At 24.8% G+C, this 60,948-nt stretch overlaps 8 protein-coding genes across 13 annotated transcripts; 4 read left to right on the top strand and 4 right to left on the bottom strand.

Annotated features, from left to right (window-relative positions):
- Window positions 1-2,815: 2,815 nt before the first annotated feature.
- LOC129612725 (G protein pathway suppressor 2) lies at window positions 2,816-4,658 on the top strand. The gene is made up of 8 exons (XM_055526484.1): window positions 2,816-3,069; window positions 3,130-3,190; window positions 3,250-3,311; window positions 3,398-3,552; window positions 3,618-3,775; window positions 3,841-3,891; window positions 3,960-4,315; window positions 4,469-4,658. The coding sequence occupies exons 1-8, from the start codon at window positions 3,016-3,018 to the stop codon at window positions 4,562-4,564; spliced, it is 993 nt and encodes a 330-aa protein (XP_055382459.1). The 5' UTR covers window positions 2,816-3,015; the 3' UTR covers window positions 4,565-4,658.
- Window positions 4,659-4,744: 86 nt separating this feature from the next.
- LOC129612694 (centrosomal protein of 120 kDa) lies at window positions 4,745-11,988 on the bottom strand. Of its 2 annotated transcripts, XM_055526448.1 has the most exons (11): window positions 11,906-11,988; window positions 11,752-11,847; window positions 11,549-11,696; window positions 11,345-11,486; window positions 11,148-11,273; window positions 10,907-11,095; window positions 10,619-10,838; window positions 9,548-10,549; window positions 5,368-6,044; window positions 5,164-5,312; window positions 4,745-5,100 (listed from the first exon to the last, which is right to left on the bottom strand). In XM_055526448.1, the coding sequence occupies exons 2-11, from the start codon at window positions 11,795-11,797 to the stop codon at window positions 4,971-4,973; spliced, it is 2,829 nt and encodes a 942-aa protein (XP_055382423.1). In that variant the 5' UTR covers window positions 11,798-11,847; window positions 11,906-11,988; the 3' UTR covers window positions 4,745-4,970. The 2 variants fall into 2 exon arrangements, with proteins under 2 accessions (XP_055382423.1, XP_055382421.1); XM_055526446.1 differs by having other exon boundaries at window positions 11,752-11,938.
- On the top strand, window positions 6,888-9,353 carry LOC129612681 (uncharacterized). Its single transcript, XM_055526432.1, has 2 exons — window positions 6,888-7,653; window positions 7,705-9,353. The coding sequence occupies exons 1-2, from the start codon at window positions 6,888-6,890 to the stop codon at window positions 9,351-9,353; spliced, it is 2,415 nt and encodes an 804-aa protein (XP_055382407.1).
- A 965-nt stretch (window positions 11,989-12,953) lies between the features above and the next one.
- LOC129612696 (protein DEK) lies at window positions 12,954-16,376 on the top strand. 2 transcript variants are annotated; one of them, XM_055526450.1, is made up of 12 exons: window positions 12,954-13,057; window positions 13,339-13,420; window positions 13,824-14,215; window positions 14,281-14,455; window positions 14,528-14,728; window positions 14,808-14,908; window positions 14,964-15,137; window positions 15,206-15,352; window positions 15,410-15,491; window positions 15,555-15,679; window positions 15,791-15,943; window positions 16,037-16,376. In XM_055526450.1, exons 1-12 carry the CDS (start codon window positions 13,019-13,021, stop codon window positions 16,049-16,051), a joined length of 1,686 nt encoding a protein of 561 aa, XP_055382425.1. In that variant the 5' UTR covers window positions 12,954-13,018; the 3' UTR covers window positions 16,052-16,376. The 2 variants fall into 2 exon arrangements, with proteins under 2 accessions (XP_055382425.1, XP_055382424.1); XM_055526449.1 differs by having other exon boundaries at window positions 16,060-16,375.
- A 12,710-nt stretch (window positions 16,377-29,086) lies between these two features.
- LOC129612683 (far upstream element-binding protein 3) lies at window positions 29,087-33,767 on the bottom strand. 3 transcript variants are annotated; one of them, XM_055526434.1, is made up of 10 exons: window positions 33,569-33,767; window positions 33,025-33,214; window positions 32,807-32,959; window positions 32,314-32,597; window positions 31,835-32,170; window positions 31,620-31,769; window positions 31,154-31,560; window positions 30,776-31,043; window positions 30,346-30,689; window positions 29,087-30,029 (listed from the first exon to the last, which is right to left on the bottom strand). In XM_055526434.1, the coding sequence occupies exons 1-9, from the start codon at window positions 33,653-33,655 to the stop codon at window positions 30,348-30,350; spliced, it is 2,217 nt and encodes a 738-aa protein (XP_055382409.1). In that variant the 5' UTR covers window positions 33,656-33,767; the 3' UTR covers window positions 29,087-30,029; window positions 30,346-30,347. The 3 variants fall into 3 exon arrangements, with proteins under 3 accessions (XP_055382409.1, XP_055382410.1, XP_055382408.1); XM_055526435.1 differs by having other exon boundaries at window positions 32,807-32,950; XM_055526433.1 differs by having other exon boundaries at window positions 29,088-30,029; window positions 32,807-32,965.
- A 749-nt stretch (window positions 33,768-34,516) lies between these two features.
- On the top strand, window positions 34,517-36,189 carry LOC129612703 (flap endonuclease 1). Its single transcript, XM_055526459.1, has 6 exons — window positions 34,517-34,750; window positions 34,830-34,895; window positions 34,956-35,473; window positions 35,528-35,746; window positions 35,807-35,956; window positions 36,007-36,189. The coding sequence occupies exons 1-6, from the start codon at window positions 34,669-34,671 to the stop codon at window positions 36,115-36,117; spliced, it is 1,146 nt and encodes a 381-aa protein (XP_055382434.1). The 5' UTR covers window positions 34,517-34,668; the 3' UTR covers window positions 36,118-36,189.
- Window positions 36,118-39,973, bottom strand: LOC129612702 (integrator complex subunit 8). 2 transcript variants are annotated; one of them, XM_055526457.1, is made up of 12 exons: window positions 39,758-39,973; window positions 39,461-39,685; window positions 39,273-39,392; window positions 39,094-39,214; window positions 38,093-39,039; window positions 37,796-38,037; window positions 37,502-37,744; window positions 36,961-37,421; window positions 36,787-36,905; window positions 36,564-36,736; window positions 36,343-36,510; window positions 36,118-36,279 (listed from the first exon to the last, which is right to left on the bottom strand). In XM_055526457.1, the coding sequence occupies exons 1-12, from the start codon at window positions 39,870-39,872 to the stop codon at window positions 36,160-36,162; spliced, it is 3,054 nt and encodes a 1,017-aa protein (XP_055382432.1). In that variant the 5' UTR covers window positions 39,873-39,973; the 3' UTR covers window positions 36,118-36,159. The 2 variants fall into 2 exon arrangements, with proteins under 2 accessions (XP_055382432.1, XP_055382433.1); XM_055526458.1 differs by having other exon boundaries at window positions 37,078-37,421.
- A 6,561-nt stretch (window positions 39,974-46,534) lies between these two features.
- LOC129612723 (probable transcription-associated protein 1) lies at window positions 46,535-50,722 on the bottom strand. Its single transcript, XM_055526482.1, has 6 exons — window positions 50,149-50,722; window positions 47,978-48,238; window positions 47,859-47,876; window positions 47,274-47,750; window positions 47,093-47,199; window positions 46,535-46,957 (listed from the first exon to the last, which is right to left on the bottom strand). The coding sequence occupies exons 1-6, from the start codon at window positions 50,393-50,395 to the stop codon at window positions 46,811-46,813; spliced, it is 1,257 nt and encodes a 418-aa protein (XP_055382457.1). The 5' UTR covers window positions 50,396-50,722; the 3' UTR covers window positions 46,535-46,810.
- Window positions 50,723-60,948: the final 10,226 nt, after the last annotated feature.

The raw sequence follows: 60,948 nt of genomic DNA, 5'->3' as shown, positions 1-60,948 counted from the left end.
TACCTATCCAGTAGATAAGGTTATGCTGGTGATATACATAACTAAAATTTAAGAAATATATTTAATTTTCGTTTAAAATATTTTAGGAAATAAAAAACCAAGGATGGAGGCTTAAATATGTACAATAATCTATACCTTTAGAGTTAAAAATAGAAAACAATCTTAATTTGCTAGATAAAGAATTAAAACAAACAAAAAGGGTAAAATATAACTGAGCTATATAATGGCAATTCAAATACAAATCAAGCACGATGTTAAAACTTTTAAACAAATTTGAACAAATTATACATAGATATAAATTATAAAAGCAAATTGTGTTGGAATCTGAAAATTTATATTTTTTTTTAGATAATTCACTTTTGTCGCAGGGGTGTATTGTACATTAATTTTGTTATACATACGTATACCTATATAATTAACCGAAATTGTAATTAAAAACCTTCAATTGTATACGAAATTAACTACGTGTACATATTTACACGAGTATGGAATTGAACATTAAATTTTTACAACATAAAAATTGACACTATGAAATAATGTTTCTAGTCATAAATAATTATTATTAAATAAAAATGAAATATTTTTTTTTTTCAATAATTTTTTAACAAAATTTTATTAAATTTTTATTATTTTTTTTTTTATTTTGTTAGTTTATAGAATAAATAATTTAATTACTTATTCTAAATCGCATGAATATTAAAAATGGGTGGAGATTTTGTTACATTTTGTCATTTAACATGAAAAAATACATTTAAATTTTTTAAACATTTAATATTAAAAAAATGAATTAAAATAAAAAATTTACTCATATGTAGATGTAAACAAAGCCTTATTTTTCTTTTTATAATAAAATAAAATTGATAGTAGCAACATCAACCATGTTTGAACTTCATAAAACGAATTGAAAAAATTATTTCTAATTAATAAATGAAATTTTCGGAAACCCAATTGATATGAATATTATACAAATATGTTTTATTGTAAATGTTATTTAAAAAATTTATTGTAATAAATTCAATTTTACATTTCCATTGAAATTTTGCAATAAAACTTAATTAATTGCTATAAAATTGCAACAAAGAATAAATTGTAGTTTAAATCAACACCTCAAAATTCATATTTATTAATAATTCTTGCGATATACATGCATACATACATAATTATGATATTATAAAATGAAATTGTAACTTCAAAATAATCTGAAATTTTGGAAGAAACCCAGAAAGTTGAAAATTGCTTTTTTTTAGAATTTTTTCTTCATTTACATATATTTTTAAATTATTATTGATTTTAATAAAATAAAAAAACAGTGATAAATTAATAAAAGGCAAGCTGAAACGCATTAGCTATATTTTAATTATAATTAAATTAAAAAATTATTTTAATAATGAAAACAACCAGAACGATGACATTTTAATAACACAATAAATTTTGAAAAAAAAAACAATTCTCTTTTATGAATAAATTTTAAATGGATCGTTTATTTTCAAAGTGACCTAAGTCCATTTCAATTAAAAATAAAATATTGCTCAGCTTGGATTTAAAGTAGCCAAAAATTCAGTTAAGTGATATTGATTCGGTTAAGTGATATTTGTTTTCCTAACCGGTAACATTATAGCTCCAATTCCAATTATTTTACTTTATTTTAAAAATAAGATAATTTTGAAATCGCATGTGGCACGATATTCTAATGCGAATAAATTGTATAATACTAATCTACTGCCAAACTTGGCTTTTTCAGCAATGCAATTTTAATTGCTGATTAAATGCATTGCAGATTTCATCTACTTTAGGAAAATTTTACAATTTTAAAAAAGTATTATTAAAATTGATATTTTGATTTTACAAGAATTGGAATTAAAACTCTGAAGAAGCTTTTATAATCGTGATTTGGATAAAAAAAAAGTTGGTGTACTTCTCTAAAATGTTTTCATGGATTTTAATCAGACTATTTACTTGCATTATATATACGTAAATATACAAAACATCATATTAATTATTCAATTTGACATTTTTATAAAAAAAACTCGTAAATAATCCTTTTCTTTTTTTTGTACTTTTTGATTTTATTATGGTTAATAACTTTTATTTTATTCTTTTTAAATTAAAAACATTTTTGCAACTAATATAATATGAGCTATCGGAACAATATCATGCATTTATGATTCTTTCACCCTTTCAATAGATTACCGAAAAAACTTGGCTATTAAAAAAAATATTAAATAAGATTTCTTTTAACAAACACCTATCATATAAAAATATTCTTATCTTAAATAACAACCATGAGGAATTGGTAAGAAATAATAAACGGAAATAAAGAACTGACATAAATCAGTTAATTAGGAAAAACGAAACTAAAACGGTGAACGGAAATGGCGTGCGATTTCCGTTATGAACCCAGAAACAACGAAACGACAAAATCTACTGGAAACGGATAATGTCAAAAACCGCTAGCGGTGAAATAGAATTTTGGTATACTTTACCGCCGTTAAATTCGTGCGGTTATTTCAATTTATGCTGATCAGTCCCATTTAAAAATTTATATTCTATGTGAATTTTGACATTTCGCCACGGAAAATTCTTTTTGTTCGGTTTTCAAATTAAAAAATACTTAAAAACTTATAATAATACCACTGCCGTAATCTCTACAAAAATATGAAAAGAATTTTGAGTTTAACTATCCCCATAATCTTAATAGCAAGTTCCTACATCATATCTATTTCATTAATGTCAAATAAAATTTTACAAGACCCTGAAACGTTTTTGACATTTCATAAAAGAGACAGTTTAGAAGACTTTATTTGTTTATTGTGATTTTTATAATGTGAAAAGAATAATATTAAATTAAGAACTTTAATGAAAATAAAATAAATTTTTGCTAATTTAAAAGACTTTTCAATTTGTTTTTATAAAACTACAAAACTTGAGTAGACTCAGAAACGTTGCATAAACGAAGTTTTTATAAAAGATTTAATATAAATATTGAAAATTGGTGAAAAAAATAAATCTAGTAAAATGCCTGCAGCAACAACGCAGGCAGAAAAGCTAGAACGTGAGGCGAGAGCCAAAGTAATATAAGGTCTTATTTTCATCTCCAGTCAATTTAATTATTTTTTGAATAAATTTTAGCTCAATTTAAATGCAGCTCTTAAAGCTCATGTATTAAAAGAAAGACAGCGTAAAAAGGAAGGTAATTGATTTTATTTTCTAATTTACTTTTTTTAAATAAAACCAAATGAATAACCGTAGAACATGAGGCAGAAATAGAAGAAGAGCGATTGAGAAAAGAACGTGAAGCTCGTGAAAGACAAGTAATAATCCTTAAACTTTGCACAAAACGAATATTGCATTTTTTTAAAAATTCCAATTTCGAATTCATTTCTTAACCTTTTTTTAGGATGTTATGACTCTGGGTGAAACAAGAGAACAAATTAGCAAATTAGAAATTAAATTGAATGATCTCAAAAATGAAAAGCAGTCGTTATTTTTGCAATTGAAAAAAGTACTTAATGAGGATGAAAATCGCAAAAAACAACAACAACAAAAAGATAGGTAAAAGCACAAACTTGTAGATATATGATCATTTCATTAATGATTCTTCAAATTGAATTTTGTAGTGAAATGTTTGCGCAAATGCATAACGCACCGCATGCTCAGGTATTCTTGCCTCCAAGACAACAAAATATTGTGAAAACTGGTATAAAACGTGCTAGAAGTCCTTCACCGCCACAAGGACCACAAAATGCATACTATAAGGGAACACAATATTCGCCAAGTAATGCAAAATTTTTTTTTTCTTCTATCTATTGATAAGTTTTGATATATGTTTTAATTTTACAGAAATTGATGATGGCCGTAGGGCTCCTGATGTATCTAGGGTGCTATGGAAACGTAAAGAATTTTTTTTATATTTTTTTAGCTTTGCATTAATGTTGACCAAAAATTTTTGCTATTGGCAGAACCTCCCGGACAGTATCAAAACCCTCCTGGAACATTGTTTTATCAAACAACAGCAAATCCACCACCAAATGATGGAAGAACACAACAAATTATATATCCTGCATACACACCAATACCTTTACGTCAAACTTATTTAGATATTCCAGCACAAGCACTCCAACAACATGCACAACAAAAAGCTGACGTTAATCAAATGGGACATGTACCGCAACCTCAACAACATAAGCCACCGATAATAACTATGGAAAAGATTCCAGATCGCTACCACGTCGAAGTTAAAATTGAGCGGCCTCCTTCTCAGCCAACTGAAAGTGTTGTATATGCTCCACTGCTCCATCAAAATATGATGCAACAAGTAATTTATTATTATGCGTAGAAATTTTTGTTCTATTTATAGAGTTTATTTAATGTGACTTTTTAAGACATTGTCGTTACAATTTCTTAAAAATTAGACGTAATGTTTTCTAATATTATATGAAATTAAAAATATTCCTGTATTCACTTTTAGACTGCAAAACCTGGAGTTTTTCAAACGAGTCGTCCACCAAACAACCAAGCACAACTACAACAACAGCAACTTCATTTTCCAAGAAGATTATTTTAGATTGTATAATAAATATTACTACGTATTATAAATTTCATAAAATTTTAATAAAAAATTGTTTTTTTTTTTTTAAGAAAAAATTGATTTAATAATTTAGTCCGTAAAGAAACTTCATAACAAAAAATATTAATGAGATCTAAAATTAATTATCTAAACATTTTTTATTTTTATACTACGAAACAAAATTTAGGATATTGTATATAAGCACTTAAATGAATGCAAAATAATAAAATATATATATATTTTTCTTAAAATCACGAAATTTAGGATATGATCGTTTAATTTTTGATAAAATTATAATTCAAAATACAAGCTATAGATAATATTTTGCAAGGCAGTGAAAAGATTTCATATACATATTTTTTTTATTACAACTAAAAAATTTTTGTTTGATTTATCAGCTTATTTACCGGTCAGATTCGTAACATGATTCACAATCATCGTCAGATGAATTTTCTAAAGCTGCTTTAATTTCATTTAATTGGTCTCTTTCATTGTAAAACTCATTCTTCTCATTTTGAAGCAAATTATGTAATCTATTTTACATAAAGCAATTAAAATTTTATTACGTGTTCCACTTAGAAATGTGTTATACTTACTGAACGGCTCCGCAGAAAGTTGTTTGTTCTTCAATAGTTTGCAAATTTTCAATTTTCATTTTATGAAGCTCTCTGATAAGCTTAGCCCATTGACATTTATAAAATTGTTGTGATTTTTGGACTTCCTCTAAGCGTTCATGAAGTACACTCTAAAAAAAAATTTTTATATTTATATTTTGTTAGTATTGGTGATATTTTTTATACCATATCTTGTAATAATGCAATTAATTGCTCTTTGGGCACATAATTTTCCTTCATTTCATTGCAAATTTTGTGTAATTCATCCAAATCTTTTTTCAAAGAAAATTTTTCTTTTTCCATATTTATATTTTCTAATTCTAGTTCCTTATATTTCAATTGCTCTAATTTAATTTTATGTTCCATATCGTATTCAATTCTTTTAATTTTTTCATTCAGTCCGGTAATTATTTTAGAAAATTTTTCTTCAGTATCTTTCCGGATCTTTTCAACTAATTTTTCATGCTCAGAATAACTTAATCCTTTTTCTTTTAAAGTCAAATGCGCTTTCTCTAAAGTATCATATAACTGGGAACATTCTTCCAATTTTTTACTCAATGAATTTTCTAATTCACTTTTACGCTTTTGCCATTCTAATGAAAGCATTGCTAAATGATTAACTTCTTTACGTTTTAATTCAACAAGAAAATTTTCTAATTGCTTTTTTTTCCAATCTTCTAATTCTTCAACTACTTTGTACGCCAAGTTTTCATCAAAATAGGCAGCTATTGTTGGTGGATTATTGTCATTATTTACATGTTTTTTTATTTGACTGTTGAATGATATTCCTAAATCTTCCATATAAACAGAAATATAAGCAAGTGCACACTTTTCACCATTTTGATTTTCCATAAGAACAACTCCTGAAAAATAAAAAAAATTAAGTAAAACTAATAACGTAAATTTATTTATATTGATTTATAAGTATGTTCATGTTTTATATGCACTTATTTTCCCCACATTCATACATTCCGAATTTTTAAAATTAAATATAGAAAACTCATAATATCTTTGCACATTTCTATATCTAATAGTCAATAAATATTTTATAACTATATTTTATTGCCCAAGTGCTTCAGTATAACATAACTTTATCTTGACATGCTATATGCTTGATTCATACAAAGATGAAACGTTTATACATGCTTAAATAGTTTTGGTGTTTTACTCACAAAAACTAGAATCACAACACTGTGATTCGATCTATTAACTTGATTGTACATCATAATTCAATATCTCTTAAGGTATGCTTTTAATAATTCTTTAAAAGGAATCAAGCGATTATGAGACTAAGAAGTGGAAAGAAAAATTGTTAAGGTCAATAAAACAGGCAGATATTTTTCAAGGTTGTTGATATTTAACATTTAATAAAATATACATACTTTTCCTTTTATCAAGAAATAAACAAACTAGACCAAGGTTGAAAGGGGTTTTGTAACCATGATTACGATACGGAAGTTATTTACTGACATTGTAAATAATTCTATTCGATTTTCAATAAAAAGTTTCAGTTAAAAAAACCACCAAAGGAAGGAGTTTCTTTTTTGTTCTGCGATCCTTTAAATTAATAAGATTTAATTAAAGTTCTAAATAAAAAAAATTATGAATTTTAAAAAAAGAAATTAAAACGAAAATCAATAGTGGGAAAATTCATTTTTTTACTTAATTTTCGAAGGATTCATATTGATTTTTTTTATTTCATCAATATGAATAACACAACACCAAAATGGGCACCAAAACATAGCAATGACATAATCAAATTATTTGGAAAAACAAAGGAAATTGAATTTGAATTGAAATTTTTAGCTAAAAAGTTTTCCACAGATATAAATTTAGATCTTCTGGACTTCTATGAATTTTCTCAAATAATTGAAGAATGCCGTAGAGCTTTAATACTTAGTGAAACAATACAGGAAAGTTTAAGAAATCAAATAGTACCAGCTACGAGTAAAAAACTGCAACGAAGTGCTTATAAAAGTTTATTACAAAAAAAAGCAATTTTAATGGTAGAAGGTTTACAAAGAAGACACTATCAATTAATGTTTGTTATAAATAAAACTATTAAATATTTACTCGATATATCAACACAGTCTGATATTACAATGGAAGCTGCCTTAAATTTAAGTACCTTACTTAATGAAACAATTGAAACGTGTCTTCAAACATCTAATGGAACAAGTTCCTCTGGTTCGAAAATATGCAGTAATACGTTCCCAGTTTTATTACTCTTGCCGAAAAAAATTGAAATTGGTTTGATATTACAAATTTTATGTAAAAGTCGAGCTGAACACTGTAGTATGGCTTTGATATCCTGTTTGTTAGAAACTTCAAAAATTGAATTATTTATGACAACAGAAGATACTGAATCTTGCAATTCAAGTGTTGAAGTTTTAAAAACTTTAACATCACATTTAAGTATTGCTGTTGAAAAATATAAGGATCCATTTCATTATCACTTATCGCCGAATCAAAGTAAAGATGTAGAAAATAACACTACAAATAATACAAAGAACGATAAACAAGAAAATTTCACAAATGCAGTTTCGAATGAGATAGATCAAAACCAGGAAGCAACTACCTCTGAAAACTATACTGAGAAACAGAATGAAAGTAATGATTCGAATAAGTGTGAACAAACTGCCATTGAGAATGATCCAGCCATTAAATTCTTTGATGAAATGGCAAAAGAACTTCTTGAAAAAACTAAACGTGGAACAGACGAAGAACGATGTGTTATTAAATGTGATATACTACAACATTTAATTACAGATGAAGAGGCTTTCATTGCTTATGTTATATCAAAATGTTGTAAAACATGCCCGTTAGCTATTGATGAGTTATCTAGAACTAATCTTGACTACCGGAAATGGATAAGTCGCGGAGTCAGAAGTCTCTGGACTCAAATTGGTTCAACTTTAGACCATATTGTATTATGGTGGAGCAATGCAGCGTTAGCCTGCAGACCAGCAGAATGTACAAAACAACTTCGTGACTGGCTTTTACTGTTACAACCACAAGATGCACCTGAGCCCGTGCTTTCTACTCTAAAGGGTCTTGGAGAAACTTTAACAACACATGTTACAAATACCATATGGGACCAACAGTTTCGACTAGCATTGGTAGCATCGTCACTAACAAACGACGTGGAATTTGAGAAATTTGCTAATTTCAAAGTGTACACACCTGGAACAATTTCAGGAAACTTATGGTGTGAAGTATTAAATTCATTAACATCTTTATGTAATAGTTGTGATAGTAACGGTACAATCCCAAATCAACTTCCAATCGTTGAACAAATACCAATTTTACATAGATTGGATCATACCGTTCACAGTGTTAGGATATGGGTGTTGGGCAGAGCGAAATTTTTATGTTCTGAATGGAATATGACAATGTTTTTTCTTTTACATGGTGATGTAAAAAATTGCTTAGATAATTTGCAAGAACTTCGAGTACCACAATTAGCTGCCGCTGATTTACTAGAAGTTTTGATACAAGTTTGTGTAGCATTAAGATGGAAATTAGTATCTGAAATAAAAGTAAATATACAAAAATTAAAAGAAGCAGCAGGTGCATGTGTTGAAATATTATCTCATGTATGCAAGACATATTCTTTAGCTACACTAACATTATGTTTCCCATCAACACGTCATTGGCAAACTGAAGTATTACAAAGCGAATGCGATGAATATGTTACTTATTTTTTAAATAAAGTTTTTTTACCCATTTGCAAAGCTTGTAAGGATCTTGAAATACTCCAGTTAACTTTAAAATTAATATGCGAAGCCTGGCTAGACCATATTTATAGGAAAAGAATACGCTTTTCTACGTGTGGCGCTGTAAATTTACTAAAGGATTTTGATGGTGTATCCGAATGGATTATAACATGTCCATCTATTTTAAATGAACATGTTGACCGATTAAGCCGACATGAAGTGCTCAAAATGTGTGAAGGTGTTGGTAAAATATTATTGAGAAAACCAGAAGAAATAATGTCAATCTTGCCTTCACCTAAATTTAGAAAACAAGATGATGATAATGCAGATGAAAATACGCAATTACCTCCCGAAATGTTTGTACCAAATCAAAAAAGGTGGTTAGAATTAAGAGTACGTAATAATAGAAAATTCAAATGCTTTTGCCTATGCAGTGGTATTTCTGTAGAAAACTAGAAAACGTTTTTTTTTTGACAAATTTTAAGCAATTCTATACAAAAATTAAATTCAATTATTTAAAGTATATTTTTGGAAATGAAATTATGCATTACTTAAAAAATTAAATGAATAAAATATTCTTTTTCTCATGCTTAAGTTTTGATTAATTTAATTTTTATTTAAGCAAAAAAAAATTTATAGTAAGAATTTACCTGAATGTTTTTCTTTGTTACTGGTAAGCAATATTTCATTGTTTAATTCTGCAACAGCAAAAATTCCTCTAGGCCCACAAATTTTTAAAACACAGGATTCAGATGAAACAACTTCCAAAACGGTATCCGCACGTGAAGAAAAAAATAATTGCAACATGAAATTTTTAAATTCTATCAAATTTGAAGATATTTCTGTTAATTCTATATTTGCTACGGTATATGTAGTATCGGCATTTTGATGTTGCAAACTAATCTGCCAAATTCCAGTATCAACAAATCGATTAAATTTAACTGTTTGTAAAATCAAATTAAAACTAAAAGTCCTTGGAATATTTTTCGGACTTTCTTTCTTGAGTTTTTCTTTTATTAAGATTTCATTTTTACCAAATAAAGTATTCTTATTAAGAGGAGAATTTTCTTGAATAGTGGTTTCTAATCTCGTGTCTATTGTTTTACTATCAACAACAACATGTGAATTATTATTGGTGTCATTAAAATTTTCTTGCACATCTAAAAAGCTTTTTGAAGTACCAAATAAAATGCTCTCCTTATTAAGAGAAAGATTTTCTAGTAAAGCGATCTCTGATTTTGTCTCTGTTATTTTTTCATCATTTACTACTTGAGAGTTATTGTTCGCGTCATAAAAGTTGTCTTGGTCGTTCAAAAGACTTTTTGAAATAACTTCAACAACATTATTTGTCGCTTCTTCATTTGTGTTTTCTTCAGACACTTTTTTATCATCGAAAACATTATCTACAAATTCGCTTTTTTGCATATTATGTATTTCAATTTCACGGTCGCTTACTTCATTTGTGGATAAAAGTTTCAAATTAAAAATAAATTCCATATACGGTACTAACGCCGACTTGGGTGTATTTGATACAGTTTGGATGGGGAATGTCCCCTTAAAGCTGAATGTTCTGTCAGTAAAACCATATTTAGCTAAAAATTCATTTAAACTATCGACTTGCAAAATATTTTTCAAATTAAAAAGTGCAGTTCCTACAAGAAACAGAAATAGTGTGATATTATTATTTAGGTGATTCTTTAAGATTGTTAAAAAATAATTACCAACTAGAGAATCGCCATAAAAGAACTCTACTGGAATATAAAATACCTTGGAAAGGTATTCTTGTAAACTTTGTAAAGATGTTCTAAAGTTAATACCGATTTCCTCCTGTATACTTAAAATATTTTTTTCAGTTGATACTAAAGAGCAATATGCTGAAGTTCCAAGTAAATTATATTTAAGTTTAAAATGTTGATTCTTATTTTCTCCAAGGTTCATTGCCTTATCAAAAAAAAAACAAAATTTATGAAATTTCAGTAAGATTTAAATAAAATATTTGATGTACTCACGTAATCTAAATTATTGGCATTTAAAAACTTCAAATTAAGAGTAAATATATCACAGTTTGTTTTCTTATCACCCACTTGCAAAAGTTCCTCTTCGTTTAGTAATTCTATATATAATCCTTTTTGACTACAGAGCATTGCACTCGTTTCAATAGAATCTAATGCAAAATTGTTGTTGCTGGTTTGATTTTTCTACATAAAAAACTCAGATTGATATAGAAGCAAAATTAATGCTTTATTTCACCTGTCCATATAAGCCGAGAGAACGCTGAGGAACGTCATCGCTGATTAAAACTTGTAAGCACACCTCAGGTTTCTTAATTTTCCATTCTGAATTTAGTCCAAATAATTTGTGCCAGTGTGGTTTACTCTTAAAAATGTGTAGTGGTAGTATTTTAAAGTGTTTACCAAATAATTTAAATTAATTATATCTAATCTTACCATCGTTCTGTTTTTAGACAATGTTACAGGAATACTTTTAAGTGGTATTAACACATATCCAATTAAACTGAAAGTTTCTTGTCCATTAGCAAAACTTGATAGGAAACATTCTATCTTAATTGGTAAATTTTCTGTTTTCATTCTAAAAAAAAAAATTTAAAATTATAAAATGCTTTGTGTTATGCACAAAATAAGTTGCAATACCTTTTCACAGACTTTTTATTTGTTTCCCATATTAAATTATTATCAAATTCAATTTTTGAAGATGACTGAACTGGTTTTGTTTCAAGAGATTTTCCTCCTAAGGTAGCTACTATTACGATATTTCCTATCTTCAAATCGAATCCCGTTCCTAAAAAAATAGTTTTAAGATTAAATAAAAACTAGTATAAATTTATTTTGTTTACCTTCGGCAACATACAACAGAATTGACAAATTATCATCCATATCCATATAAAAGTAATCGTACAGAATAAAAATAAAGTATGTAGGCAGCAAGACTTCTAAAAATTTAAATTAAAATATTTTTCCTTTTGTATTTAACGAAAATTAGGTTTTTACAAGCCTTCTTCGACTTATGCAGAAATTAATTTAAATTAGTAGAATTGATCATAGTAAAATAGTAAACATTATGTCAACGTCAAGTAAGCGTTTTTAAAAGTCACAAGTAGTGTTCGATTTGTGCCTCACAAATTAAAAGTAATTTTGTTTTGCTATAATTAAAATAAAAAGGTTGATTTAGTTCAACATATTATATTGAATTAACTTAAATTTTTGCTTCAAAAACTTGCAAATGACAATATTTGCGTTTCATTTACTTGCTCATACTACTCATGATAGCCTACATTAAGAACAACTACTAATCTCAAACAAATGCGTAGCGTAGAAATAGTATTTCTGTTTCGCAACATATGGATCTTGTGCTTTTGATGTTATTTTGGGTTTTGATTTAATTGTAATACTTGAAATATCCTTTTTTATGAAATTGAGATTTGAACAAACGTATTATGCTCTTAAAATTTTAATCAAATATTTGACATCAAAATAACGATGTGATTATCTTATTTCACTTTATATAATTAGGTTTTAATTCTATTTGGATTAAACATTAATGACAGAAAAATACTATTAAGTATTAAGAAGTATTAAGATGGTTGTCTTAAATTCGTCTCCCTATTGAAGCATGCATGATGATCTAATGAAATAAATTAACCAAGTTTATTACTATCTGTCATATTTCATGATTTGGAAGAAAAATGTAAAATTTGGAAAATTTGAAAAATGTAAAATTTGGAAACTTGAGAATTCAGAAAACCTACCTTTGAAGTTTATTCAATATTTTTTCCAATACTTAGATATTTCTTCAACTAATATGTTTCAGTTAGTATTATTAAGTACATAGATTTGAATTGATATTAGTTTGAAACTTCCTGAAAATGAACTTAACGTTCCGTTTCGTAATTAAACGCTACAAATAAATCTCCGGAATTTTTCCAGTTTGTACTCATAAAATAAAAAAACATATGTTTGTTGGGTAAATAAATTAATGTAACTTGTAAGTTGACAAATTGCAACGCACTGGCAGCATTTTTTTTCTCAAAAAACGAAAGACATTTCAAAAACTTCAAATGCTAAATTTAGAGGCAACACTTATTAGTAAAGAACAGAAAAATAATGTCGGGAGAAGAAAAGGAGAAATCTACTGAAGATATGGTAAGAAATTCGTAAAAAACAGTTGAAACATTAAAAACTAAAGTGGTACTACAAATAAAATTAAAATATAATTCGATTAAAAATATAAATTATTCGAAAAAACATGATTAAATTTCCGCTAAAATTTGTGCGCGTCACATAAAATATGGCGTCGGTTTGTTAGTGTATTCAAAATTTTAAGGATGAAATAATAGTATCCCAAAAACCTTGTTAAATTTTATTTTGTTATGAATCGATTAGAAATGAAAAGTTTAAAAAATATATTTTTTTAAATATTTAAGGTAAAAGACGAAAAAGAAGAATCCGAAGAGAAACTCAAAAATGACGTTTCAAAGGATAAAAATTCTGTTGAAGGGGACGGAGGTAAGATTTATTGAAATTTAAACATGCTTTCAAAAGACAGTTTATTAGTGTAGTGTATAATGCAAATGCCTATACAAAATATTGTTGAATGTAAACAGTTTGAGTTCGAAACCACCCTTCGACAAATTCGAAAAAAATTATGTGAAATTCAGTATATAAACAAAGGATACGTTTAATTTAAATATTAGGTTTAATTTTATATCCTTGGTTTGTTCATATTAAACCAGTTAACATTAGGTTTTATTTAGTAATGGCCAAGGTATAATAAAATTCTCAGTTATCCATTATCTCTCTATCTTCTAATTAGATATATGAGATATTCCAAACTGAAAAACAAAATATAATACAAAATAAAATTTTTGTGAAAATTTACTAAAAGTACCTATTATTTAAAATTTTTTAGATACAAAATCAAAGAAAACATCAAAAGATGAAAACTCTAAAAAGAAAAACTCAAAATTAGAAGAAAGTGAAAATGAGCTAGCTGACGAAGATGGCGAAGAAGGCGAAGAAGAAGAGGATCATGATGAAAAAGATGATGAAAAGAATAAACCTAAGAAGAAAAATGAAGAGAACGGTAGCAAAAAGAAGACTGACACTAAACCCATTAAATCCGCTAATAATGGCACAACGGAAAGTGGAGACGAAGAAAAGGAAGAAGAAGAAGAAGAAGAAGAGGAAGATAAAAAATCTGATGATTTAAAAGAAGAGGATTTGGTTTCACTAGGAGAAATTAGCAAAATAAATGAAAATATTAACAAAAACAGAGTTGAAAATTTGCAACTTCTCTATGAGGTATACTAAGTTTACCTACCTTGCATTTTATCAAAATTTTGAAGTAAAATTTATTTTTTCTTTAGATTTGTTTTGATGCTCCAGGTAAATTCAATGTTGTAAAGAAGAATTTAAGGACATTTGCCGGATTTGAGTTTGAACCGGATTCAACAGAGCATAAAAAAAAATTAGAATTTATTCAAAAACATGATTTGAAAAGTCTCAAATCAATATGCAATATATTAGCGTTGGCTAAGAAAGGTAAGGGTTTCTTATTGTAGAACAAATTACATACTGATATTTGAGAACCTACCTATGTTTAAAAATTTTCAGGTTCGAGGGAAGAAGTTTCACAGAGAATATGCAAATTTTTATTTTCCCCTGAAGAACAAGACATCCCTGAAGATGAAGATGAAGAAGGAGAGGAAGAAGAGGAGGAAGCACCAAGCGAAGAGGAGAAAAAACAAAAACGGCCTGAAAAAACTGGCAGAGGTGGTAGACCAAGGCGAGTTACTGCTGGTAAAAGTAATCGTGGTAAGCTTAAAACAGCTTAAATATTGTGACTTGTAATTATTCAAGATAATTTATTTTTTTTTTCTTATTTTGATTGCAGATGTATCGAGCTACGTGGAATATTCCAGCTCAGATGAAGAAGCAAAAGTTGTTAGATCTAAACGTCAAAGACGTAAAGATGACTCGGATAGTGGATCAGATGTAAATATAAGTTTTAAATGTGAAAACTTCTATATTAAAATTATATTTTATTTAGTACAACCCATCAGGTGGATCTGATTCAGAAGGACGTAAGAAAAATAGAGGTGGTGGTGGTGGACGTGGTTCTAGAGTGAGCGGACGTAAGGTAGCTAGAAGAAAATCAGATTCAGATGAAGAAGATGAAGAAGAAGAAGATGAAGAATCAGAAATAAGCGAAGACGAAAGTGAAGTAAGTTATTTTCTAGTTTTGTTTTTTTTTTTGTTTTTAACAGTCGTAAATAAATTTGAATGTTAAAGGAGGAACCGAAGAAAAAAGGACGTTCCAAACCTAGATCAGGTGGTAGAGCGCGAGCTCCTGCACGGCCAAGAGCACGAAAGCGCAATGAAACCGAAAGTGAAGAGGAAGTTGATGAAGAATCAGAAGCTGAAAATGAAAGTGAAGAGGTTAGTTCTCATAAAAAAAAATGCAAGAAATTATTACCCTAATTTTATTGTTTTTAGGAGCAACCTAAAAAGCGAAGAGCAGGAGGCGGAAAAGCAGCTAAAAATAATAAAGCTACAGCAAGTAGAGGAAGAGCTAAACGTATGTCGATAATTTTAAATACATATAACAAATTTCACAAAATATACATTTATTTCTTAATAGCACCACCACGGAAAAAATCTAGAAAAGCATCTTCAGAAGAAGAAGAAGAAGAGGAAGATGAAGAAGAAAAAAGTGATTCAGAAGATGAACCATTAAATAAAAAAGGAAAAAATTCATTCCCTTCAGTATGCATTTTTATTATAATATTTTGTAACTTTTTTTTGGCAAAATAATTTGAAATTTAATTTTTTTTTACTAATACCTATGTTATTTATATATATTTTTTTATTATTTAGGACGACGAAATTAAGTCTTATGTGAAAGAAATTTTAGATGAAGCTAATCTTGAAGAAATTACAATGAAAACGGTTTGTAAGCAAGTATATGCAAAATATCCAGAATTTGATTTAACTGATAAAAAAGATTTTATTAAAGCAACTGTAAAATCTGTAAGTAAAGTTTTATTCTATAAATATATTATATTTTTATTAAATATATATTTATTTAAATTTAATAATCTTTGTATAATATTCTAATTGCAGTTTTTGTTTTTGTAAATTTTTAGCTAATCGCAGCATAAAAAATTGTATTTTTTTTTTTTTGTCATACTATTATTTGTAAAATTTAATTTAAATTAAAAAAAACATTCAATTAAAAATCAAAGTAATTGTTGTAATAAAATTGAAATGAGTAAAGGAAAATAAAAAAATTAAAAAATTTCGTGAATTATAATTAAGAACTAAAAACAAAAATTAATAGGTATTCTCTTTGAATAATGATTATTTTTTTACAAAAGAAAAACAAAAAAAATTTTAATAAATCAAAAACCCAAAAAAATGAAAATAAAGGAACAATTTGCATAAAATTTTTTCGGACACAAAAATTTTATTATAATCAAAAATAAATAAAAAACTCTTTATTATTATTCTAATTAAATATGTAACATTTATGTTTTCTTTTTTATTTTAATTTAAAATATGAATTTGTCAAAATAAAAATATATATACTATAAATATATAAAAGAACTTTTCTGGTCAGTACAAAATTTCTTAACTCAGTGCAACAAAGTTTGACGGAAATTATTTTTATTTACATAAAAAAAAAACTAAATTGTATAAAAATAATAATTTTATCCATATGATAAAATTTTGATACGAAATTAAAATATTTCATTTAATATAAAAATTTTTCCTATGTACCCACTTATTTTTTATTTTATTTAAAATTTATTTTAATAAATATACTGTAAACTATAAGATTTGTTAGACCCATATGTCATGGTATTAGATTTAAAAATTATATTACAGCATGAATAACTATTCCAAACCGGTTATTGTACTCATTTACCAAAAATTAATCAAATTTTAAATTTCTTTTGCGAAATTTAAGCAGAACTTTTTGTCAAATGCTGTTATAATATTAAATATTAATTATAATATTTAATTAATATTTAATTTAATATTTATACATAGAATTTTGTAGTAATCTACAATGTTCTATATTCCAATTTTTCGCGAAATAACAGTAAAATTTAATTAATTTATAATACTGACATTTTATTTTTATATCGTAACAAAAACAGAATATTGTAGAATTTTACTAAATTCAAAAATTGAAAAATGAAAATTTAAAAATTATATTTAATTTTTTTTTAAACTGATAAATTTCGTGTAAATGCATTTCTACAAATTGTATTAAATATAAATATAAAATTATTTAGAAAAGATCTTGGAATTATAAAATTAACTGTATTAGTTTGAAAAAAATTTTATAATTTATAATTGAATTAATTGATTCAAATTAACACCTTAATATTATTGAACATTTTAAATATTAAAAAAATTATTAATTTTTGTATTTTATATATTACAAGATTTATATTTACGAGTATTAGAGAACAAAATGTATTTAATGGAATATTAAATATTGTCAATCAAATAATAATAACATGCTAATATGGGTCTAAGAAATCATTTATAGCTTTTTTTTTATACAATAAAAATAAATCAAAACAACAAATCATATAAAATTGCTCCAATATTTTACTTGCAAAAAATTTTAAATTTACTCAAAACTAAATAGTGTTTTTATTGTAAAAGTGTTTATTTTCTTCAAAAACATAAAACAACAATCTTTAAATATAATATCATTATAATTATTATAATACAATATTTAAAATTGAAAAGAAATTAAAAAATTTGTATAATTGAAACTTTGGATTTGAAAAAGAAAAAAAAAGATTACACATTTTTAATTTATACATGCATATATAATATATTAAATATATATATATACATATTTTTTTTCTAATATTATTTATGTAATTGATAAAAAAATAAATAAACATTTAAATATAATGAATAAAATTTAAAAAAAATTAAATAGAATAAAACTTTAAAAACTTACTAATTAAAAGTAAAATGTTTCTAGTTCTATATTTTTTTTTTTGTTTAATTTTTCTGTTTATTTAATTTAAAATTAATCATTTCTAATTAAAATACAAAAAAATGCAAAAATTTTAAATTATAATTAAGATATTATAATTTTTAACAATTTCAAATTGCATGTCAAAAAATCAAAAGAAACAAAAGTAAATATAATAAGTAAATAAGTAAAAAAATAAATAAAAAAGGACTTACTTACAATTTATCTGCAAATTAATTTAAAAAACGAAAATATTAAAAAAAAAACCCTCTATTATAGTATGCAAAAATAAAAGGAACCTTAATTTTTTGCAATTTTGTAATTTTCTAAATGTATTTAGAATTTTATTTTTGTTCAAATTTTTAATTGTATTCATATGACGGACTTGATAAATTTTCATTACAATTTTGTTTAATAGATAATATAAATTTAAAATACATACTCAAATTTGTCGTAGAAAATTTTACTCATCGAACGCCGCGATAAAAGCAAAATATCCAACATTTTGTATAGGTATGCCATAAGTTTTTGAATGACTTGGAATCTTAACGCACTTGTACGTATATATAAATAAAGTAGAATAGACGACGCTGTTTTACCTTACAATAGAAATCACATTTTGTATTAATCTTTAGCTATGTAATCATTATTCTAATATTTTAGAAAATCCTTTTTTTCACAGTTTTTTTATTGTTTAAAAAATTTTGAATTTGTTTAAATAAAATGATATAACATGGTTCGGCAGTTTAAAACTTAAAAGCTTCGTCTAAAAATCTTCTAAAATTAATCTGAGTAATTAATTGCCTCTGTAATCATTTAACATATTTCATGCGCTCTTAATTCAAACCCCGCCCCACCCCTAGCAGTATTTATTCGCAAAAAGTTGTTTAGGAAAAATTTAGGATCGTTTTTGTATAAATTACGTTTATATTTAGAAAGCATTTCTATAATAGAGAAGATAAAGTGGAGTAACCATTTAATTTTTTGAAAATTATATGTATGTAAATACATACATAAATATAAATAACATACAAATATTATTTCCGAAATTTCATTTCAATTACTCTTATGTATTTTATCTGTAATTTCATGTGTTATCAATTTTGAAAAAAGGGATGAAATTTGAAAAACTTAGTAACAACAAAAACAAAAAAAAAATAGTATTGTAAGAATTTTTAAAATTATAAAAAAATTAAAGAATTTTTCAAAAAAAAAAAAACAAATGTTTAATTGAAGAATAAAAATAATTGAGAATATGTTCAGCTCATTTGAATATAAAAAAAATTTTTATTTTAATTGTTTTATAAAATTAATTTAGATAAATAGGCGATAGTAATGGATAAGTTTTTTTTTCTGTTTCTATATTAAAATTAAAAATAAAAAAAAGAAAAATTATATATTAAGAAAACAATTTTGCATTTTTATTTCAAGATCTTGCACGCTATATAATCACATACATAGATAGTAAAGAGTTTCATTGGTAAACTCAAGGCGAATTCGTCAGTCATAGAATCAGAAATTTATATTCACTATTAAGAAGTCATTCGCTTTGCCGATTAAGTGATAAGATTTTTAAAACTAATTTAAAAATGAAGTTTACTTACCGATTGGCAAATGGAATTTAATAATTATTCATTAGATTTTGCTTACGGTGTATGTATATATATATCATTGTTGATTAAGCTATCGGGTCTTAAATGTTTTGGATGTAAGATTTAATGTAAGGCTTTTGATTAAAAAATTTAGAAAATATTTATTATATTGCGGATAAGTGATATTTAAAAATTCCCCGACTTTCATAAGAATATGTACTTATAAAATTGCCTTTTTCCATTGAAATCAACTTTTCTAAATACGCGGGGCTATATTTATATCAGTTGTGACCCAAAACCATAACATAAAATAAGTAATACAAGGTACAGCTCTATCTTCAAATTTTAATTTTTAAAATTCAAAAACTTACTCATAAATTAGTGTAGAAAAACAAGGTTTAGTGCCATTTTAAAGGATTGTCAAGCCTAGGTTCATTGCACATCAATGTATTTTCGATACTTACCATTTGTGTAAAGTTTTGTTCATTTCAAAAGAAGATTTTTCAAATTTTATTTAAAAATTATTTATAAAAAAACATTAAATTTTTCGAATTTCATATACAATCTAAAATATTTTCATTTTTTCATTTTAGAATTCTTATACTTCTAGCGGATTTGTAAAGGACTGGATTAACAAACAAGTTGGAAGAAAATGGAGATTATAAGGGGGCGAGTATAAAGGCACAAACAATAAGAAATAATTAGAAATAACAATTAGAACCCGTCGTTATATCGCGTTTTAATTTAAAGGAATCAATGCTTTTGGCAAAAATTTTATTAAGTTCGAAAAATCATAAATCTTTTTTAATTTATTAAAATTACCTTAAGTAAATAACTTTGATTAGTAAAAATAAAGTAAAAATTTTTCATTTTTAGTTTAATAAAATTTTTTATTTATAACACCAAAAATTTACTATATTTATATAATAATAATAATATATATACGATATATGTATAAATTTATATATGTCTATGTGTAAGAAATTTTATAATTAAGACGATATTTTATCAATTTAATTTTGAATTTTAATAAAAAATATTTAAATATATTTAAGGTCATATAATAAAAATTTTTTGATATAATAATTTTATTTTAAATAAAAACTAAAAAGTATGTATTATGTAATATAATATACATGTATATGTAAATATAAAACATATTATACAGATTAATGTATTAAGAAATTTAAAGGAAAAAAAAAGTTAAAAAAAAAATAATATGTTTATTGTATTACGTATATATATATATATATATATATACTGTATAATTGTATATACATGTATGTAAATTATATAGGAATAGAATCTCAGTTATGTGAACGGTATAAAAATAGATGAGGCTTTTTTAGAGCAACTCCGCTAATTAAAAATTAATTCCAATTTTAAGGGGATTTTTTTAAGAATAATATGCTTTTTCGCAAAAATAATATGCGACCTGACGTACACTTTATAAATTCCAATAGACGTCAGCAACGCAAATGATTATTATTTTAGTTTTTAATTTCTTCAAAGTATCATGCATAATTAAAAAATAATTTTTAAAAATATCAATTGCAAAAACTGCTTAATTGCACATAATTGTCATTTGCAAAATCAATCGAATGACGTAATTAACATGATTGTCAAAAATATGGCATACCAGAAAACGGCCATTTGTTCATTACCTCAAAAATTGTTAATTTGCTGACTTTTTTAAATATAGAAATAAATTTTCTTTAACTAAATTTAGTAATAAATTTACTTAAGTGAGATTTTGCTCACTTGACCTGGTCGTTAGACACAAATAAAGATTCATATAACTGCGATTCTACTACTTATATATATTTATAACGTTTTTTTTTGCAAATATTTTTAAATATATATATATGTATATAAATATAATATATATATATATATATGTATGTATGTATATATACATAAATATAATTATAAGTACAATAAAAATTACCTTTGTTATTAGACATTTAATTTTTTTTTTTTAAAATCTATTTTTATTGCATTTTTTTGTTAGTTAGAGGCACGAATAATGTTTATAAGGCAGGAAAGCCCTAGTTTTTTATGTGTTTCATTTTTTTTTTCTTTCATTTTCGACTAGACATTGCATTTAGCTCTATTTATTTTACTCTTGTTCTGAAATTTAACTAAAAAATGTTTATTTAACTCAAAAAACAAAAAAAAACAAATAAGTAGAAATTCTTTTTTCATTTTATGTATTAGATATATAATTATGTAAATTATTATAAGTTTTTGTTTAAATATTATTTATTTCAATTAATATGTAATTATACGAATATATAATATGTTTTCCAAAAAAAGCAAATAATAAATAATAAAATCAAAAACATTAAAATAAAATTTTGTAAAAATAAATTAAAAATAAATTAATAATATCAAAATTTGCTAATATATTTTAAAAAATTTAATATATGTAAGTAGATAATATATATTTTTGCCTGAAAATATATAAATTAAATTTATTGAAATATATTAATTCAAAAAAGAAAAGTAATATTGATGAATGAAATGATCCAATAAAATATGGTACTTATATATACATAAAAAAATAATAAAATCGAATAAAATAAAAACAAAACTGTATGTATGTATATATAACAGAACGATAATTTTCATTAAAACAATTTTATAAGAGACAAAAATTATAAAATACTTTGAAAAATAATTTAAAATTACGTTATACATTAAAAATTGTTTGCTGATACAATTTTTCAAATATTCTTTATAAAATTCTAAATATACAAAACTAAAAAATTACTTACCTTTTGTAAAAAATAAAATGAAAAAAAATATTTAAAATTTAATTACATACAATTTTAATTGCTGAATAAGTCAAACTAACGTTAGATTTTTAAAGTGGCATTAAGCTAAATACAGAAATAATTTTGATTAATCTACGAATACTTCAAAAATATTTTCAAAGCATAATAACTTTAAATACCAGTACCTACTCAATTGAATATATTGTATTAAGTATAAAGAACGAACACAAAATTACATATAAAATTGGAGATAATGACATATCTGATCATAAAACTGTTATTTCGAGTTTTGAATTAATAAACCCTGTGACAAAACCTTACTCAAGGCTCTCACATTCTCGAAAATATTATGTTTAAATGTGTGAAATAGTCAAGAATGAGCTGACATAAATAAATATTGCTGAAATAGATAAATTAATTCATATTATACAAAGGCAAGAGAAACTAGTACAATAAACACTACAAGGTCAAGAAGTAATGCGTGGATTACTCCTACAATTATTAATTATTAAGATAAGCCGCTCCTTATATCAAGCACGTAAAAAGGATCTTGGTAGTACAATAAAAAAAAAAAATTAGTGCCGGGAAGTGAAAAAGAAAGTAGACAAATTTATTCTTGAAGAAAAAAGTAACGTTGCCAATAATAACATAGAAAAGACTGAAAATGACAGCCGAAAAGTTTGGAACGCAAAGACAATTAAAAATATACAATAAAATATGATAATGATGAAAGCAACAAAAGCATTTGTAATTTACTTAATGCCAAACATTTTAATGTAATTGGATAAAATTTTTTAAATAATAACAACACTAGTAGTGCTTTGAACACAGTACGTAATTTAATGAAATAAAAGTCTGCATTTCTAGTACCAGTAACAGGAAAATAAATTATTGCTACAAATATGAACAGTCAGCATGCATCACATATATTATATATATTATTATTATAATATAATACATATTATTAAAATACCGTTATGTGACATGGTAAATTTATGTCTCAATTATGGAACTTACCCTGAATACTTGAAAAAGGCTGCAATTGTACCCATTCATAAAGATGCATAAAAAACTGACTGCGGTAATTATAAATCAATATCAATGCCAATTTTAAGTAAAATCATGAGAAAGCTATTAACAAACGAATTCGCAGCTTTCTTCAAACAGCAATCTTCTGACAAAAAATTAATGCGACTTCACAGAAGGAACACTACATCATATTTATGATGCTTTAAATGCAGGTTATTGCGTTGTGGTTGTTTTTATTGATTTAAAGTAAAGCATTTTATGTGATTATGCATAGTGCGAATTAAAAACGAGACAAACGCTACAATACTTATACACATGGTGTATTTATTACATATGTATTATAAATCTTTTAAATTGTAACATGAAATTGTAACCTCATAGCAAAAGGAAAAACAACTTTGAGTGAATTAAACAAAACTTAAATAAAGACATCACAGTGTGTATAGATGATTATTTAAAATGAGATAAACGATCAAAAAAGAAATGGGGAAGTGGTTGAAAAAGTGCATTATTCCAATTGCCATAAAACAAATAATATTAAAAGAAAAGATGATGTTCCGACCAACGCAACGAAATGAATACACAACGGCCACATTTTGTCTAGCAAGTAGAGTCATTCTTCAAATTTCCATAATATTCAAAAAGGGTATTGGTCATGAACAAAAGCTTAAAAACATTATATGTACAAGTTCAACGGAAGAATGGGCACTTAAGAATCATATACATAGACGAATGAACTAGGTATAAACCAACTCATACCAAGTAAAAAGATGAAATCATCGTTATCAATTCAAACAAGAGATACGGTACATAATTAAAATACAAGACAGAGAGGGCATCTAATGGAACTATGGAATCCATCTTTATCTATGGAATTGAAAGGACTGAAGTGCAGTGAAACAAGGATATTTAACACAATAATGGATAATCAAAAGTAGTTTAAAAAAGTACGTTAAAAAATTTTAGAAATTAAAAAAGCAATGTAGTTTTTAGAAAAATAAATTTTAGTCCAATCCAGTCTTAATGAAAAATTTGTATATTTTTTTCCCAAAAAAAAAAACAATTCATATCTTCATATTGTGACTAAAAGAGATAACTTAGAAAGGAAAGACAAGTTCGATTTTCAACTTAAGACGCTTGATATAATTGAAATATTTTTCAACAAGTCACAATAAATAATTGATTTCCATTAAAGTTAGATGCCTCCCATTGATTATGAATTTAAATATAACATATAATTTTGTAAAATATATAAATATTATAAAAATATAAAAATTTTTAAATAAATGTAAATATATATCAGAGCTTGATAATGTGTAATTATACGTATTATATATGATGTTATATAAAATATAATTATATAGAATGTAAATCTTAAAATACTAAATATACTTTTTTAAATGTACTATATAATATTGAACGTATATTTACATTATGTTTAATTAAATATGAAATTCAAACACATCATGTTTTTTTCACAATATGAGAAACCCAATCAATCTATTCGTAAACAACAGGATTATCCGAAAAATCTAAATTAAAAAAAATGAAAAGGCATAATATGATTTGTTTTAAAATTTTAAAAAAAGTGGTTATGTAATAATTCTTATAGTAAAAATTACGGACGTATGTAAAATAAAAAAAATATATTTAAGTATATTTTAATTTAGTTCGTCTTTTTTTTTTCTTTCTTTCATTTTTTGTTTTGTGATCATTTAAAAACAAATATATTTTTAAAAAAATTTTATATCAGTTTTGTTATTTTGAATAATTTTGAAATAATTTGAAAGATTCGTACTATTATGGTTAACAACCAGATATTAAACAATTGTGAATTAAATTCACTAAATATAAACTGTTATGTATGTAAATAATTATAACGGTATGTAATCAACAGGAAAATGAACAATTTAGATCTTGAAAACAATGCTATTTGCATTATTTCTTTAAAATTAAACAAAAATATTGTTTTGTTCATGAATTCATAAAAAAATATTCGAACGTAATCAAATTATTAATTTAATTAAAATATTTAATAAAGAAATTTAAAGAAAATTAATTATAAAAATTATTTAAGAGCGTCGTTAACCATAATTGATTCAGAATTAAAAATTTTATTTCAATACTATTAATAATAGTGAAGAATAAATTTATATACATAAAAATATAAAAATATATATAAAATAAATTCTATTATTTGGCAATTACATAGATCAATAACAAATGAAAATTTATATATTTTAATTATTACATAATGTATACTACAAGTACGTATATCGATATTTAAAACAAATTTTTTTTTTTAAATAATAATGTATAATTTGTAAGCCTGTACTATTTATTATACATAAGTATATTGATGCCATGTAAAAGCCGAATTAATTTTTGTTTTTATATAATTTGTATTTAATATAATTTCAATATAAATATAGTAATAAGAATAGTATATATTTTTTAAAAAAATTTTTTGTTTTATATTTCAAAAATTTTTCAATATATTTTATTTCTTTTTTGTTTCTGATTTTGAAATTTATACATACCACTTTTTAATATTTAATTATATTTATTTTGTAAATGATTTTAGATAACACATTTTACGCAACAACATACTGCTGTAGTTGTAGTAGTAGTAGTAGTGTAGTAGTAGTAGCATTGAAATAATGAGTTCTCATATATATTGGATTTAGGAGGAGTACAAATATTACACAAAGCATATTTTGAATCTTTCGGATTTTTTATACACTCCGCCGGATCTAGGATCGAAAACAAAAAAAAATTTTTTTTTATACTTATACGTATTCTATTTATTTGTTTATTATTCTATCAATATTATATTTTGATTTTTTTTTTTTGAATATTTTTTTTAATTTTTTTTTAATCCTGAAAAAATTACATAAAGTTTATAATTCAATTGATTCAATTTTTTGAAAAATTTTATATTTTTAATTTTTTCAATATATTCAAGAAATATTTATTTTATAATAATTATATACATATACATACACATATACTGGTTATAAATTTTAAATTATTAATTTATATAAAAAAGAGGTGGAAACATAAATTTATTTTGTAAGTTTTTGTTAGCAATATAATTAAAATTTAATTTTTGTTTTTTTCTTTTTTTTCTATTTTTAATATAAACTTTTAAGATTTTAAATGAAATTTGCAAAATTTAATTTATAATATAATATAAATTTTTCTCAATGATTATTTAAAACAATCTTACCATGTCAATTCATCTAAAATAATAAAATTAATTATAAAGTGTTTATATATTTTTTTGTGTATAAGAGGGACTTTTTGCGTATATAATGTTATTTTTTAATAATATACAAATTTTTAAATTATGGAATTTGTATATAATTTCAAAATATTCAATATAATAGTTATACAAAATGTAAGAAAAATAAAATGACAAAATGATAAAATGTAAAATGATAAATAAGTAAATGAATTAATTAAGTTTGTAAAAAGTTAAAATACCTGAAATTTTAATATTTTAATTTTTTATAGAAGTTAAATAATTATAAATTGTATCAATCATGTTTAATATGTTTATACATCAATATGTAAAAAATAATATATTTCATTTTGTTAAGTTTTCATAATCGTGAACTCCATCTCTTACTATTTTTTTTTTTGAAATTTTACAGTTCGTTCGTATTTGAAAGGAATTAACCCCCTTATAATATGAAAATAAGTGGGAATATCAAAATTAATTGTATATATTTGCCATTTTATACCCCTAGTTTTTAATTTTACATCATATAAATTACATTAAATCAATTCCACCTGATTATGCTATTTAAATTGCATTTTTATATTGATATTGAAATATATTAAATAAGAAAATGAATACAAGGAAAAAAAATGTTATTTACACCCAGATCTCGAATAACTACTGATATTGGGAATTTCATTGATTGCGTAGCTATTGATATATATAAAATCTATAATCAATGTGTAAAGAGTAAAGCAGAGAGATTCTCCAAGACCAATGATCCTGAAGTTCTCGAAAATAATTATATTGAATATAATAATCAATAAATTGGATGCAATAAAAATTCGATGAAAAACTATATGATGGAATATATCTAAAGAGTGTATTAAACTCAATGCAAAACGCCTCCTAATGCGTGAATCTGCAATTCATTCTTTCATTTCCAGATCCTTATATATGAAGTCCAAATTACCACTACTCTTTTCCATGGACGTTAATACGAGCTGTTCTTACATGGAATTTTGTAACAGAGACTCTTTTTTTATTTTTTGAACTAAATTATAATTAAATTAACTATTTTATAAATTTTATTAAACTTTCTAAAGTATGTGGTGTCAAACGCTTAATAAACCTTTTTTTGTTTTTGTTTTGAAAATCGATAACAAAATATGAATCGATTATTAAAAATAAAGAATTTTATTACAAATTCAACGATATTTAAAAATTTGTTCATTCACAATGGCAGGATTTTGTTATAAACTACCAAAATTCAAAATTTTATTTAAAATTTTTTATAAGTTTGCAAAAAAAATCTGAAAAATAAAAAAAAAAATTTTTTTTTTGTTCACAAAAATTTTGATAATTTTGTAACCCCATATATGATTTTTTATAATTTTCTTAAATTCCAATATATTTCTGTAATCAACCGTAATAATTAACCTGTAGGTGCACAAATAATATCAAATTTTAATTCTAAAATAATTTATATTAATTAATATTAATATAAAAATTGAGTTAATTTCATGATTACCTCTAATAACCAAGATTAAATGAAATCTTTTGAATATGATGAAAGAAATATATTAATTGCAAAAAATATTATGCGTTATTCCCTACAATTTTACGCTTGTTGTTTTGAATTAAAATTTTTGGAAATTTGACAAATTCAAGATTGTTACTAATAATAATTATTTACTTGAAAATCTTTTTCTAGTTTTTGAAAATAACGTAAGATTTGTTGATTCTGTTACAATCATCATTTATAGCGTTCATATTGTTTATTTAATAAGAAAAAGAAAAACTTTAATACTTTTATGTTTATAAAACATTAAACGGAATTTTGAATTTTAATATTGAATAAAAACGAAATATTAAGTAGATATTAATTTTTTATAAATGCAAAGTGTAATTATATATTGATAGTTGTACAATAATCAATTGTTTTGATATAAAAATATTAGTTTGCATTTTGTTTTTTTTTTTTTTTAATATTATTGTTATTCATATGAATTAAGTTTAAGAATTGATACAATAAATATTTTCAATTAATATTTTCTTTATAATACAATATTAATTTCGCGTGGTACTGTTAAAGACAAGATGGAAGTAATTAACACTCTATTTAAATAGCTTTAAAGTTTAATGTAAGATTTATAAAACTTTTATAAAATATTTTAAAATCTTTTTAATTACAAAGTAAAATATACAAACAATAATGTATATTTTATTTTAAGTTTAGATAATGCGAAGGGAATATACTTGAATCAAAAATTATATGATTAATATAATAAATGCTGATTTGATATTATATGTTTCTAAATAGAATTGGAGGAAGAATGTAGTTTTACATAAATATTTATTATAAAGATTTTTATAATTTGTTATTATTGATCAATATCTTAAACTTTTACAAAAAAAAAAAAAACTAATTTACAATGAAATTATAACGTATAAAAAAAATTAAAGATAAAATTTTTCAATATGTTTCCCTTAAATATATTTATTTAATTATTTTCATAAAAATTTGTTAATGTTTTCTTTTATTTTGATTTAAAGTATGTGTCGTATTGTAAGACTTTAAAAAATTCAATTATCAGCAAAATGCAGCAATTACTATTTATTACAAAATTTTTTTTAATTTATAATTCGAAAATTAATATTGAAAAACTAGAATTCGAATACTTTTTAATATTTTTATTAATTATTTTACATCATTTAAAAAAACATTTAACTCAATATCTATATTTTATTTAAAGTTTCATTGTTTTTTAATTAAATATTAAGCATATATTTTTTAAAACAATAATTTTTTCCGGGTTTTATAAAAAAAAAAATAATTAATTTCTTACAACAGTTATACATTAACTTTAAATCAAGAATTACAAAATATTATTTTGGATTTCGAAGACTTTAATATTAATAACAATTATATAATAGTAAAATTTTATTTGTTTTTTTTTTTGTTACCATTTTACCACATTATTGTAAAATGCCATTTATTTCTTCCTCTCCTTCATCCATCGCCATCTGATAACGCTATAATTTCATTTTTCATACGTTTTGGCTGCTGTTCTTTCTACTATGACTTTCCATAAAATTAATCGAATTTTATTTTTAAATAGTACGTACACCTATATTTAATTTCCTATTGATTAAAATTTCATACACATATTTTATATTGAATTTTTTTTAGCATAAATTATATTTGTAATTGCTAAGTTTTTATTATTACTTAATATTTTGTATTTAATTTTTTTTTCTTTTTCTTTTTTTTTTTTATATATATTTGAAACAAATATATTTTGCTAAATTCTAAAATGTATTTATTTAAAAAATAACTATAAACTAAAACACAAAAATGTGTTTTCCTCAATTTGCGTACCAAAAAAGAAATATTTTCAAATAATAAACGAAGACTATATGATTTTCATATATTATTTTAAAATATTTTAAATTATTCAATCACTTTTAAACGGACACATCATACTATCTGGAAAGAATCATTTATATTGGATGGAATATTATATAATAAAAATTTATTATTAAATTAAAAGCAGAAAAAAAAATTCTAAAAATTTTTTACAAAAAAGTTAGAAAGATATTTTTAAATTAAAAGTTTAAGGAATATACAAATGTCAAATGCGAAAATATAAAAAAAATAAGTTAAAATTTTTTTGTAATATAAAAATATTACAAAAAATTATTTAAAAAAAAAAAAAGGTAATAAATTAAAAAGGAATACATTTTTGATTTTTAAAAAACTTTGTTTTAAAACAAAATAATTTTTCAAAGTGTCATCTACTTACATTTAATTTTTGTCATTCTGATTGGTTTGCTGATTTGGTTGAGGAGGTTGTGGTCCAGCAGGATAACCACCGCCGGGGTAACCACCTTGATAACCTGGATAACCCTGACCTGCAGCAGCTGCTGCAGCTGCAGCATATTGTGCATATTGTGAATACTGTGCATATTGTGCCATACTCTGAGGGTATCCTGCTGGACCAGCTCCGGGTGCTGGTCCACCAGGAGCATTAGGATTACCAGGACCGTTAGGGTTACCTGGACCGGCAGCGCTACCCGGCACACCACCTGCTGGATTGTTACTACTGCTTGGGTTACCAGATGGATTTGCATTTGTACCAGAGGCAACCTACAATTTTCAAAGCATGTAACATAAATGAAATAAAAAAAATATCGTACTTTTTAGAAATTGTAAAAATAAAAATAAAATCGTACTTTTGCAGCAGCCACTTGTTTCTCTATTTGTTCAGCTTCTTCTATTTTACCGATCCTTCTATAATATTCTATCCATTGTTGACTATAATCTTGGACACCAGCTGCTGTTGCCGCAGCAGGCGCTGCTGGAGCAGCTGGTGTAGGTTGCATCATTTGAGCCGCAGCCATTCCCGCAACAGCAGCACTGACTGCACCATTTTGACCAGCCGCTTGTTTAGCTTTTAATTGCTGTTCGATCATTTCTGCTTCCCTAGTCATTCCCATTGATCTACGAAAAATTAAGGGAACAAAAAAAAAAAAGAAAAATCGAAAGATACGAAAAATTTGATTGCAAAGATTGCTAATTTTTTTCTAAAAAATATATTTCGTAATTCCTACTTGTAATATTCAATCCATTGCTGTGAGTAGTCTGGAGCGCCTCCCGCTGCCGCAGCGGTTGTCATTTGCATAGCAGCTTGCTGTGTTGCATCCCAGCCTTGCTGATAGCCCCACTGTTGTTGGTATGCAGCTGCTGTAGTATCTGCTTGCATGTTGCCATAGCCAGCAGCAGCGTTTCCCGCATGATTTGGAATCGTGTTTCCGATTGGTTTTCTTGATAATATTACAATATCCACATTAATTTTTTCTGAAATCATTTGCCTTGCGGTCTCAATTTGTTCTGCAGTTCCTTTGCATTTAAACATTTTCTCTGATGGAGGGTTTACTGCCGCTCGATCCATTTCACAATAAGCCCCAGATTGTTGGTTAATCAATTTTATTGTTTCACCACCACGTCCAATAACGATCTAAAAATTAAGATAATTATGAGAAAACAAATGAATTTACATAAGAAAAAATAACATACTCCACACTTTGAAGCTGGAACAGAAAATGTTACTTCTTCTCTTTGAGGTTGTTGAGTATGATTCACTCCATAGCCATAACCGTAGGCCGAATTTCCGTTATCTTGATTAGTATTCCGATTCATTTGCCCACCTGACATTTGATTACTTTTCTGTAATATGAAACGTTAAAATTTCATATAAGTGATTAAAAGAATTTTGTAATGATAATCATTACCATAACACTTTCAATTAGATCTTCAATCATTCTTTTGGCATCATCAACTTGCTGCCTTGTTCCTTGTATAATACATCTTCGATCACCAGGAGCATCATTTTTGCCTTGTATGAATTGTAATTTACATCCAGTTTCTCCTTGAATTTTTTTAATCATATCGCCACCTTTACCAATAACAACTCCTACCGCTATTTTAGGTACAAAAACCTCAGCTTGCTCACCTCCGGCACTGAAACCAGTTCTAAATTGCGGTTCCTTTTCAACGATTAAATCAAATACCAAACTTTTTGCATGTTCAATTTTTTGTGGGTCGCCGGATATTCGTAACGGTTTTTCCTAAATATGTTGTGTTAATTGTGTTTAACATTCAAATGCAAAACAAATATTTTTCGACAAAAAAAAAAGGAATATAAAAAAATATTTTTGTTTTTCTAATTAAGTTCAAATTCTGAATTAGAAAGTAGTATTTAGTTTATTACAATTGCTTCTTGGTTGGGTCCATCTTGAATAATGACCATTTTTGCACCAGTTTTCTCTTGAAGTTGTTTAATGGTTTCGCCACCTTTACCAATCACTAGACCCACCTTTGGTCCAGGAACCATTATTTCTTGGTATGGAGGATATCCATTTGCCCCAGGAGGAGGTATAGTTATCGAAGTAACTATTTCAATCATACCATTCCCATTCTGAGTGGCCAATTGTTGTATCATTTCCTTGGCCTTAGTGACTGAATCCCGTCCCCCTCTTAATGTACATATACAATCTTTATTTGTTTTTATATTTTTTAATTACCAAACGCGTTTATATATACATTTTATATTTTATTTATTTTAATTTCAAAATGATTTGATCAAAAATTCAAATATGTATGTTCAATAAAACAAATATAAAATTTGAAAAGAAAAATAGAATTTTTATGTTTTAAATATAATAAAATTTAATAATAACAAAAAAAACATTCAAAGTACATACCAGACTCATTTGACATTTGAATTTTGCAGCCCGATTCAACTTGAATGTGTGACAAATTATCATTACCATTGCGACCAGTCATAAAACTTAATATATTATCAGGAAAACGAATTTGTTCTTCAATAGTATTTCCAGCTGTAGCTGCTAAACGTGCTGCAACTAGAAGAGTTAATAACTTGAAACGCTTCACAAATATTTCAAGAATAACCAAAACTCACCTGCAGCTGCCTGTGCTATAGCCTGTGACATATTCTGAGGACCGTTATTGTTCATCCCACCCGAAGGATGATGATTTTCTGATTGATTGTTAAACTTTTTAGCATCTGGTCCTCCGTCCTCGTCAAAACTTCTTTTTATTCCTCCAGTACTTTGTTGTTGTTGACTGCCCGGTTGAATTTTTGCTGCGATCTTAAAAAAAAGTCCAAATTTACTATAAAATTATATTTTTATACTTATAAAAAAAGAAAACTATTTTTATTTCATATCACTGGGGGTTGAATTTTAGCCCCGCCTCAGCAAAGTTTAATACGTCATTCGTAAAAGCATTAATTAATATTGCTTTAATAGAACCAATATACTTTAGGCACAAAATTAAAGTAGATTTTTTTTATTTTTTTGCATTTGCATTTTAATAGCATACTACTTAAATAATTTTGCGGTATCGATTTTTTTTATAAAAGTATATATAACTCTATATATATATGTACACTTTTAGAGCAGACATTTTTTTTTCTTTGCGAAAATTAATGCCATTTTACTTACGGCTTTAGCTCTTTGGAGAGCTGCTGCGAAAGCTTGAGATTGATTTAACTGCGATTGAGGTGGAGCAACAGAAGAATAATCACTCATTTTCTTCAAAATAAATAAAAAAGAAATAATATCTTTCGCCTTATTTTTAAATTAAAAACGCTTAAATTTTCCACGCTTTTTATTTCAATGGCGACCGATGAAGATCTTTCAAAATTTAATTTATCCAGAACGAATATGTCAAAAGTGACGCATAAAGTAGAATCTCCAAGCAACTTAAACTGCCAACGTGGCAGTATAGAGTAGATATAAAAACAAAAAATATACTTGGGTAGTGAACTTTTATTCTAAAAGTGAAAGTATTAAGTAATATGTGTTTCTACATCAAATAATAAACTTCGTCTTCGGTACCAGAAAAACAATCATATTTGTAATGCAACAGATATACATATATCCTATTTTGGCTTTAATTTCAATAAATCGATGTAATATTTTTTTTTCAGTAATATATGAATTATTTCATGAGGAATGTCATTTTAAAAATTCTATACTATACGAACGTGTGAAAAGCTATTCCAAACAAAATGATTGAGCTTAAAATTTAAGATATTTTTAAGAAACATAAAGTTTTATATAAAATTTTTATTAATTAAAATTGATCAAAATATTATTTCTAAAATAATAATTATGTTTTGTTAACATTAAACAGCAAACAGAATGCTAGAAAATACTGCAAATTAATTTTTAAATAATGTTTCAGCAAAATATTTAAGATTTTAAGTGCAAAATGCAATTATTTTCTTTAATAATCCTCTCACTAACTAAATGTTCTATTAGCAAACTGCGACGGCAGTACTGTTTTGAAAGTATAAGAAACTGCAATATATGTTATTAAATTGTAATAAATCATAAGTAAACAAAAATGTAAACAAAAATATAAACGTCAATATATTAGGCGGGCTGAACAGTATGTTTGAAAAATTTTTTTATGTTTTGTGTTTGTATTCCATAAAGCCCATAACTCATTCAATTTTTCAAAATTAGGGTGGCGAAATAATAAAATCAATTTAGAAAATATAAATTTCGTTATTTTTTTCAACTTATACATATAATCAATGGGAATTCTAGGTTTATCCAAGTTAATTGCCGATGTTGCTCCTTTCGCAATAAAAGAAGCTGATATTAAAACATTTTTCGGTAAAAAATTTTTTTGTAAAACTGTCGAAAATAAATATTAAAAATATACCTTACCATAACTATTTAAAATATACCTTAGGGCGTAAAGTTGCAGTTGATGCTTCAATGTGCTTGTATCAGTTCCTGATTGCAGTGCGGAGCGAAGGTTCACGCAGCTTAAGTATTCCTTATTCCCTGCTTTCATATATTTTTTTATTAAATTTAGGGGCTCAGTTAACAACAGTTGATGGTGAGCCAACTTCTCATTTAATGGGCGTATTTTATAGAACTATTCGTTTACTTGAAAATGGTATTAAACCTGTTTATGTATTTGATGGAAAACCACCAGATTTGAAATCAGGTGAATTGGCAAAACGTGCCGAAAGACGTGAAGAAGCTAAAAAAGCATTAGAGAAAGCTACAGAAGCGGGAGATGAAGCTGAAATGGAGAAATTCAATAGACGTCTTGTGCGTGTAACAAAAGAACATTCAAATGAAGCTAAAGAACTGCTAAAACTAATGGGAGTTCCATATGTTGATGCACCATGTGAAGCTGAAGCACAATGTGCAGCAATGGTAAAAGCTGGAAAAGTCTATGCAACAGCTACGGAAGATATGGATGCTTTAACATTTGGCTCTTCCTTAATGCTTCGGCATTTGACATTTAGTGAAGCAAGAAAAATGCCAGTTAAAGAATATAATTATGAGAAAATCTTAAAAGGATTCGAGTTATCGAAAGAAGAGGTACAAAAATTTTTGTTTCACTCAACGCAAATTAATGTATGTTCTTGTTTCTAGTTTATAGATCTATGCATATTGTTGGGTTGCGATTATTGCGATAGCATAAAAGGAATTGGTCCAAAGAGGGCTATTGAATTAATAACGCAATACAAAAATATAGAAACAATAGTGGAAAATATTGATACAAAAAAATATACAATTCCAGATGATTGGAATTATCAAGTTGCAAGAGATTTATTTATTAATCCAGAAGTAAAAAATGCGGAAGAAATAGAGGTTATTTTATCAAAAGATACAACTTGTTCTTTTTTTTTGATAAATATTTTTTAATTTTAGTTAAAATGGACAGATCCTGATGAAGAAGGCTTAGTTAAATTTTTATGCGGTGACCGCCAATTTAATGAAGAACGAGTTCGAAACGGGGCAAGAAAATTATTAAAATCAAAAAATTCTTCAACGCAAGGACGACTTGATAGTTTTTTTAAAGTAAGCAATCGTAAAAACAATGTTACATGTTATTATAAAGAATATTTTAGGTATTACCGTCTTCTGCACCTTCTCCAAAACGAAAAGCAGAGGATTCCAAAAAAAATGTTAACAAAAAGCTCAAAAGTGGTTCTGCAAACCGAGGAAGAAAACCAAAATAATGAAAAAATCAAAGAAAATTTTATTTGCCCTTAATATGTATTTTAATAAAGATATTGCTTTGCCAACGCCCTCAAAAATCTAGTTTTTCTAACTGTTGCTGCTTCTCGTTTTATTTCTTCATTGTTATTTGCATTTAGCTCTAATTGGCTAATTACGGCAATCTGAAAATACGTATACATATATATATATAATGATAGATCGTGTTTAGCATAAATTTTTATTACAGCTTCTAGTTTCTTATTATGTTCTCCTTTTTTATAATGATGATTTATTATGAATTCCAAAAGTGTTGAGTCCCAAATACAACTATAATAAGCATCCATAGAATCAGAGTTTGAGGTTTTTTCAGATATATTTTTAAAAGCTAAGCCATAATCAATTTCATCTAAAAACTAAATTTCCATCGTTAATGAAGAATTTTTATTTCAAGCTTAAGATTTTTTACTTGACATAAAACAGCAGCTTGCATATAGCATCCCAAATTCGTGCAACATTTTATCATTTTCCTTACAATGTAATCATCAATTACCGATCTCTGCAATGGTAAGCTACAATATTCCGAAGCTGTAATTATGGCATTAATATAACATCTCATAGCTGCTTCATTGTTTCCGATAGCTAAAAAAAATTTGAAAGTAAATGAAATTTACTATTTCTATCTAATTTACATAATTCTAAATCCCCCCTTAATTTTAACCATCCTGTGTTTTGGGGATAATATTTCAAAGCTTCTTTTAATAACCAATTTAATGTTTCTGAAACTGATCTGACGTTATATCCCATAGGACTAAAAGAAAATTATGTTTTTAAAGGTGAATAATTTAATTCTTAATATTTTTTACTTTATAATATTTGTGGGCCATAAAAACATGTATTCGCCATTAATATCAAAATTTGAATCATCTTTCAAAATGTTATGAATTTTAGACAATAACGAAATAGCTAAAGAAAATACTAACTGATCTCTTATCTTCTTTAAGAATGGATATAAACTTGTTGATATTTGCAGGCCTGGAGAGTTACGAGCACTGTTATTTCCACTTTGAGGATTAGAATTGTTATTGCCACCAGTATTTGGAGCAGAAATATTGTTTCCTCGCTTATTCGATCCGGAAGAAAATATATTTAAAACTATGTCCCAAGCATCTCGACATATTTTTTTACTACCTTTCAATTTTTCCAATTCTAAAAATGTAGATGCAAATGCAACATGTAATTCTACACAAGGTAGTTTTTTTTCTAAGAACATTATAGCGTTCCATTCATTACAATTTAATAGTAGAATTGTGCAATGCTCGATTATCTATAAAACATTTTTCATAATATCGAATGGCAATATTATAGATTATTTTAATAATAAACATAAAAGCGGAAATACTTTACCTCTATTCTTGGAATTATGTTTTCATTGCCTTGTAATGTATTGAGACATTGTTTACATTTATTAATGAGAATTTGGTCTACGGATTTTTTGTTCCACTTTTCTAATGCTTGTGTTATTTGTACTAAGAGAATTTCCCATGTAACCAATTTGCCTAATTTTGTTATGGCTGCTGTGTTCACTAGGTCTGGTCGTTGAGTCTCTTGTTTTAATACAGTTAACATTGATATTGCTCCATAATAGTCCTACGATATATAAAACAAAATAAAAAAAAAATATCAAAAAAAAAAATTTACACTTTTAACAGCCATCTCTCTAGCTTTTCCCATCAAAACATAAGAAAAGTCTTGTAAAAATCCACGTTGTAGTGAACTTAGAATCTGATTTATGGGTTGTGGAATTTGCCAACTAGGATTTACTGTCCATAGAGGCCTTGTTGGATTTGTTGATGCTAACTTTACCAAAAGTTTTCTTACAGCATTAGCTCCTGAGCAGGAAATTAATTGTCTTTCAATGTTACCAATCTCAATTCGCGGTACTTGAAAGTCAATAAGTATTAAAGCCAAATATTTAAGTAAAAAGTAAATACTTACTCTTCGATGAAGTTTTCCAATCATCCTGACATGCTAACTGAGGTACAAAAATTTCTTCCTCTGTAATTTCTTTGGTCAAATTATCCAGTTCACTTTGACTAAATAGCTCATTAAATGTACGAAGTTGTTCTATAAATTTTTTTCCGCTTACATTGTTTGATTTTAAAATACAATCAATTAAAAAATCTTTTATTTTGTTCTTTTCATTTATATTGCAGTGTAGTAATATATCTTGAATACCATTAATTATCATAGAAAAGCAGTCATAGTTTTTGTATTTTTCAAAGAAATCAATGTTCGAAAAAATATTTCCATCTTCAAATATACTTCTTATAACATTTAACGCTGCTATCTCCATTTCAAAATCTTTAGATTCTTTTAGTGTACCACGGCTTATTGCTCCTTCAATATCCAACTCAATAATTCTTCTAGTACTCAAAGGAATCTCACGCTGATGATTGTCCATTTTTAATAAATCTGTTATACCTTCGTATTGATTAAGCAAAGACCTATTGAGTTTTTCAGTCAATTTAACAGGAGTTTCACTTACACCACATGCTAGCAACACCCCCTCCAATTCATCATCTTCAATATGACAATAATGAAAATTATTTTCATCACCACTTATTTTATATTCCAATTTTAGTTCAAGCAAATAACGCCGACATTCAATAACGGCATCATGCGCCGCTTTATAATCTTTAGCAAACAAATAGTAACCTACTAAATCGTAATAAATTTGAGCTCTTATCTCACTATTTGATATAACCTTCATAGCGTCGTAATTTTGTACAATTTTTTCAGTGTTTGCTAGAACGGGTATAAATGTCTCATAAGTTAGTATGTGGAACTGTTCATTTGAAGCAACAACATTTTTCAAATAATCAATACTCGGCTGCGGTGGTATTTCTGGGGCAAATGGATGCACGGGTTCTGCTGGAACTGGTCTGTGAAAAATTTTGCAATTAAAATTAGTTATTCTTAAATTATTATATACTTACAAACTTGGTGCAGGGGGTCTACAAGCTTTTAATGCCATGTCTTTTAAAATTTGAAGGCGTAATACCCAGCGATGATAAAGAGTAAGTGCAAATTTGGCGGCATTTTCAGAACCTTCTGCAGCTGAAAACAATAAAAATCAATTTTTATATAAAGAAGCAGAAGTTTTGTGCAAACTTACAAGTTTTTTCTGCAAAATCTTCTGAGATTGGAATATTTATGGTTTTTCCAAATGATAAAGTACATAGATCTTTTAATAAATGAATCTGCTTTTGTACGGGTAAATTTTTCTCAATTATATCTGAAATGTATGTAAATAAGCCATATTAGAATAAAATTATACATATGCCAAGCTTGATTGTTACCTACCCAAATTCCATTTAATATGAGTTGCAATTTTTAATGTTAATATTTTCAAAGCAATTGATTTTCTTGGCATTTTAAGTCCTTCTGGGGTAGGTGTTGGTGGATTTTGTATAGGTATATTACCTTCAGTTTCAGGATTTGTTGCCCCTGTTAAATCGTATTGAGGTATCATTTGATTTTCAGGCGCCATTTGAATAAATTGAGAAATCAATTCAATTGGAGAAGGATCTTTTAAAATAAATTATTTGAAATAAGATTAAAGGAAAAATGTTTAAATAATATTTTAATTTTCTATTTCACCTGGATTTAATTTTTTCAAATGCGAATTCAACAAATTTGGATTCAATAAAAATTCAAACCATAGCACAGTTTCCGCAGATAAGGGAACAGATTTGGGTTTTAATGGATTGTCCATTTTATAAAAAAAAAATTGATACACTTATGTAAAATTTATAAAAAGTTAAATACAAAATTTGTTTATTTTTATTTTAATAATTCACTCCACAATGTATTTAATTGATAATATTGTTGTAAAATTGTAAACAAAAGCCGGCAGTTGTCAAAATTTGTATGTAGTTAACTTCTTTAACTCTTTAGTAGCTGCTGCAAACCAGTGTTTACAAAGTGTAATTTTTAAATGAAAAATGTAGTAAAATGTAATCATTTAATTTATTTCAGTTATTACATAATTTGGTAACAATATAAGAAGTATTATTTTCTTTTTTTAGTAATTAAGATTTTTTTTACCATTAAATCAAAACGTTTTTTTATTTTGAAAATTTTGTGAAGCATTTACTAATTATAATCATGTAGTAAAATTATGTCCGTTCCGTTAGTTAAGGGTACGAAATTGTAGTAGTATGTATGTTATTTTTATCGCAGAATAATTACATTGTAAATTTTTTAGCAAACATAAGTCAATAAAATTTATAAGAGTATAATCAGTGTCCAATTTAAATTTAATATTAAAAATAGAATTCTATATAGCGTGGGTGTTAAAATAATAATAACGACAAAAAAAGCACGTAGTATTTTAGATAATAATGATATTATTATTTAGAGTTAACAAAAAAACTGATCGTCTTCTACATTCTTTTTGTGTTGATTTAAAAATGGAATGCTATATAAAAATCATATTTAATAATAAAAAATTTTTACATATTTGTACTGTTGTTTACATTACATACATATGTACATATATACAATATACTAATATAGCATTGATTTAAATAAAAAAGAACATATAGATAGGAACATTCTATATAATATATGTGTGTATGAAATGTAGTTTTTTAATTGTTAAAATATTAAAAGCTTTATAAGATCAGGTTTTAGTGAACTTCTTCTAATAATTACATCATCAAATTAATTACATAAGTATTTTATAAAATATTCCAAATATGTATACACATATGTGTACAATGAGAACATTGCATTCTGTATGAACTATGACGTTATTTTTATAACATACACACATATTATGTGTACACATATTGTACATTATTTTACATATTAATTGTGAAGAGCCGCATATCTAAACCGTAATCAATTTTTTGCAAGCTTTTTATCTTGAACAAAATCAATTGATATGCAAATTAAAATATAAGTAGCAATAATAAAAAAAATTTTAGAAATAAAGAAAAATTAAAAAAAAAAGGAATTTTATCAAGCTGACTAATAAAATATCAAAGATAGGTGAATATCAAAGTAGCTCATATGTGAAACATTTCTTATTATTGTTTCTCTATTTTAGTTAATCGTTGAATTTTGATGTAGAAAGAAGCGAATTATGGTATTTTCCAGTATGTATATAGTGTTTTTTTATATTTTATAAAAAAAATAAGTGTTATACTATTGTTAATTTGCAATGTTATATGAAAACCATATTGGAATTGAACCTTTTGAAAATGATAGTAGATCGTGTGTTGTTATTAATATATATCTGTGTATCAATAAATTAAAGGGTTAAATTGAATTTTAATTATAAGAGAGTACATATTATTATAAACAAACTTATTTATACATACACACGTATATAGGAATTATTTATTGATTAGATATGAAATATTTGACAAATATTAATTAAATTCTTTCCTTAATATAAATATTAAATATGTATATGTACGTATATATACTTTTATATGAACATATATGTATGTATTTGAACGTTAATTTAAAAATGATTCAGATATACGAGGAAAAATAATTAAATGAAACTGCGCTTATGTGTTTCAACGATAATTGTGCAATTTTAGTTCGATGTTTCTTTGTTTTTAATTAATACTGATAATTTTATATAGAGATAGATTTTTTAATAAAAATTTAATTGCAATTGAAAATGATTCAAGAATATAAAATAATAACAAAATAAATACAATAATAGGTATACAGTATATAATAAATAAAGAAATAAATTAACTACACAAAAAAATTTAAGAAAGTTATGCTCCTATTAAATTTGAAAAATGAAGTTGGTAAATTATACAGTAAAAATAGACCCAGGACACTTTTAAATAGCTAAAATTAATTACGACATTATTAATCAATAGATTTTACTACATTTTTAAAGAAATTCTCATTAGAAATAGCGTTAGAAATACCACCAAGCCTTCAGTTTGCATACGTGTTCCTTAAGCCTACAGTTTCGCGTCAAAAAACATATTAGAATTTTCAAATGATTCTTCAATATCCTTATGATCGCTTAAATGTGCTGCCAATTGTAACTGCCCAAATGCCTTTTTGTTTACCGAGGGCCCAGATAGCTCCATAGCTCCAGGTTTTCTCTTTAACTGCGCTTCTTAGCACCTTTTGGATTTTGCTTGGTCCGCAAAAGGACTCCGGCCCAACAAAACGAAGTGATCCTATGCTTCCCCAGCATATCTGCTTGCTCATTTGCTCCTAATTCAAGGTGTCCTGGCGGCCAGTACAGCATAACCCAGTTGCCCTGACCAAATCGGTCGAGTTTGCTTCTGGCAAGAATACCAGAGCCCTATACCTATATTTCCATTTGAGATGGAGTAGCGCTTCGTATCTTATAAGACGTTCTACATACAGATTCACGCATGTAAATATTTTTTGCATGCGCATTTGTATATATATAAAAGGTCTCTCTATAACTATAAACTTTTAAAAATCATTAAAAATTTAATCAAAATTAATATTAAAAATTATAATAATATGCATTTTAGGTTAAATATAATTGGAATGTCTGATTTAATGTCTGAATTAATAAAAATATGCAATACTGTAAAAAAAATTGTATAAATACATTGTACGTATGCGATGGAACCAATGACATTTATTAATATGCGTGTCATTATATTTCATTAAAATTCAACAAGTCATTAATTAATAAGAAAATTAGATTTTATACAATAATTATACAAAAATGAAGAATTAATAATCAATTGATTTGCATAAACATTTTTATATACTTATAGGTGAAATTTCTCATTTAACAAATATTTTAACACTTTATTATAAAGGTAAGAAATTCAATATTTTTTTAAATACGTTGTATGGCTAATATTGTAAAAATTTTTAATATTTTAGCACATTGTGAGAACAATGAAAACTCTGATGCAAAAGTCAAGGAAATTCAACAAATTTTAAAAGAAATGAATGCAGAACGATTTAAAGAACTTATGAAAAAAGTATATAAAGAATTAAATAAATTTGGAAAGACTAGTTGGGAAGAAATCGTTGATGAACCAGAAATTTCAATTATTTCAAAAGTAATTGAAGAATTTTTAAATTCAAAATAATTTTCTAATATATTTAAAAATATATTATGCAACATTATTTTCATTTATATATATTTTACAGTATATAATTGTATTTTTCAATTTCAAATTTAACATATACATGACAAAAATTAAAAATAAATATTTTAAATTATTATAAATAAAGTATTTACTTCAAATGTATCGTTAAAGTACACAACTTCAAAAAAATTTGGCCATATCTCAGAAGGGATTGAATTTACCGTATTGCAATTTCTCAAATATTGTTATCTAAATAAATTTTAAAATTAATATACGCGTCTGTCTTGTCAGAACTTTCTTGTTTCATGGTTTCGAAAAGACGACAGAAATATTGTATGTAATCGGTTCCTTTACTGCAAATTACTTGCCTATGATTTTAATTGAAACTACCTTTATTTTTCTTTAATGTTGAATCGATTTTTATTATTTTTAAAATTACTTTTTTTTGTTAATTTATAATAACTAATATTATAAGATTTTATTACATTTGTTATATGAATCACTTAAAAGCTATAATGTTTTTAATAAAATTTTAAATCGGTTTTGATTTTTTTTTCTCTACAAAAATCTAAAATTGAATTTTCTAATACTTAAATTTTGAATTTATTTTCTTTTTGGTTTTTTTTTTTATTTTATAATATTTTAATATCTAAATTTGTAAATTATATTTATGAATATTTATTATATATATTATATAATTATAATAACCTTTTCAAAGCGATTTTCACTTTAATAAAAGGTAAAATATAAAAGGTGAAAAAGAAAATCTTTTGACCAAAAAATTTTTGTTTAGAATTTATTCAACATACTTTACATAGGTATATAATTTAAAAAATTTCTCTATAAATCAACAAATTTTAAATTTTTACTTTTAAAATGAATTTAGAGTAACAAAAAAATTTTGAATTTAGAAACAATTGAAGGCCTAAAAATTATGCTAATATTTTTTTTCTTAACACTTTCTTTATAAGATCAATTTAATTAAGTAATAAATTCCAAAAATTACTAATTTTTTTCAATTCATTTAAAACAAGAGTTCTTTTTTTTTTAAAGCAAGATTTTTACACGGTACAATATTTATCATATACATATTATATATATTATTTTCATCAAAACAACAGTGATTTGTTCAAATTGATAGTTTAGTAAATTTGTACAAGCGGGGTAACAGTGCACCCTGACCGCGTATAAGGATCTATTTTTCCTCCCGGCCCCCTTTGAGTTAGGGGAATGCCCTAAAAACACCTACGCGAGATTAACAATTCTGATAAACTCGCGCGGTTGATATTTGATAGGTTCTTAATTATTGGACCTCACAGGTTAAAATTGATAACAAAGAACCTATTTTGTTTTATTTATATTTTATTTATTTTAATATTATGTTTTTGCAATTCAGTTACAATTGCTGTTATAATTATCAGATTATAATTGCTGTTACAAATCCTGTTATAATAAACATAAGACTAAGGTTTAATATTATTAAACTACAAAAATCAAATATACGTCTTTTGATGTTTCGAATAGTATAGCTGCTAAGATAATAACTCATTGTCTTGTTTTATATATTTTTTTAATTTCATTCCATTATAGTTAATAATATTTTAAAATTATTTGTAAAGATTAGTATTGAAAAAGTAATTACAAATTAATAAAAAATAATATCAATAATAAAATACAATTGCACCATGTATATTTAAATTGCTCATTAAATTATAATGAAATTCTTCATCTTGAATTCTAAATTCTATATTATTATAATAAATATTATTTTTATTTTAATTATATTATATTATTGTGTATAATATGGTTCTTTGTATTTTAATATGAAATATTCATAATATTTATGATTATTTTAAAAAATTCTATATTAAATTAATTTTTTTTTAAGTTTTATATTTTATCTATGATTATTTATTTAATAATAATTGATATGGTCTTATATGTATACATATATTATAATACTATATATATAAACAATTAAATCTAAAAATTTTTAACTTCCTACTACATGTAAAAGATTTTCTTTTCTCTTTTTTTAATTTTAATATTAATTTTTTTAATTAAATCCAATCTAAATTAATTTCTCATGTATAGGTATAAATTTTAAAGTATGAATATATTATTATGTATACGTATGTGTTAATCAATAATACATATTTTTTTCTTTTTCTACATACATACATATATAAGCACATATGTATATGTACAAAGTATCAGCACCTTCATATTTTTTTTATTTTCTTAAATATGCATTTGTATTATATGTATATGTATATTAGATGTAGACTTTAAAAAAAGGACTGATAGTACAAGAGAACTTCAGCCCTATACTTTTTTTCTTAAGAATATATAGGTTTTTAAATTTTATATTTAAGATGTCATTAAAATGATTGGAAAAACAAGTTTAAAATCTTATAATTTTAAGATTTTGTAATTAAAATATTTCAACTGCACTGATTTTGTTTTTTGTGCAAAATGGGCAATTTTAAAGACGATAAATCAGTTTTATTTAATGAAATATTTAGCAATATTGTTGTCGACCGTCAACAATGACATTATCGATTATATTTCAAAATTGAATTTGAATTTCTTTAATATAAAAATTTCAATTTGAATTTAAGTTTGAAGAAAATTATGTGAAATATGCTATTGAACATTTATGTGAATTAAAAGAATACATGAATTTATTTGAAAAATGTTAAAATTATAATTGAAAAATTGGTTGAATTTTACACGAATGTCCTTCATTATTAAAATTTTAATTATGCATTTATACTAACTTTAATTGATTTGTTATTTATTTTTAAATTTTTAAAAATGTTTTGATATTTTCATCATTCTAAAATTCGTTCGTTTGTTTATTACATAGGTATGTATATACATGCATAATTAATAATGCTCAATTAATTTTTGAAATATTGCGGAAAAGTATATATATTTGCATTAAACTTTATCCTTTTGCATTTGAGAAAAAATAAACATATTAATTTAATTTTAATCTAATCATAGGTCTAAATTTGTATAAAATTTAATTTTTTTTTTTCTTTATAAAGTACACTTTAAGAAAATTTCATTTTATAGACGATTTCAATTTAAACCCTAGAATACTGAACATTTTTTTTTTAATTTATTTCAATTACATATCAAGTATTAATATTTTTCTCATGAAATTTAATAATATGAATTTATTTTCATTTTTTTGAGCTCTTTATATAATTTATAATAAGGTATTATAAATAGAATTTTAAGATATATTACTATTATTCTTATATTCCTATATGTTCGATATAATTACGTTACATTTTATTTATTTTATATAATTGAGTACATTTAGTTTTATATGATTTTTAAATTATTTTTTATATTATAATTAATAATACGAGTACATAAATGTCTAAAATGTTGTGTTCATATAATTTTATACTCGTAATATCATTCTATTGGAAATATAAAGTCATGAAATCGAATTACTTTCATAATAATTCAAAAAGTCATATGTATTCGATGGATGATATTATAAACTTAAATGAATATTTTGATGATTTCTTCAATATTTAATGTTGATGTTTTAAAATATAAAGTGCTGATTTTAAAGAGCAGTTCTTTCATCATATATAACGACACCATCACGCTCCAATGCTAAACCTTGAAGATTTTGCGATCTGGATCGACATAATGCTATAATTGCTGCTTCACCATTACGCATACGATTTCGACGTTTTTTACTGAAGTTTACCTAAAAATAAAATAAACTGATTTTTATAATAAGTATGTGTATTGCTTCAAAGCTGTTTTGTTTTTCGCATGAAACAGAATAAAAGAGATTGTGTATTCGAACATGAAAAATAATACTATATTTTGTATATTTTACTTTAGCATATAATTCATCCAAGTCGTCAGCAGTTGATACTGGCCGTTGCTTCTTACCCCAAGATGGCAGTGAACGTGACTTATAAGCAGGATCATTTTCATACAAAACTAAAAAAAAAAAACATTATTTATTTGTTAGTCGCACACTATAGAAAAGAAATTTGAAATGATGAAAAATTTACTTGAATTTGATCCGCATAATGGGTTAAGAGCCCACATTGATTTATGTGTATCTGGTATAATACTGTATTTAGAGTCAGCTGGACTTATTGACCCTCCGGGGCTCATCGGATATTCTATAATACGTTGTTGATAATGTGTTTGTTGTTGATATTGATATTGCGGTTGCTGTTGCTGTTGACTTTGAATCATTTTTTGTTGTTGTTGCTGTTGATACTGTTGATGATGTTGCTGTGATTGTTGATGATGCTGCTGTTGATAAATTGATTGATGAGTTTGTTGTTGATGAATATGCTGTTGTTGAATTTGTGATTGGTATTGTTGTTGTTGCTGTGCTTGATTATTGTTTGAATGTAGTCGAACTTGTGGTGGTGGAGGCGGTGGTGCACTATATTGTGGTGGTACTAATCCAATTGGTATTATCATACGGCCATTTGCATCTGTCCATGGTTTTGAAACAATTGAAGAACGATGTGCCACTGCATTTTTACATTTAGTATTAAAAAAATTAGAATACAATTAGAAAAAAAAAATATTATAAAAATTTAATTATTTTGAAAGTTATATATAATTTCCTTATTACTAACTTGTATCTGTTCCGCTCGCTGTGCATAAAAAAAATTAACAGAAAAAGAGAATTTTTTTAAGATTAAAAGTTCACTTAATAAATAATAATATTCATTTAAAAATAAATAATTAAACAAACCTGGACTTGTTACACAAAATCTTGTTGGGCTTAAAAATTTATGTTTTCGTGGCAATAACCAGAAGCAAATAAATACTCCAGCTAATATTACTAAAACTATTATTAAAAAACCAATAATTATTCCCCAGATAATTGGTGGTAAGCCCCAAAATAATGTTGTAGGGGGGCCTTGTTCTACTGGTGGCCACATTCGAGCCGTTAATGTAACTGATTGCTGATACAGTCCATCTGATGAATTATAAATAAGAATATCATCTGGTCCTAAAAATAAAAAAAAAACACAATAAATTTATGAACTTTTATTCAGCATTTAAAAATTTGTTTGGAAAAATTATATTGAATTTTTTTTATTAAATTTTGTGATTCTCAATCATTTTCACATTGTTTTTAATGAAATTAATTAAAATATTTGAAAAGAATGTTTTTTAATGAAATTTTGTTTTAATAAAATTTGAAAAAGTTAAATAAAATTTAATAATATTAAAACACAATTAACGTTCTGAGTGCAATGACAATTACTAAGAAAGTATTTCAAAATTGGTATATACAATTATTGGAATGAATTTCGATTCAATTAGTAATTTCGATGAATCAATTACAATATTAGTAATATTGTAATTCACAATAATCTATTATCGTAAATTAAATTGATCTCTTCAGTTCATTATAATTTTAGTTAAGAATTTTGACTGTAAATTTGATTGTCAAATTTTGACTGTAATTTTAATATTTCATTGAATCGGATTAATTATGAATGTATCAACAATATCTTTTAGTAAAATTTATCTCATCTATCACATATCTGGAAATGGTTGTATTTATAGCAATTAGAGCAGAGCGTATTGCTAACAATACGGTATCCCACGAAAACATCCTTAATAAGGAATGTCATAAGAAGTCATATACGAAATTCCTATTAGTACAGGAATATTAATTTTGAAAATTGTTATATAGACACTTAAATATGTATAACAAAAGTACAATTGACGATAATTAAAGACAAACACTAACAATTATACGAAATAATTGAAATAATATTGTTGATTTAGGTTTACAAAAGATTTAATAGAAACATTTATATAACACGTTATAATATATTAAAATTATAAAGTATAAAATAATAGACTGCTGTATAATACATAATAGATTTCTTGATTAAAATGCTTTTTAGTAAAAGAAATTGTTTTTTTCTTCATTTTTCTTTAAAAATCATTTTTCTATTGTTCAAAAATGAAAACTTTTCGTTTATGCTATTTTATTTAATGTCCTTTCTAAAAATCTTTGGAATATTATCTTTTATTCTAATTTGATTCTACATTATTAATAATGCAAAAGTAAATTTCATTTTTTCTTATAATTTTCTATTAAAAAGTGAGAGAGTATTTCAAAATACGAATTCATAAACACTGTTCAAAATATACTATATGTATGTGTATTTGTATAAATATTATAAGTAATTCAAATTTTCTAAGTGTTATACAGAAGATTAGAAATAAGCCTGAGGAAATATTTCTTATTTTATTTCTTCTTTTTCTATATTATTTGATATTTTAAAAGTTTTGCTTTCGTTTTTTAAAATATTTGGTATTGCATTCAATTATACGTTATAATTATCACAATCAATTATTAACTGATCATTTTGATAACACATAATTTAGGAAACTTTTTGCGCTGCAAACTTTTTCATTCATGAAAAATAAACATTGTCCTACGTATAATAATATTCTATTGGAACTTTTTAAACTTCATGTAAATATTTTTATTATGTTTATTACTTAACAATATTTACTTAAATAGCTTCGATTAAAAAGAAATGCATAAATATGCAAATTTTTTTCTTCAAAAAAAAACAATAAATTGAATAGCTTGAATAATAATTTCCACAGTTTCATTTATGCTGTTCAAATGGTATTCCTGTTTTCAGAAACCTATAAATGGTTTTTGTGTTATTACAGTGAAAATGTGCAGGAAATTGGGGTTTCCACTACATTCTACAACATTTTGACATAATACGATATTATATTTTATGTTCTATGTGTTTTGTACTCATTTTGTAAAATAAAACATTAAAAAAATTTTTTTGTCAATCATTTTTTACCATCATATCGTATACACAAATAAGCCTGTTGTTGCGATAACATTAATTTGTGGTATATAATAAATTCTCTTACCTGGTACAACAATAAATTCCTCGCTTGATGATATAACAACGCTGTTTAAATTTATATCATCTAATAATTTTGTTGGAATAGTTGTGGCTATCGTTGGTATTATTGGGGTAGCAATTTTTATTGCTGCTGCTGTTGTTGTTTTTTGTGTTGTGGATAATGATGCTGTTTTTGTTTTTACTGCAGTTGTAGCTGTTAATGTTGATGGTATTAAATTTGTATTTATCTGTTGTGGTTCGGAGGATGACATTTTTGTAGAAATGGCTATTACAGTGGTGGTGGTGGTAGTATTTAAAGAAGATATAGAAATATTTTTGGTTGATATAGATAGATTTCCACCACTGTATGATTGCCATGGCTCAGTTTCCGCCACAATTTAAAATTTTCCTCTTTTTTTTTTAATATTTTAATTAAATTTTTATATTAACTATATTTAATATTAAAACATTTTATAAATAATTATTATTTTTTTATTTTTTTTTAATTAAATACGAGTAGATTTAAGAATTTTTTTTGCAAATTTAACAGTTATATAGGGTAAAAAAAAACACATTTAATTTTATTAATTGACATTTTTTTTAGACCAAATTTATCCAAAATCATTTTTTTCTCCTATTTTCCATAAAGTTTTTTTTTGTAATTATTTATATTAATAAAAAATGTAAATAATGTCAGAATTTGAAGGTAATAATAAATTTCAGTCTATTTTCAAAATATATTTATTTTAATTATTGTAATTATTTATCTATAAATACATTGAATTTAAATTGTGCGAAAGAAATTAATGTCACAATATTATACATAACGTATCTATGTAACAAATAAAAAAGTATTTATTAACAAATAACAAATTAAAAAGTAATTAATATGTCATTATATTATACTTTAAAAGGAAGACTTTAGAAATATTGTTCGAAAAGGCACGGAGTAATTGCTCCATAAACTTTTGAATTGTTGGAGTTGAGGTACGAAAATTTTTTTCTTTTGGATTAATAAAATTTTATAATATTATAAAATTTTTACAGATATTGACTTATCTGTAATATTCTTCCAAAGGACATAACCGATTTATGGTTGTCAAGATAAGATATTCGCCTACTACCGAATATGTGTAATTAATTCTGTTTTACGTTAAATCATCATGGTTGTATCATAAACACAATTATGGCGTAGTGATCGCCAATAGTACTAAATTGGTTAAAAATCAGTTTTTCGAAACATAGGCAAGACAAAAGAACAAAACCATATAAATAGGTGTGATTTTATAATTAAACTGTAATATTTATTTAATCTAAGTGAAATCAACGTAAATCAAATATATTAAAAATTTTTTAGGCACATTTGCAACATTTGAATACTTCTATATTATTTTGACGTTAATTACTAAAAAATGTAATTAGATGACATTCAATAAAATATAATTTCCATCAAAATATTGGTATAATTAATCATAAAGTGTCACTAAATTTTTTATAATTTTATATAGAACAAACAATTCACTTCAAATCGTTTCAATTGTCATATCTAATGATTATAATAAATATTGGGATGGTTTTACACACGATACAAATTTGTTAAATTTATTAAAAAATTTTGAAATTTAATAAATTAAAATTTTTCATTTAAATTTCATGAGCTAATTATAATATTTTTTATATTATAATAATTATAAAATTAGTTTCGTCTATTATTGAATTACGAAAAGAAATAACAATACCGAGAGATGCATCCCAAAAGATTCAAACCATTTAATGAAGCAGAAAATGACACTGGCTTAATTCTATGATCCATGAAATGCCAACTACATTCAAGGAAAAAGAGGTCTCAAAAAAAGAAGAAAACTTCATACTGGACACAGCAGTCAAGAATGGTTATTCGTTTGAAGCTATTAATAAACTCATTAGAAAGAAAAAATTGTATGTTATTAAACTTTGACTTATGATCATCGTTCATCGAATTTGATAAATAATCACTTAAAAAGCATAATATCCGGACATCTGATAGTAAATATCAACTAAGGAACTTGTTAAATTCGGGCAAGGAAAAATTGAAAATACATGAGCTGTATGAAATATGATGTATGAAATATGACAAGATTTGGATATTTTAGAAAGCAATTGTGCTAAGATATATGCTTCCAAATAACCCGGTTATAGCCTAAGTAGAATTTTATCGTTTTAATAATACTTCATATCAAAAACAAAAGGTGTTGTGACATTATATACTATGACTTCTTGCAACATTACAGTCTCTGACGTTGAACTATTTTTTTACAATCCATCGATTTACATTAATATGAAATAATTCACAATAATTTATTTCAAAGTGGCCAACTTATTTTAATAATCTTCGTTTTTTACTCACAGTATACTATAAAAATTAGAAGTTATGATTATATCAAATGCCTTAACACTTTAATGAAGAAGAGAAGTTGAAAAAGTATACTTTTAGCTACTCATAAAACAGACGCTATAAATATACACCCATTTTAAATTTAATTAAAAACATGAATTGCTAAAGGAAACTGCTTTATAATTTAATTTTTTCAATTAACATTTTAACAATAATTGCACTTGATATTATTCATAAAATTGTGTGAAGTTTAAAATTTGCAAATTATGTGAGAAAGTTATTTTTAAAAGAAAAATTTCCTTTTGATTTTTATAATATCTTATATAATTGCTGTTCCCCTCTCTTCGTATTAATGTACTTTAAAGAAATATACAACATTTTCTTAAATATTGTAATGTAAGATTGTTAGTAGAATTATTTATTCAAATATTAATTATAAAGATTATATGAAAAAGTGATATTAAAGTTAGATATTTAAATGGCATTTCGGACCATTTTTCGATTAAAAATATAGAAAAATTAGAACCAATAATACTTATAATAAATGTGATGGTTTAATATAATATATGTATATATTATATAAAATACAATATTTTTTTTCTTTATATACTTATACTAAAATAGTTATATATTAAATTAATCCCATCAAAAGGTTTAGAAATCAAATAAATATCGAGATTATTGACACAACATTATAGTAGTATCTTGTATAGAAATTATAATTTATTAAATATTAAATTTTTTAATAAATATTAAAATAATAAATTGTAAAATAATCATTATTGATAAATATATAATAAATTCCTTAAGGACATTTTAAATGAAAATGAGATTAAACCTTTTTTTTCATTTATCGTATATGATTAGAAAATAGTAAAAACTATTTATATTTTAAATAGTTATTATTGAATCGATTAAATTGTAATGAAGTCGATGTTAATAATATGCGGACTATATAATAATAATGAATATCGAAAAATGCAAATAATATGTGTTCAAGATTATGAACAAAAAAATGAAATCGACGATAATAATTACAACAAAGGCAGCCGTGCATAGCTACAACACTAGACACAGATGGCATCTAATAGTTTAAAGTACAGTGCAATAATAATATACCAGATGAAATAAAAAACAGTGAGTGAAAATAATATTTCAGTGGTCGTATATTATGTAAACACGGTTTGACATCAGTCTTTGTCTGTCGGAAAATAATAGGAAATATTTAATTCCCATCAGATGTTTGGCAACATTTTTTTAAAATAAAATCATGACAATCAATTTTTTGTTAGTTTGGAGCAGCCTATAGATGACTTTTGTTATAATAGTCTGGGCATTATTATATTTTCGAATTAATGTACTAAGATTAAATTGTAGATGAAGTCTGGGCACTACTATAGCAGACAGTCTATATATAGATAGTTATTAGATTTTATCTACAATTTAATCTTAGATTTTGTCGTATATTTTAAGAGTACCTTAGGATTTGTATACTAATTTGTAGGTTAATGATAATTTAATTTATTGTTTTTTAATTTTATTTTATTTTTCCAAAGTATTTCTAAATACTGTTCGAAATTTTGTAATTGAAAAATTAAAAAAAAGAAAACTTTTAAATTTTGAAATAAATATTTTAATTTTTTTTTTCTTAAAAATTAATACTTTAAATAATTCAATTATTTTATTGGAAATTGGGTGAAATCTTATAAAAGAATTTTGGTTTTTTCCCCCTTTTTCCAAATAAAGCAACCTCTAAAGTTGTTTTTTTTTTAGAATCTAATTCCTGTTTTTTTTCGTTTCAAAAAGGATACAAGAAAAAAGGTCATGGTAAGTAATCATTGATGTTAAAAGCAACCAAAAAGAAAAGTTTTTTTTTTTTTTTAATTTACATTCAAAGGGATTTGTAGCCCCAAAAAAGAGAAAAATAATGTATAGTAAAAATGTAAAACTTTACAAAATTTTATTAAATAATATACTTAAGTATTTAGATACCATATAATACACAAGTTATTTTTTATTAAAAACAAAAAACCAAAAATGAAAACTTTATTTAAAACTGGCAAACCAAATATTCGCCAAGAACTATGTGTATATGTATACATACATATAAAGAAAGGATGAAAATAATTTTGAATTATTTTTAAGTTAACCAACCGTCTTATAAACCCAAAATTAAGAAGTCACATATTTATAGGTGTGATTTGTTTACACATTTATTTTTTGTTCACACAATACATAGATTGTTTTGTATTAATGAGGATCGATTGATCTATTGACTTACTGGCCAAAGTTGCGATCCACACACACACTTTAAATTTGCACTTTATTTGAAACCTTTGTTAATATTTATACAAATTGTCAACATTTTTATTAACATATGCCATCAAAATTAATATAATCAATTTATAAACTAACTAAATAGTAATTTAATGTTTTAAAGATTTTATAAGGGTGAATGTTGATTTACAGTGGTGAGGTGGATTTCAATTAATTGAGGTGGATTTCAATTTCTATATATAAATTTTTTTTTTTTTGGTAGATTTCAATTAATTGAGATGAATTTAAATGTTTTGAGGTGAATTTTAATTTTTTGAGGTGGATTTCTTTTCCTTGAGGTGAATTTCAATTTTTCGAAATATTATAATAAGTAAAGTAAAAGCAATTTTTGATTTTACATAATCTACATTACATATACAGCAATAATAACAAATTTTTATTTTTTCACTTCATTTTACAATTTGCATGTACTCTGTAGTGTTCTGTAATTGTTTGTACTCTGTTGTCTAAGAGTCCTGTAGTTTTACGATTTTTGTTCCGAATAAGCTACGTAACACTGGTTGTATAATATTTTTGTAATTAAGTCATTAAATTCAGTTTGAGTAAAGCGCTTGAACAGTAAGGAACTGTTATATTAAAATATATAACGTAACGTACCAGTAGCCTAAAATATAAAAAAGGTCATCTCGTAATTATTTTTTTTTGTGAAACCAAAATCTCAGCAAAACATTACCATTTAAACTATTGCTTTATATAAAGGAACTTTTAAAAAAAATCTTTTAATAATATTATACCCTCAATCTCAATTATAAAATGATATAATTAAGTACAAGTATATCAAAAAAGGTGATTTTACAAATCTAATCAAATCAATCTCTACATACATATATAACTTACATATAGTATCGGATAAAATCTTAATCTATAATTTATAATAACTACTATAATTTGAATAAATTAATTTTATAATCTAAGAAGAAAAAAAAAACAACAGGGATAATTTTAAAAAAGTATAATGAAATTTGGTTAATTTACTGATTAATAAGCTGAGCAACAATAAAGCAGGACACTAATGTACACTTATTATTATTTATTTATTTTTACTTTAACTTTTTTTCTTGTACAATTAGTTTTCGAAAATACCAAAACATTCATAATATATCAAAAAGGATTTCAAAAGTTTTTGCTTACTCTTTTTGTTTTTACTTTATATCAGGCTTTTAAAACTTTGAGGGATGAGACGTTTAAAAGAAAGCAAATTTTGGCAAGTTGAAATACTCAAGAACGTTTATGTATGTATGTATATATATGTCTGGCGGGAAGACTTCTCAAATGACATTATCTTCGACAATATGCTCCCCACAGCAGATATCCGTCCATCCATAACACGCAATAGTGCGTAATGAAAAAGGAAAATTGACACTCAAAAGCTTAAAAGTGAGAATACAAAAACAGAATTTATATTGAAACTTGACGAAAAAATGAGAAACCTAACAATTGTTATTGAAGAAGACATGCAAAACATATTTAGACAAGTGGGTTAAAGGTCTTATGCGCTACCATAAGAGAAAGAATAGAGTGAATTTCAGATGCAAAATGGAGAAGACTTTAAAGAAAAAAAACTCAGAGAGAAGCTACTGGTATCACCCACTATTTAATTAATACGACCAAAAGGCAGTAGAACTCAATAATGTGCAAGCACTCTATAGTAACATACGAATGCTCTCATACTTTACACGGAACATGCTATATGTCGAGAATTATAACGTTACTGGGCCCACTATTTTTTTCGTTTTTTAAGTTTTCGTGTATTGTATAAAATGATCACAGGAACTGGATTTGGCCTTCGGACCGTAGGTTGTATATACATGCTTCATATAAACATAATATATGATAACAGTTATAGCATTTATTATGGGAACGTATACATATATAGTAAATAAGGTGATTTATATATTGTATGTGTATACCCTTATGTGATTATAATTTTGGCAATATTATATGTAATGTATAGATATTTATATATTTGTACATATGCAGTTATAGAATACATAACCGTTATTTGATTTTTTTTCTCTTTTACCTTCATCGTAAAATTGAGAGCAACAAAAATTAGGATAAAATTGGGATAAAAATTCAATAACAGATGCCTTAATCTAATGTAACTTGTTAAAAGGCATCCTATTTATATTTTTATGGTATTTTCGCATATACATATGTACATACATATAATGTACTTATATTTTGTACATAAGTTTATGATGCCTTGATAATTGTGAAAGGTCAGGAGAATACTTTTTATGTAATATTCCATTCCATATATCGCTATATTAAAATTTTGCGAGAAAGATAAAGATAAAAAAAATCTTTTGTAATAAAATCAGATTTTTTTTCTCTTGCAGGTTTTTCTTTCCATTGTTAGGTCACTAACTTGTTATATATATTAGCATAGAGAAATAAGTAATCCAAGAGGTCTCAACATTAATTTTTTCCATTTTGTCTTGCTGAAATGGGATACCAGAATCTTGGTGTATATGAAAAAATTACTATGAATAAAAACAACAAAAAGAACACAAAAATTTGGTATACAAACAATATTTTATCGTAAATTTTTTGTATACCAAATAGATAAAAGTTTTTTACGTTATTCTCTTGTTTTTTCATTACTTCTTTGCATTTTTTCAAGTTATACATATGTATGTATATGTACAGGTATACATAATACATATCTACATTCATAAATTCGAAATATTAATAAGATTATTATATGTATTTATACGTACTGCTGCTTTTCGATATTTTTTCGTTTGAAATAATTGAAATTGTAAAATTTTGGAACTTTATATGTACATTATAATTGCGTTCGTACAATAGCGAAGGCTGTAGATATTTAATCGCTTGAATTTAAAGTTCTTATGCTGTAATAAACACGCATAATTAAAATGGCATGCAAAACATATAAATATAAATTTAATTTAAAAGAAAGATTAGAAAAGTGTGTTATTTCGAATTGCTTTCAAAAAAGAGATTCCAATAATAATTTTAAACTTTTTAAATTTCCTAAGCGAAAAAATATTTTGAATATTTGGCTTTCTAATTGTAACCTGAAACAAGAAAAAATAAAAAATAAATTCATATGTAATAAGCATTTTAATTCAGATTGCATTGGAACTAAATATTTGAAAAAAAATGCAATTCCAACTATTTTTGACTGGGAGCCTAAATATAGGGAGATTCCTGAAAATTTATTGAGTTTTCCTAACACTAAATTAAAAAAATGTTGTGCCAAGGAATGTACTAGCTCTAATAGGACCCATAAAATATTTTAATTCCCCACCGATTTCACTTTAAAGCAAACTTGGTTAGATTTAAAGTGAATCTGTGGATTTAAATCAAGTTTTTCCACTCAAAATAAATATATATGCTCCAAACATTTTAAAATAACAGATATTTTAAAGCAAAAACTTAGAAAAAAAAGCTGTACCCTTACTTAATCTATACAATCCAAAGAAATATCTAACTTTGTACCACTTTCGATTTCATGAAAACTGTCGAAAGATTCTACTATTTTATATATTACAGTTCACATTATAAACGTTTCACGTAAATGATAATTATTGTAATAAAAATTTACATAATTTTCGTAATATCATATTCATATAATATACATTAATACATACATATATAATTATAATATATACATATTTCTATAATGGCACAAATTTTTGTCTTTTTAAAATTTCAAATCAAAAATTTTATTTTATTCATAAACTTATAATATCAAACACCATATAATATTAAGAAAGAAATTATGCATTCAGTATGTTTATACATACATACATACCCACTTCTATGTTCATAATATTTTGTTTGATCTTTATTTGTATTGTATACCTACGTACATACATTTAAATGATCATACAAAAAAAATCAAGATATCGTAAATAAAATCATTGTTCAATTGAGAAACGATATTCTTTGTATTTCGTTTTTTCTTTTTTCTACGTTCATATTTTTTCATATACACCAAGATTCTGGTACCTAGTTTTCATGTTTGAATTTTTTCCATTTGTTCGGCTTGAATATTCTTCAATTACTTATTTTTCTATGATATTAGTTATTAATATACAAAACTACACACACCTTTTCTATATGTACCGTACAAACATTATAATGGCATAAATAGTAGGAGAAAAAAATTGAATTCTTTTACGATTATTATTCAAAGATTATTGAACAGATATCACAATGAAAGAGATAAAATTAAATAAATAAAAATATATTTTTGTGTGTATGTATATACTTACACAGGTTATTGGTCACAACAAAACGTATATTCGGTTTTAATATTGCAAAAAAAAAAATAGTGGAATGAAAACAGTTAAATGGAATTGATAAATTTAATTTGAAATTAAGAATTTTGCATTCAATTGATTTCAGTATTTTTTACTTAAATGTGCGTTTAAACGTAATAAAATTGAAAGGGGGTCTTATTACGTATAATAATTTTGATTGGATTAGATTAAATATGATGAGCAAAATTTGCTTTTTCGGGAAATTCGGGCGGCAGAATAAATTTCATATTTTGAGTTTTAAAAAAAATTGAGTTCCAGACAGACATACTCGTATTTTAACATTTTAACAATTAAAAAAAAAATGCGTTCAGAAAAAGACAGAAACAGTTTCATATTTTAACGATTTTTCCATTAAACTATACGTTCCAGATGGACATATGTTCATATTTGAACACACTTAAATGGAAGTCGATTCAATAATTCCAAATTAATATGATTATTATTTGTTCTATTTGAATGGTTATTGGTTCTTCTGAAAAAGTCAAAATAAAAATTAAATTGAATGAATTTTTCATGAAATCTTATTATTTAACTTATCATTTTCAAAATTGTAAAATTTTTACAATTACAAGCCATTATTTTGCCATCTTGAAAATTTTCTATTTAATCGCGTTCAATTTTTTGTATTTTTTATTTAAATCCTTTCAAATACTTGCTATTGATAGAAATATGGTCTATTCAACAACTCTATCCTCAAAGTTCTATTATTATAATAACTTTAAGAATTTTTCAAAAAGAGAAAAAGAAAAAATAAGCACATGAATTGAATGATTTTTGGTTTAATCAATAATTTAAATTGTTGAGATAGGTTAGTTAAGATTATTAAAAAAAAATTGTCTTTAGTTGATTCAAATTCAAGTACCATCACCATCATCATTATTATATCTTTTAAATAAATATATACGTACATACTACATATATATACATGTTTTCTCTTCACTAATTTTGAATGTCCTTCAATTTTAATGCTCCTTCACTCTCTTGAAATGAAATTTCTTTTAAAATAATGTGAACATTTTTCCATAAAAGTTAACATTAATTTATATATATAATAAACTTTTATATAATATTATGTGTCCATATATATGTATATGTACAGGTTGATTCCCATATGATTGCAAATAATTTCGCAAATTGGTGGAAATATACGTTTAAGAGCTACAGCCTGTTGAAAAAAATTGGCCCCAAATTTTTCCTTCATTTCAATAAATGCAATTAACCTCGAAATCATGGATCATAGAATAACCAACAGCACTCTTTTAAAAATAATCGATAGATCTTTATTTTGATCCTTGCTCTATAATCAATTATATCACACGTTTAGTTGTCAAGAAAAGTGTGAGAAAAACCCAAAGTGAGAATATTGGATTTCTTTTTCTAAATTTTTCCTTATTATTTTTTTTGATGCAGTATAATGAGAGATAAAAGTCCCTACCTTGTTTCACCCTGTATGTGAAAACAGTTTTTTTTATAATCTTGAGGATCTTATATTCCATTTTATTTTAATCTTTTCTTTATATTTTTCACTAGAAAAAACAAAATGAAGAAATATTTCACCTTCAGTAACCGTGTAAAAAATACAAAAATAAAAAAAAATGAAAAAAAAATTAAAATATTTAAAGTGTAACCAATGACAAGAATTATGTTGTAAAAAGAGATGGCGTCTGCAAAACTTGTTGAAAGTTAAAATTTACATGTTAATTTCTAAAAACCAGATAATTAGTGTTTAGTAAAGAGCACATTTTCTGCAAAAAAAAATTTATTTAGTTTATTAAATAAAATAGCTGAATGTTTGTTAAAAATGAAAATGTTTTACCTA

The sequence above is a fragment of the Condylostylus longicornis genome, unplaced genomic scaffold (genome assembly GCF_029603195.1).
Source record: "Condylostylus longicornis isolate FDR11 unplaced genomic scaffold, ASM2960319v2 ptg000076l, whole genome shotgun sequence".
Lineage (NCBI taxonomy): Eukaryota > Metazoa > Arthropoda > Insecta > Diptera > Dolichopodidae > Condylostylus > Condylostylus longicornis.
The sequence above is the reverse complement of the archived record's forward strand: the minus strand, read 5'-3'. Positions and strand labels throughout refer to the sequence as shown.

What these genes read in the sequence shown, in the direction of transcription:
- LOC129612725 (XM_055526484.1), top strand. Translation starts at nt 3,016, where the DNA reads ATGCCTGCAGCAACAACGCAGGCAGAAAAGCTAGAACGTGAGGCGAGA. An exon ending in GTGAAGCTCGTGAAAGACAA is followed by an intron (nt 3,312 to 3,397) that starts GTAATAATCCTT and finishes ACCTTTTTTTAG; the next exon opens with GATGTTATGACTCTGGGTGA. An exon ending in CAACAACAACAAAAAGATAG is followed by an intron (nt 3,553 to 3,617) that starts GTAAAAGCACAA and finishes TGAATTTTGTAG; the next exon opens with TGAAATGTTTGCGCAAATGC.
- LOC129612681 (XM_055526432.1), top strand. Translation starts at nt 6,888, where the DNA reads ATGAATAACACAACACCAAAATGGGCACCAAAACATAGCAATGACATA. An exon ending in TCACTTATCGCCGAATCAAA is followed by an intron (nt 7,654 to 7,704) that starts GTAAAGATGTAG and finishes ACGATAAACAAG; the next exon opens with AAAATTTCACAAATGCAGTT.
- LOC129612694 (XM_055526448.1), bottom strand. Translation starts at nt 11,797, where the DNA reads ATGGATATGGATGATAATTTGTCAATTCTGTTGTATGTTGCCGAAG. An exon ending in TGTCTAAAAACAGAACGATG is followed by an intron (nt 11,274 to 11,344) that starts GTAAGATTAGAT and finishes CACATTTTTAAG; the next exon opens with AGTAAACCACACTGGCACAA. An exon ending in TTATGGCGATTCTCTAGTTG is followed by an intron (nt 10,550 to 10,618) that starts GTAATTATTTTT and finishes TGTTTCTTGTAG; the next exon opens with GAACTGCACTTTTTAATTTG.
- LOC129612696 (XM_055526450.1), top strand. Translation starts at nt 13,019, where the DNA reads ATGTCGGGAGAAGAAAAGGAGAAATCTACTGAAGATATG. An exon ending in TAAGCGAAGACGAAAGTGAA is followed by an intron (nt 15,138 to 15,205) that starts GTAAGTTATTTT and finishes TGAATGTTAAAG; the next exon opens with GAGGAACCGAAGAAAAAAGG. An exon ending in GAAAAAATTCATTCCCTTCA is followed by an intron (nt 15,680 to 15,790) that starts GTATGCATTTTT and finishes TTTATTATTTAG; the next exon opens with GACGACGAAATTAAGTCTTA.
- LOC129612683 (XM_055526433.1), bottom strand. Translation starts at nt 33,655, where the DNA reads ATGAGTGATTATTCTTCTGTTGCTCCACCTCAATCGCAGTTAAATCAA. An exon ending in CTCTCCAAAGAGCTAAAGCC is followed by an intron (nt 33,215 to 33,568) that starts GTAAGTAAAATG and finishes CTTTTTTTTAAG; the next exon opens with ATCGCAGCAAAAATTCAACC. An exon ending in TCAAATGTCAAATGAGTCTG is followed by an intron (nt 32,598 to 32,806) that starts GTATGTACTTTG and finishes AAACAAATAAAG; the next exon opens with ATTGTATATGTACATTAAGA.
- LOC129612703 (XM_055526459.1), top strand. Translation starts at nt 34,669, where the DNA reads ATGGGAATTCTAGGTTTATCCAAGTTAATTGCCGATGTTGCTCCTTTC. An exon ending in GATTGCAGTGCGGAGCGAAG is followed by an intron (nt 34,896 to 34,955) that starts GTTCACGCAGCT and finishes TATTAAATTTAG; the next exon opens with GGGCTCAGTTAACAACAGTT. An exon ending in AAAATGCGGAAGAAATAGAG is followed by an intron (nt 35,747 to 35,806) that starts GTTATTTTATCA and finishes TTTTAATTTTAG; the next exon opens with TTAAAATGGACAGATCCTGA.
- LOC129612702 (XM_055526457.1), bottom strand. Translation starts at nt 39,872, where the DNA reads ATGGACAATCCATTAAAACCCAAATCTGTTCCCTTATCTGCGGAAACT. An exon ending in TCATATTAAATGGAATTTGG is followed by an intron (nt 39,393 to 39,460) that starts GTAGGTAACAAT and finishes CATACATTTCAG; the next exon opens with ATATAATTGAGAAAAATTTA. An exon ending in AGATTTTGCAGAAAAAACTT is followed by an intron (nt 39,215 to 39,272) that starts GTAAGTTTGCAC and finishes TATTGTTTTCAG; the next exon opens with CTGCAGAAGGTTCTGAAAAT.
- LOC129612723 (XM_055526482.1), bottom strand. Translation starts at nt 50,395, where the DNA reads ATGTCATCCTCCGAACCACAACAGATAAATACAAATTTAATACCATCA. An exon ending in GGAATTTATTGTTGTACCAG is followed by an intron (nt 48,239 to 50,148) that starts GTAAGAGAATTT and finishes TTTTATTTTTAG; the next exon opens with GACCAGATGATATTCTTATT. An exon ending in ATTATGCGGATCAAATTCAA is followed by an intron (nt 47,200 to 47,273) that starts GTAAATTTTTCA and finishes TTTTTTTTTTAG; the next exon opens with TTTTGTATGAAAATGATCCT.